This window comes from Rhinichthys klamathensis, unplaced genomic scaffold (assembly GCF_029890125.1).
Source record: "Rhinichthys klamathensis goyatoka isolate OS25496 unplaced genomic scaffold, OSU_Roscu_1.1 h1tg000301l_1, whole genome shotgun sequence".
In the NCBI taxonomy this organism is placed as follows: Eukaryota; Metazoa; Chordata; class Actinopteri; order Cypriniformes; family Leuciscidae; genus Rhinichthys; species Rhinichthys klamathensis.
In genome coordinates, this window is record NW_026606820.1 from 235,697 (window position 1) to 307,785 (window position 72,089).

Consider the following 72,089-nt stretch of genomic DNA (forward strand, 5'->3'; position numbering starts at 1 on the left):
CTCCCTTTTGCATTTTTGCAATCTGTTCATCGGAACATCGTCTCTTTGGTCGTGTGTCGGCCGTATTAAACTTAAAGAGTTATAATTCTAACTTCCCTCTTCATGCTTCTCTCTCCTCCACACCCCCCTTCATGTGCACGCGCACTAACCCCACTCCCAAACCCTTCTTGTCGGTTATTGGCTGGAACACTGTTTGTTTTGTTTCGTGGAGCGGGTTGCCGCAGTTTGTTTTTGTTGCTGTTTGTGGAGCCTGGGCTGTCTACAGAGATCGTGTTTTTTTACAGTGTGTTCAGGGGACAGGCAGCCAGCGGATAGTGAGGAGATGTTTGCTGTATGTGACAAAAAATGTTTTGGCCTAAAAAAACATGTGACATCGCTTAGAGCACCTTTAAATCTACACATTTAAAAAAAAAAAAACATTAAATATTAGACCAAATTAGCACAGAGCAACTTTGTGCTGCTGCCGATCGGGTCAAGGATCAGCCAAACTTCCACGTGTATCTCGAAAAGCAGATGTTTTGGAAAGTGCTGCAGAAAGTCTTTGTGCCATCTAGTGGTTTAGGGGAAAATAAAACCAAAGGCGCCTTTTACTCCGGTGTGCCTTTAGCCCCGTTGTACCATATATGTAAAATGCTAGCTTTTATGTTAGCCTGGGCAAAACAATGGAGTTGGATTGTATTCCAAAAATGTTTCAAATATCATAAAGAGCCATATTGTGTCGGTTCTTCTCATGAAGTTATCCAATATTCTCTCCACAAACCCATATTCCTTTGAGGCAGCTGTTAAATGACAGTGTGTAAAGACAACATGAGCATGAGCTCATGCATCCCCCATCCTTGACTAAATCCTGAAGGTCATCAGAACTGCATTTTTCTTCCAGCAGGAGCTTATTGACTATTGATGTCTGCATGCGCTGATCCTCTGCCAGGCACCCAGTGCGAGAGAGAATGGGAGAAAAAAAAAACTGTAGGATTGTTTGCTCGGTATGAATATCATGTCATTAGATTGATAACAGCAAGAATGGGAGGGAATGAGGCTAGTGTTCTGGGTCCTTCGCTGACAAATGTCCTGTAAAGAGGATTAACAGCAGCTACATTTGCATCGATACTAGCGTGCTTGGTTGAAATCGAGAGTCACGCAGAGAGGCTCGCAGAGAGGTATTGACACAAAATATTAAAAGCTGGGTCAATGGAAAAAGACTAACTGGATTATTCAAATCCTACAGGGTGGCATTTCTACCAGGCAATGTGCATAATCAAAGCATTCACATGTCCTTTACCTTCCCCTCATTTGCAGATGTCCTCAATAACTGCTCAGATTATAGTCGAAAAGGAAGACGGTCCATCTAAATAACAACAGGGCGGTATTGCGGCCCTGGAGTCACAATCCGCCAATATTGGATGAGAGCTGAAATGTCATATGCAGCTGAAGTCATGACGAAATATCAAAATCTGTTGAGGTATTTACGGAGAATGCCAAAGCGGCTTCTAGACTCAGCTGCGCCTTCCTGAAAACAAGAGAACAAACAGCTTCTAGGTTGGCACAATGAGCGATGGAAAGAAGGGAAAAAATCTTCATAATGCCTCACCTTTATGAAAAAATGAAATATCAGCAGGGTTCCACTACAAGGCCGACTGCTGCTTTTGCCATGAATCACTTGAGCGAGTGCGAAATGTCAGCTGAGTGGCCTTTTGCGGGAGGCTGGAGCTGGCCTTGAGAAGCCCCCCTTGTGGCCTTTCAGAGAGCCCCGTGAATTGACTGGAAACTGGAGGGGGGGCACCGGGGGGAACCGGGCCATGCCAGCACCATGGTGGGCTTTTCAACTACTCTGGTATCATCTCTCGGCCCACTACTTTTTCCACTGCGAAGTAGTGAACACTAACTCCAGTGGCTCACTCCTATGCAATAGAGGTGTGTGTGTGAAGGGGAATTATTGTTTGTATTCTTGCACAACTTGCTGATTTGAATACCGAAACATGCTGTCCAAATGTTATCAAACGCAAATATTTATCCATATTTGAAATGCCGACAGAGAGTGCTCATGTTTACATGTACATAACAAACAGCAACGCAATTGGATGATGCCAGAAAAGTCACGAAAAGCCTTCTGGGGCCAGTGGGCTAGCAAATACAAATCAATTCCATTGTATTTTTGTGTTTTGATCCACACTAACAGAGCCTTCTCTGACACACCACGTCCCAAGCTGGTGTTTGGCTAGGAAAGACCAGCAAAAGGGTCACATTAGCATAAAAATTTGAGCTAGAGAATGTTAATCCCAGATCGACAGCAAGCAAAGGACAAAAGCCGGGCACTTTCCCCTCATCTGCTGCATGTCCGTTTTTCTAGGTGTACCTGACACAATTTGCAGATTGCTCAAGAAGCAGTGGCAAGATTTGAGCTTGGTTTGAGGCTCAATTTGGCTCAGGAATTGGGAACTGCTAAACTGTGACATTCGAGACTCAACCCTTCAGCTGTCCAGACATCGCCCCAGAGAGGATAAAAGTGCAGAGCACATAACAGCGGTGATGATTTCAGCAATCCGGTGTATGACACTGTGAATTATGTCCAGCAGCCACCTGTCCTATCCTCCCCGCACCTCCCTCCTGTAATACAGTGCTAGCGGGGCCGGGGTCATACCTAAGCTTCCCTCAGTTTGTACCGGCGTCAGCGATTCCCTTTATAGACTGTTCGCACAATATGCTGCACAGCACTTTCTGTCTTTCCCTCTCTTTCTCTCTTCCCCCCTCAAACAAGCCCAGACGAGCACCCCTGTTCCCTGAGTGGAACCCAGCTGGGGGTTTTTAATTAGAGGTTAGAATTTTTGTAACGGATGTCTTTTTCATCTGCATGGGGACCCCACGTGTGCTATATTCACTCATGTAGGCTGATGCCTCTGACATAACTTATGGCCATAACTTTGTGCCTACTAATCAAAACATGCTCTGGAAGCGTAAACACGCTTTAAATGGCTACTTTTGATATTTTTCTTGGAAAGCAAGGCTGCAGTGAATGCCTCTTTGTCAGTTCAGGTTTTTTCCCCATCAATTTTACGGAGTGCCAAGGGAGCCGTGACAGACACAGGAAAAACTTCATTAATCAAACACTTTCCTATGCAAACAGCATTTGTCAGTGTAAAACAAAGGCTTTTGATACAAAAAAGAAGAAATCCCATTAACATTCAACAAGATGTTTTGGTGTAGGGAGGCTTTTTTTTCTTCTACCTGACTGATTTCCCACCCCTGTGAGGAAGTGATCCGAGTGTGTTATGTGTCCAGTCTTTACAAGTCTTTACATGTTTAAAGCTTGATGTTAAAATATCTCTCATCTCATATCAGTATGAATTTAATTGGCCAGATGCCACAAGAAGTTGAATTAGAATTAGAATTAATATGACAGGAGGAATTCATTGAATTGCAATTTGATATTAGTGATGCATGCTGGGAAATAAAGTATCCTTCCACCCTTGTTAGCAAAAATGAATTTATCCTGGTTGCCAATTGGCGCTTGCATCAAATTCAAGGCACTGATGTGTGCCTAAAGAACGAACACTGGCTCTGCACCCCTATACCTAATCTCATTACTTTAGACCTACGTCCCATCTAGAAGCTTGAATTCTGCAAGTGAACGGGACCTTGTAGTGCTATTGCAAAGAGGCACAAAATCACTTTCACAAACCTTTACCTCGACTGTTCAAAGCTGGTGGAATGACCTGCCTATCTCAACCCGAGCTGCCGAGTCTTTAGCCATTTTCAAGAAACTGCTGAAGACACATCTTTTTCGTCAACACCCATTAATGCTAACACTTGTATTTCTCTCGTCATTTGTAAGTCGCTTTGAATAAAAGCGTCTGCTAAATGATTAAATGTAAATGTAGTAATTTTAATAAATTAACTGTATTAATAATGATTATATTTTAGATATGAATATTAAATATATTGAATCATATTTCAAATTATATATATATTTCATTTTAATAACATCTGTATGGTTATAACAACGCTTTGTGATTCCATCATCTTTACAAAAAAAAAAGCAACAACAACAAAAAAGAAAACGTTCTTGTGAAGAAGTTACTTTTATATTACTTTTAATTTCAAATTATTATTTTTTTTTTATTTCCTTACATTGAAATTCAAATTGCACTTCTGTCTCAATTTAAATCGAGTTCAAATTCAGAAATTTTGAATATTGTAATTTGGCATGCTCGTTTCGATTTTTTTTTTTTTTTTTGGGACCAATAGTCGATACACGTTAACCATTACTGACAAGAGTGTTAAATTATAATTAAATTAGAATGGATAAATGTCTTTCACCCATTAAATATACCAAACAGTTTTTTTTTTTTTTTTTCATAAGAAGGGGTTTATTTTTACATGTGCAAATACCAGCATAAATAACAACAGGACATGAGGATTCACACATCGTCACATCATGTCGCACCTGCATTGCTGCTGTGAACGGAGGAAAACAGACTGAGAAAAAATAAGCCAACAATAAATATTTTTCAATTAAATGATTAACATAATAACAAGATAAAAACACACACTGAACTGAACTAACTTGTGCTGAGTGTGCTGTGTAGAACTGGCATTGGCCTATAGCCGGGAATAAATCTCCTAAATTATCGTTATCATTATTTATATATAAATTATACTTGCATTGCATGTGTAACCAGCTAGTGAGAGTTGTGCTGGGGTGCGTTTCACAAAAGCAGCGTTAGCCAACTATGGTTGCAAGTTCCGTCGTTATCAGCATAGTTCAACGAGTCGGCGTTCTAACGAACATTCGCAAACAGCATTGCAAAGTTGTGTAGTTGGAACGACAGCCTTTGACCTGTGGTTAGAAGCATAGTTTCTTGTTTGCATGACATGTGGACTTAATACATCCTTTTCTTGAGCAAAATAAGCAAGCTGGCATTCATTAAAATATATATATAACTTAATAATATATATTTTATTTAGAATACATATAAATGTCATTTACGTCTTTTAGTTTGTCAAGAGATTTAAAGCACTGTTTTTGAAGAGTGCGCATGTGCTCTACCAAGAAGGAGCCTATGATTGAATCTGGAAATAAACCAAATTAACTGAGAAAAGTTAGAAATAGTCCTCAGATGCTATGTTCGTAATTTATAGAAAAACATCTAGCATTAATTCGATCTCAAACAGATTAATTAAATAAAGTTATTACTCCACCACCTGCGTGACATCATCATTAACCAATTTGGTTGAACCACCAATTTGCGACAGTCCGGTTTGGGGAAACAGTCGTGACTGGCTAGTTGATTTCTTCAAAGAAGCATCGTACTATGGTAGTGAACCAGCGAGTTACTTCGTTTTACGGGAAACGCACCCCAGGCTGATGACTGCTAGAGAATGCAGTGTTTACTGTTTAGCATCCTTGTTTGTGCACCCACCTCACATGCCAGCGATCAGGGTTCGAGACCGACTCGAAGCAGGGCGGTTAGGATTGAAGGCTGAGCTTTGAAGACGGAGCAATGAAGAGATGGGTGTGTTTGTTTTGGTTGATTTCAAATATCAACAATGCTCAGCAAAGTCTTTGATAAATAACATGCTGCACCTTTAACTGTTTAACCAATAGTATTAATTGGTCAAAATTATTTCTGTTGGTTAACAGTTTACCAGTTAGTTATATACACCCCTAATTGTAATAAAAAAATAAAAAAACCCCGTCTCAATTCATTTCTGAATAGTGCACTACCCTGGACAGGGGGGAGTGTTCAGGAAACCTTTTTGAAACCGTTATTATTTTTTCAATTCCGTTTGGTGACACTACTGGCATAGGCATTACACACTTCAGCTTTAACTGGTCATACCGTTGGTGTTCTACAATAAATCTAGCAAGTACACGAATGCCACTTTTTCTGCTGAGCTCCGCACGTTTGCAGAGAGCATGATAGCTCCCTCTTTGTATTCATGCGGCATCTCCCAAAGAGAGAAATCTTAAGAACGGTCACTTACCATTCTGACAGCTCGTTGCCAGGCATGACGCCAACCTCCGCGCGGAGTGTAAAATCATGAGTCATCATTTTTTTTTAGATCCGGTGCCAGTGTTCATCTGAAATGTCAAACAAGCCAAATATGCCTGTGGTTTAGCGATAATGACAACGGAAGGTGAATGAAACCATCAAGTGGGCCAAAACCAGGACTGTGACCTACGTAACATCTATAGAGTCCAAAGAACACATGCAATTTCCTTGCTACTAGGTCTATTCCCTCTTGGAACAAGGAGCAGTTAGGAATGGAATGGAATGGCAGGTAGTGTTTTATAAAATTGAATGGCATTATCAGGCCCAGCAACTGAATTTCTAACTCAAGGACAAACACTCAGTTCTACGCACAAGGTCTCGTTTCAGAATAAAACTGTTGTATGCTGTTGTTACTATTAAGAGCTGATTAAGATGTATGGTCCTTTTTAACACTGCACGTATGCATATTATACAACCAGCCTGTTGCTTTAAGCTGCACAGCTGACACAGTACATTTTTCACCGCTAGGAATGAAGAGAAAGAGACAACAAGGGTGTTCTTTAACTAAAAGTCGCCAAGCTGAATGATCGTCATGTTGGAATGATGTTCTGGAAGACAATGCTAAAGATTTAAATCTAGTCCTAATAGATGGCAGTGGTTAATTTACTACTTGCTCTGTCAATTATTTTCATATTGTGCAGACCTCCAGCAACTCAGTTCATTAACTTTAGGCCTCAAAGCCAGGCTCTTAAACATTTTAATTAAAAGAGTAAAAATCCATAACAACAGATTAAGGACCCTGAGGCTCAAAGAATACAGTTAAAGACCAGCAGAGGTCTTGGCCCAGCTTTTTCAAAAATGGGGTGCCAGGTTCTTATTCTGCAGTCTAAATTGATTTGAAGACTGGAAATCTAAGTATTAGAAGGCTAATCTCTCTCTCTGATAAGGGTTGACTCTTTTAAGATTGTTATTAGAACACTCCTTTCTTAATTGGAACTCTAATAATTGTGTCTTTATAAATATTTAAAAATTCCAAAGATTTATTTTTTAAGAATAAATGGTTTAAAATAGAGGGGGGATTTAATCATGTGTTAATACAGGAACTTATTAATTTATCATTTATATTTAGTATATATCCTGGCTGTTGTTTTTCAGCCTGTCTGTTGCCTGGTGATTGATGTTGATTTGAATGGGAATGAGACCTATTTCCAGATATTATATACCACCTTAACCTAAAAGAGCTCAAAATCTTTTAAATAAGACAGAAAAGGAAGGTTTGGTATGCGACACATATCTACACAAAGTAGTGAGCCATCATGAGTGTTTAAAGGTCTTCTTGTCCCAGCTGTGTCCAAAATCACCCCAGGGTCATCAACAACATATCAATACAACCTTTAAAACACTGGACACACCACTCACTCATTGTCAGCTGTGACCCTGAGTCTCTCACTTACAGAACAGCTCCCTGAAGTTTGATATGATGGGATCAGGCAGGGGTCTGCGGGAGCCTGAGTACTCTGATGGATGAGGGATTGAAGGCTAGCCAGATGATAGATCTGGACTGGAACATGTCCGCCGAGTTACTGCCAGATCTGACAGCTCAACACAATGGTGATGTCTATAAAGATCTGTGTGTCTCATGCATGTGTGACAAGGAGATGGAGCAGGGATGTGGAAGAGAAAGAAGGACTGTTTAAAAGATCTCTCTAGCAGGGGGCTATGATGTAAAATCCCTGAATTTCTCTGGAATATTCATGTGGACCATGCAGGGAATAGCAAAGTTTAATTTGGGCTATATTACTTTTTAACCTATTCTAGATACAGCTGCAGCTGAGAGGAAATAAGATGCCCCGTGATGATGATCATTTCATGTTAAAGCTTCAAAATCCAGAGCAGTTTAATCAGTAAGAATCTTTTAAATATTCATATACCCCAGATGCACATTCATGTAGGGTCTTCCTAGACTTTGGACACATATAATGTGGATAGTTTTTTATCCTTTGGGATGGTCTGAATTATTCAAGACTGGACTGATTGAAAAAGCAGCTAATTCCCTGATCAGATTAATTAATTTCTCAATAAGAATGTTTCCATATTTTCTTCAAAAAGTAGAGAAAATGCCAAATTATCCCATCCTTCTGAATGGAACTAATTTTTTTTTTTTTTTTTTTTGTAGGTCTGTGTGGGCTCCTGTGATCAGGATGGCTTTTCAAAGCAGATCTCAAAAACAAGGAGCATGATGGGAAGCGACTGAGCGTTAAGAGGGAGCGCCAGGGGCGACACGTTAGCAAAGAGGGCCACAAAACTCAGCATTCCAGTTGCCAAGGCAACCAGCCGAACATTCTGCGTGTATACAAAAAGGCAAGCAGGTTTGACTGCGAGGCAAACTCACAACACTCAGTTATGCAGAGCAGCGTATGGAGGATTATTTAGAGACTAAAAAAACAGCCTGAAATTGCTCTGCAGCTCTAATTGTGAATTTCAGGGAACATAAACTTCAGAGTCATTTTGGGAAAGCTAATTGTGACAAAGCAAGGGCTTTGCTTAAAATAGATGCTGCATTTATTACAATTTGCTAAAATAAGTAGAATTAAGGTATTATACTTTTTAATATATTACAATTAATAAAAACCAAAAAGTTGTCTGAAATTAAGATAATAGTTAAGATAATAATTGTATATAGATGGTTAAAATATCACAGTCAACAAACTCCCTCTACTGTGAACCCCCACCTTTATTAAGAAGATTTCATCATAAATCCCTATAGAATATCATTCATTTTCCCCTCAAGATACCCGAAATGTGGTTTTAATGTTTGTGGAGTAATTAGGTTAAACTGGGGGAGAATGGCAGTGTTTTGCCTTAGGTGGATGGTTAATGTGTACAAAATTATATTTCAGACTAAATCACGAGGCTTCAAATCTAATCTGGAGCTGGTCCTGATTTGCATAATGTTCTCTTTTTAAATATGTATATTAATAAGCGGATGAGGACATGGGAAGTGGAGTACATTAGCATGCTTTTAAAGGAACTTGTGTGATCTGTGATGTTGCCAGGGCACAGTCTCTGCAATGCATTCAAATAGAGGTTCTGGGCCCATAATGAGCCTGGGCCGAGGGGAGACTGACATGATTAAGAACTGAATTCCAAATGGTAATATTTTCACTGTGGTTTTAGTTAAGAAATGTTGTTTATGTGTAAAATTGAACCAGGCTCCATTTCAAGGGCTTTAATGGTCTCATTGGTGTCTTAATGGGGGTAGAGTTAAATGAGAATGAGACACTCATTCTCCGTACACCAGCACATGCATGTGTTTTTATGTGGAAAGATTAATACTATGGGTTTGGACCCCAGTGTTCTAATTAGAAAAAGAAAAAAAGATAAAAAGAAAATAATTTAGGGCAACTTGAGTCACTTTAAGTAGCCTACCCTGTATGCATTTGTGTATTCAAGCAGACAATTTTACATTACATTTCTTGTTTTTATTTTCTTAGTATATTTCAGCAGCTTTGATTGGTGCCTTCCTGACCCTTATGTAGCCACACCCCTTCTTGAATATTATTGGCTATTCAGATAACTGTTATTTGATTGCTATCTTTGTCCTCTAAGAAGGTCAGTCATTTCTAGTCTACTTCAATCATCATCTGAAATTAAGTTGTATAACCTCAGGCCAATTATAATTTATATTCAAAAACATACCAGCGGCTGTTTGAGTCAAGGTGAGTGTCCAGGTGTATTGTATTTTAGATCTGTGGTAGAGAATACAATGCTGTATATCTGCCCACCTATAAATCAATGAGCCATTTCCCAAGAATAACCAGCTAGGTTTCACTTGCTTTCTTGATATTATGGACATAAGGTTAGAATAATTAAAATGTCCTCCAAATGATGTTAGGTTCCTGCTTTTGAGATGCTCTCACTATGTATAAAGGTGAAGAATTGTATGGATGTTTTAAATAAATAAGATAAATTAATAGTCTCTCTAAGGCATTAGCCTAGTTGTAGTTTCATCCTTTCAGTGAGAAATAATTGATTTGGAATGACTTTGGAATGGTGTCTTCATCTCAAACTCTCTTTGTCCATTCTCAAAGCTTTCCTTGGATTTCCACAGCAGAAAAGGAGGTTTCGGGCCGGAAAGATTGGTTCAACTCCAGCCCTAAAAACATGTCTCGTTGAGCAATGTAATAACGTTGTACTATTGCTCTTTACATCTAAGTACCGTAAAACTTTGAATAATAGCCCGGGCTTTTATTTTCCCAATTCGCCGAACTGCACTGGCTTGTATTTGAGATGGGCATCTATATGAGACAGGCCTTTAATTTAGTGTTGAGATGTTGTTCATTGAGTGTAGGCCTAGAGATAATGATCCAAATAGCATAGGCTGATAGACGGAAAGCATGACAGTCGGAGTTTACCACATTATATTACGTTTTATTTATAATTTGAATTGTTTAACAAATCAGTTAATGTAAGAATTAGCCTACTATATTATCATATATCTAAAGGGGGGGTCGCACACCGAACGAGAAGCGCAGCGACGTCAACGGCTCAGGACCTTGTTCAAAATCATGCCGCACCGCAGAGCGCCATTTACATATAGTTTTATATTAAATTTGCATTTATTTGTCTCAAATCGTCTTTATGTATATACTGACTTCAATATACAATATACATTTAGTTTTACATTCATTTACAGAAATCAGCTGGTTGAATGAAAATTGCTGATGTTATCGGATTTTCAGGTGATATTCTCAATTCATTCAGTTAACGGACGCTCTGAGGTAAAGTGTGTTCAGACTACAGACTGACTAAGCAACGATTGTATTTAATTGTACAGTACAATCATAACATAGTACAGACATGATCTTAATTCCATAATATCCTTAAACATAACAATATTGCTAGCCATAAACTGACAAAGTGCGTGTCCGGTGTGCGTTACCTTGAGTTGTCATAGACGCGGCACGGCGCGGGCTGCGCTTCTCGTCCGGTATGTGCGACCCTTTAGATAATTGGCAGCATAAAAAAACGAAATGATGTGACAGCCATGGGCTGAACAATACAAGTTACCGGTAATGTCCATCAAGCCTATGAACTTGTTGCCCGAAACACATCATCAAGAAAGAATGAAGGCTACCCTGTAAAACAACTGCAATCATGTGATACAAAATGACCCTATTCATCACTATCATCATCACCGCAATCCTCAACTACAAGTTCATTGGCGAATTCCTCCTCCACTTCTCCTTCTCCGCCTCTGCTAACTCTGCCAGCCTTTCTTGCGCTAACAGCTCCCGCCCAGATAGGCAGGGCTCTCTTGCATGTGCAATCTGCACCATAGAACTGGCTTAAACAGACGATCTGACGGGTTTTAGAAGATTAAATACAACCCGGAACTAAAAAACAGACCAGGCCTCTATTTGAGACCGGCCTTTATTTATCCAAACCTGTAGCCACACCAGGTGTGTAAAAGAGACAGGTGTCTATTTGGGACTCGGCTATTATTTGAAGTTTTACGGTATATAGAACTATGCACACGAGAGAGACCCTGTGTGCGAGAGAGCGAGTGAATCAATGATTTCAATGTATCTCCAAAAAGGGCAGATGAGAGTAGCGGCAGTTTATGCAAGCTGCAGGTTTGCTAGAATCACTCCCGGTACTGTAAACAGCAAAACAGAAGTGCCACACTGCCTGCAAAAACACTGGGATGGCAGGATTTTCTTTAGACTGATTATAGGTAAACAACACACAGTAACATTACGTCACCATTCCTTTCTCAAGTCTGTGGAAACACGCGACTGGTTCACGACAGGCTCCAGTTTGCCTGGCCGAGAACAGGTTTTGGCTCCTGAATGCTAACCATTATGGTGGAAAAGGGGAATAAGAGGAATGACAGTAAAGTGATGGGGAACAGAACAACAAGACCAGAATGACTCAATCCTGTGCCACCACCAAAAGAAACATGCCAGTGAAATAAAAAGCATCCATTGCATTAATTATCAGCATAATCAGCCAAATGCTAAAAGTAAGCAACTATCTCTTTCACTTTCTTATTTGTTCCCCGCAAACCTTTTGACTAACAGAACACCTGTTGCTCTTTCACAGCCTTGGGCTGTGGAAACCTTTGGTCCATTACCATGTGGTGATTATTTGTTTTTTAGCAACACAAGTTTTGCAACACTTGTGAAAAGAATAGATGACATTTTGATTGAACACTTCATTGATAAGAGAAAACTGAGTATAAGTGTGTAGAAACTGATGCTGTGTGGATTTTTGTGCCGTCAGAAATGCTCTGGGACATATTTGCTTGAACATATGTACACAGAGTCCTGTCCAGGCTTCCAGAAGGATTTCTACCCACACTGGTCATCTGTAGCCTGCCATATAAAAACTCCCACAGGCTGCTTCCTGTGACAGGGCAAACGCTGCAACTTGCCTGAAAAGACTGGCTCTGAAACCCACATCCCTGGCTCTCAGGAGAATATACCCAGAGGGCTACCCTGGAGCCAAAATGGCTGCATCCCATGAGCAGCGTTCCCACATGGCTCTGCCCTTAAAGCCAATATGGCCAAAATTCCTGGGTGTGCAACATCTTTGTTGCAGAAGACACCGAATGGCCAAATATTAGTGGCGACATCCCAAAGGGTTGCTCTAGAGCCAAAACAGCTGACATCCACAAAGCTGAAAACAGGCCACCTTTTTCAAAACACAACTAGCCAAATGGACAGATGTTTATGAATCAAAAACTATTTAGTCATGACAGCGTGCCTGAATGATTTCACCTCTTGAGCCACATAACAGCGTATCCCAATCATCTTCTCTTTGCCAACTATCATCTGTTTCTTGGACTGAAATTTAGAGACAATTAGCTCACCAAGGACAGTCAAGCAAAGCAAAGTCCATAAAATCATCACTCGCTAATCTCTCATGTCTGCAGCTCAGGAGAAGATTATGCATCAATTTAAAGCATAATTAAAATATAAAATTGCACAATTGAAAACTATAATTTGTGAAGACACCACGGAAGAGCTTTTCAAATGAGAAGTTCATGTATTCTGACATAAAATTTAATGGTGACGTTCAATTCCAGACTATAGTGCGATCAGAATTACACTTTTTACAGAAATCATGCCTCTCAGTTGGCCAGATAATATGGCTCAGTGGTGAGGCAGAATGAGTGTGCTGATGTCTTTGGTAATTGTGGAGGATTAGAAATGCATTGAGTTTGAAATGACATTAGTTGGGCTAATTAAATTCTGGAAGACTGTGCTACGCTTCCACTAGGTTCTATGTGTGCTAAGAGAGAGGAAGAGAGAGAGAGAAAGAGAGAGAGAGAGAGAGAGAGAGAGAGAGAGAGAGAGAGAGAGAGAGAGAGAGAGAGAGAGAGAGAGAGAGAGAGAGAGAGAGAGAGAGAGAGAGAGAGAGAGAGAGAGAGAGTACAGGGAAAAGGAGAGAGGGATATGTGTGTGTGCTTAGGTCTTATCTCCTTCGACAATGCAACATCCATTCAGCCCTGTGGAAGAAATTACTGCCTGCAGCAGGTAGGGAGAGAACATGTCACTGGCAGAATCAGACAGAGGTAGAAAAGAAATGGCAAGAAAGAACGCAAAGGCTGTGGAATGGGGACCTTTTTCATTTGTAGTCAGGCAGTCGACTTTACTGATTATCTTAATTATAATATGTTGAGGTTGAGAGGTCACATATTCATTAACATGAAACTTAAGTGACCAAATTATAAATATGAAGGTTATAAAAAGAGCAAAGAAGTACAGAAGTTTTCATTTCAGAACTATCCAGTTATCTCAAACTGTGTTTTAGTTCAGATTGAGTTAAGTCGTGCCGTGATGTTTATTTAGCTGTACATTGACCGCTAACCAAAAAGTCAGGTTAAATAAAGTAGTCAATTATGGAAAAGCCATGGGTTATCTGTCATGGCTCATATGACCGTTGCCTTATTGTTCTTTGCACAGGTTGCTGATTATTCCATTTTTATTTGCAGTAAAAGCACAAAATTAAAGCCTTTAGGAAGCATTTGTACAATGAGCAAGTTTACCGCTGGTTCAAGCTCCTGTTCTTGGCAGTGCCCTGAACTTATAGTTCTCTGATCTGCTGATGGTGTTTGTATAAAATGTGTTTTGTTGTAGACGAGTATGTAATGTGAAAACTAGTCTAAAGGTTCTTCTGTAATGGCTACTCAGATGTGTCATAATTGCTAATGTACAATAGCGATAGCATGTTCTAAGTGGTCAACAACTCACTTACTCATTGAACTGAGATCCACCTTTGTTGTAATGACCCATTTGGAATGAACCAAGAATTTGACTGATGGGGCAAAACTACACACTAAATTACTTCTTTCTTTTTTTTTTTGCTAGTAAATTTCACAAATAATTACATATTACAGAAGTAACACGTTGAATTAAACAAAACTTTTAAGTGGAAATAATGGCAATAGTATTTTCTTTTAAAGTGAACTCCAATAATCTTTGTTTTATTAACAACTTATAATTTTTTTACAGTGCATTTATGAAGGTACATTTACAAAATAATTTTAAAATTATTATTTATATTTTTAATTCTATTCAAAAATGGGCATTTGCAATTTTAGTTTTGTTTATTGTAAATGCATATTGTTTTTAGGATATCAACTCAACAAAGAGCTGAATCATGAATGAAAAAAAATTTACTACTTTGAACCAGTTCATTGAATCAGTCTGTTGTAATGTAATCTCAGTAATGACTTCCAATCACTAATGTATAACAATATTCATCAACACATCCTCACTTTTTCAGACTCCTTGAGCTCACAAATTAGAAGAAGCATTATGCGGATTTGTTTGTTTCTTTGCTTTAGAAATAGGCTGGTGCTGAATAGCAATAATCCCCAGTTGTCATCCTGCATTAACAGATTATGGTTCATCTCCTGAGAGATTGCCTAAACTTCATAACCTCAGTTTCAACACCTAATGAGATGTCTTTAAAATATATGGGGGAAATAATAAACATTTGTGTTTAATGTGGGCATTTAAGTGTGCAGTGAGTGTGAGAGAGACTGTGTATTTATGGCTGGTATAAACAGATGTGTATTTTTAGCCACCTCAGCAATGGTTAGTCCAGATGGGAACAGACTCTCTACAAGAGTCCAATTCATCAGACAAGCATTTAGTGCCCTTTAATTTACCAGAGAAAGAAAGAAAGAAAGAAAGAAAGAAAGAAAGAAAGAAAGAAAGAAAGAAAGAAAGAAAGAAAGAAAGAGAGAGAGACAAATAAAGACATTCAACCTTCTAGTGGGTTTGAAATGAATTCAGAAATGTTTACATTTCTGTTATCTAAAACTACATGGAAAAACACTTTCTGTAATGGAACTCGGCTAAATTGTATGTATGCGATTCGATCTGAACTGCTCAATTTCCTTTGCATAAGTCTCAAAGATTACCGTCAAATGAAACATTGTACTGCAATGTGAACTGAAAACTGCATAATGACTTCAGAATGAACTGTGGTGTGTTGAAGGGGTAAATCAGAAAAAAGGGAGCTGTAACATGCTTGGTGCGATCATATATTTGAAGATGAAAAACATCAGGGACGTGCACAGGGGGGTTGCTCAGGTTGCCCGGGCAACTGCCCATATGCCCTTCTCACTCAAGTTGCCCTTCCGAGAAAAAAAATAAATCGTACAATGGATGCAGAATTTCACGTAGGCCTAGATTTAAAAAAAAATCGCAAAGCCTCATTTACTTCCAATCAGGCACCGAAAGTGAAAGTCAGTATGAAGGGCAAACGCTGCACGCGACCGGCGTAGGGCCACGCAAATTACTTAAGGCCACGCCTCCATCTCGTGTCATAGTCATAGCGCGCCGTCAAATGTGTAGCTACAACATCCACGACAAAATGAAGCGAAACTTCACGAAAAGAGGAAGAAGAAAAAAACCATGAGAGTGAATTGCGGGAACAACAATCAGGTAAACTTGTGTTCTCTCCTCTCTAAGTTTGATGTCAGCAAAGTTTGATGTTTTTCGGTCTTGCTAACCTAGCTGGGCAGGCAGTGCATCTGTTTCATCACTTTGTGGCTGACAAAAGTGAGAGTAAAATACAATTATTTATTACGTTTGTTTTTGATAAACGACAAAGTGCAACAGTGTTTGTTTACTGCAGCTCGGAAAACATAACCGCGTCGCGTGTGTTATCATGCGTTAATATGCGCGTGCACGAAATGAAACTCGCATTTTTCAAGCAGAAATATGTGGAGACCAGACATACTGTACAATACATGCACGTGAATGATGGCACTCCCAATCAAAGTACACATTATACTTTTAAAACAAGACACTGATTATCTAGTCTCAGTGTAGTTGAAAACTCTAAACAACTGCACTAATTATGCAAGATAGAAAGCAATAATGTATTGACAATTTGACATTGATTGACTATTGATTTATAGGCTATATTGAATTTAAAATGTTGATTAGCTGGACATACTGGTCAATATGGATGCACATCCCTCAGTAAATAATAACCATAAATCAAGAATTGCTTCAACTGAAAATTAAAAAATCATACTGATGCCGAAAATGCCCAGGCTGTAGAAAGAACCAAAGTTAATCCCAAAAGCCAAAGCTCAGGGTTATAATTTATTATTTTCTTCTTATTTATGTTTACGTTAATATTCATTTACTTAATAATATTATCTTAACATTCTATAGAAAATACTCTATTCAATAAATATTGTGTGTTTGAACCTCATTCTGTTCTATATTCTTGTACTTATTCTTTGACTGTTTTGTTTAAAGGAGGGAGGATTGTATTGAGAGCACTGAAGTGTCAGGTGTGACTGTGGCAATGGCAAATGGTTTACATAGCTCACGACATCACGGGTCAGGTAGAGGCCCCTGTTATGAAGTTGGAGGAACGAACCCAAATGCAGACGATATGCAGACAAACAGGGATTTATTGAGGCACAAAACAAAAAACAAAAACCCACAAGGGGGCAAAACAGGACTGGACCAGAGTACAACAAAACTAAGACACGATGACAAACAAAATACTGACTTGACAAGAAGCAAACCAACAATTAATAGAACAGGTCTTCAGGTGAAATACTCACAGGGATATACACGCAAAGTTAGACAATGTACCGACACAGGACAGCAAACACAAGGGGATTAAATAGGGAGACACTAATGACAAAGACAGGTGAAGCTGACTAGACAAGGACAGGTGAAACTGACTAGACAATAATGACGAGACGAGGATAACAAGGGGGCGGGGTAACGTAACGAGACAACACAAGCACATGGCTCAAAACACAAGACCATGTGCTTGCACACAAAACATGATTCTGTCATGATCCTGCCTCAAGACTAGAGAAAATCAAGGACACGAGGGCAGAATCATGACAGAACCCCCACCTTAAGGAGGGGCTACCAGACGCTCCTCAAGGGGACATCAAACACGGGACATGACAGACTGAGACATCGACACAAACCAACAAAACATGACAAATAACAGTAACGGCAAACACGAAAACACAACAACAGGGTTAGGATGAAACATCAAAAATAATAAACAAGGAAGGGGAGGCGGAGGCACAACAAAGTTCTTGGGGAACTGTCCAGGGTGGGTAGGTGGGACGGTGGTCTTGGGTTTACGGATGTGGGCTTAGGATGAGGATTCCGGGCGGACTTGGGTGGAGGCACACGAAGAGACGCCTTGGGGGAAGCAGACTGGGACAGGGTGACACGAGGAGAAGCGCTGGGGAAACTTGACTGGGACAGGGCAGGAGGCGGCACGGGACAAATGACAGGGAGAGAGGTAGACGACTGAGGAACGGAGAAGGGCAACAACGGAACTGGTTGCGGAGCCACCACAAAGGGATCAGTGTTCACTGAAGCTGAACCAGAATCAACGCTCTTATCCACAGACTCGGAAGATGTGCTCATATCAGACCTGGAAGAAGCACTGTCTGTAGCGGGCTCGGCGACTGTGCTGACTGCAGCGGGCTCGGCGACTGCGCTGACTGCAGCGGGCTCGGCGACGACACTTGACGAAGGACAGGAGGCTCCCCTCCTTCTCCTCTTTCTCCTAGATCGAGAAGCAGAGGCCGTAGCCGGGCTTGTGACCGGTTGGGGAAGCACGGTGGTAACTGTGCTGGGCGAAGGAGGGGATATATCAGGCCGGATAGACTCCGACGCTGAGGACTCAGAAGGAGAGTCCCACGAGGTTCGCCGCCCTCGCTTCCCACGGAGGTCAGCAGGTGCAGATGGAGTGCCAGGAGTCGTGAGAGAACCAGCCTGGTCCCCGAGCATCGCGACGCCGATCAAACGACCCTCGGGAATAGCTGGCAGGCAGGCGGCAGGCGAAAACCATGGGAAAGCCGTCTCTGACTCCTCCCGGGAGAAATGATCAAAAACCTGAGCGAAGTTCTTTAGGATCCACTCACCCTCAGGCGAGCATGGCAGATTGACGCTCCTCCTGTCGCGGGGAGTTGATAACCGACATTGATCAGAGGGGCCCGAAGGTTGCTTAGCAGGAAAGCTCATACTGTCTGCTGGGTTCTGTCTTGGTCGGTACATTCTGTTATGAAGTTGGAGGAACGAACCCAAATGCAGACGATATGCAGACAAACAGGGATTTATTGAGGCACAAAACAAAAAACAAAAACCCACAAGGGGGCAAAACAGGACTGGACCAGAGTACAACAAAACTAAGACACGATGACAAACAAAATACTGACTTGACAAGAAGCAAACCCACAATTAATAGAACAGGTCTTCAGGTGAAATACTCACAGGGAGATACACGCAAAGTTAGACAATGTACCGACACAGGACAGCAAACACAAGGGGATTAAATAGGGAGACACTAATGACAAAGACAGGTGAAGCTGACTAGACAAGGACAGGTGAAACTGACTAGACAATAATGACGAGACGAGGATAACAAGGGGGCGGGGTAACGTAACGAGACAACACAAGCACATGGCTCAAAACACAAGACCATGTGCTTGCACACAAAACATGATTCTGTCATGATCCTGCCTCAAGACTAGAGAAAATCAAGGACACGAGGGCAGAATCATGACAGCCCCTTAGCAGAATTAGGCTTAGGGCCCCAGGGGGAGGTCAGGATCGGCACTGGGTGTAGCAGTCGATTCTGTTCCTTACCGGAATTCCTGTTCCCTTTACGCAATCATATTACAAATCATGCGTAGTTGCCCAGATGAGCAAAAAGCACAATTGAATGTACGGGAAGCCAAAAGGTTAAAACGGATTGTATTTTTTCCGAAATCTAAGCGTTTTTTTAATTGTATTTTTATTAGAAGCGAGTTTTTCCCCATCTGTCAATTCAATCCAGATTATTTATTTAAAAAATAATAATAATAATAATAATTAAAAAACAATAAACAATAATATGAGGAACTCTTTTTCTCATGTGTATTTTGGTGACATTTAACATATTGTTAATACATTTTGTATACTGTTTACAAAGTTGTATATCATAAACCTGTCATCTTTGACGTTTGCAATCTTAATAAATAATAATAAGACCATAATATGAGGCATTGCGTCGTTTGGACATAAACACGATCAGATAAGGCAATTTGTATGGGCAAAATTCAACTGAATATATTCCTTCATATAGCCCGTGAGTTTTGGGGGTAGTGCCCTTTTTTCAGGTCAGAGCAACTGCCCCACAAAATTCCTGTGCACGTCCCTGAAAAACATGTAAATGTATGTAATCACCTCAGTTTTAATAATTGCCTTAATTGCTCTGTGATAACCAGTGTAAATACTGCAAATAATCCTTCTCCCTTCCTGTCCTCATTGTGAAGAGATTTCTGAAGCAATATGACACCAATGCATACTGATGATTTAATTTGATGTATGCTTCTGTACCATGTATGCTGGTATTATGCTGTTTATATGAAGTAATTGTGAAATTGACGGAAATATCCAAAAGGAGTTAGAGTGTCACACTCTGAAAGCGAATAAATGGGCTGAATTTGGGTCAGAGTGTTGATTTGTATTAAATCTTCTCAATATGGATTCCCTTATCAGAGCTCAGAGATTCACTGAGGGCAGTCACAGTAATTGTGCATTGGTCCTGGAGATGAAAATTGGTTATATATTGATGTGATATTGCACTGGGGATTGGAAGAAGGCCAAAGGAAGTCCAAACAAATAAGGGGGTTGAGGAGGAAAACGGAAATCTGGATTATCTCTATTTGAGAATCAAGCCAGAAGGGTGGAAGCTTGGCCCTATTATTGATATAACAAAAGGACAAAAAGCAAACAGAAACACACAGACACAAATAAACAAACCCGTTTTCCTCACTTTAATATTAAGTGTGACTACTTGCCCCCTCGATTTCTCATTTTGGGTCACTTTAGCACTTTGAAATGAGAATAGCATTGTGTCAGTATAAATGTGTATGCTTAGCTAATTAGTACAGAGTTTTCATTATGTGTTGGCTGCTTAGGGTTTATGGTTCATATGCAGAAGTTTAGAGCTCTCACAAATGATATAGCAATATGTAGATGCTTCGGTTTGGCTATTTTATGTGCATTTTTTTAATATTCAGCAAACTGAAAGTCTTAATTAAACTGCTGTGTTCTCCCAGTGTCAGACACTTGAGTCTACGCCTTGTACAGTCATGGATGCCTGACATCTTTTCCCTCCATCTCAATGACCTTCCAGGCATTTACCAAGTGTTCATCAATATTTCCTATTTCCTTGATTAGAAGCCAAGAGGAGGAGGTTAAATATGCAGAGATTTAATATCTCTGAATGAATGTGTACATTTCATAACAGCCTCTTTAATGTGTCCTCCATACTCTTAAAAATAAGGTTCCAAAAAGGGGTTTTTCACAGCAATGAACCATTTTTGGTTCCCAAAATATCCTTTTAATGAGAAGTTCTTAAAAAAAAAATTCTTATACAAAAAAATTATTGTCATTTTAATGGTAAAAGACTGTTAATTGGTTAATAGAATGTTTTCGTACTACATTGAATAACTGTAATAGATATAAACGTCTCGGTTACGTATGTAACCCTAGTTCCCTGAATAGGGAACGAGACGCTGCTTCAAACGCTGTGGGAAAGCCCCTGCGTGAGTGCGTCATGAAGCACGTATGGAATCAGTCCAATGGCGAGACGGAATGTCATAGGCGGGTGACGTCATCGACCAGGAAACTATAAAGCACCCCGAAATCAAAACCGTGACAGCTTCTGATAGGCCTGAAGCAAGTCGATCATGGGCATTTCGGGAGTATAGAACGACGCAGCGTCTCGTTTCCTATTCAGGGAACTATGGGTACAAACGTAACCGAGACGTTCCCTTTCAAGGGAACTCGAGCTGTGTCAAACGCTGTGGGAATGCTAATACCCACGTCGCCATAAGAGCAAGTGCCTGACTGTGTGAAGTCAAAGCGCACATTCAGCCGAAAGCACCCCCGCCCCAGGAGTGGAGCTGAGGTCTAGGTCGTAAAACCTGATGAATGTATGCAGTGAGGACCAGCCTGCCGCATCACAAACATCATGAAGGGAAACTCCTGACAAAAGAGCTTTGGAAGTGTTACCCGCCTCCGGACTGGGAAGCCTGGATGGATAATCTGAACCCCAGCCCTAACCCAGCCCTAACAAAGACCTGATGATTTTCTTTTTCTGTTTCATGCTTTAGGTTGAACAACAAATCGACCGGCAACCTTGGAGGCCTACCATACAAAAGGAAAAATGGTGAGTATCCTGTCGCCTCATGCCGTGTGCAATTATAGGCATGTACGATGTGAGGTAGATACTCTTTCCACTCACTTTTCTTTTCCTCCTCCAAGGTGCGCAACATCTGGAGAAGCGTCCGGTTCAGTCTTTCCACTGGGTTGCATTGAGGGTGTTATGGAGTGGTACGTGAGTGTGCAATACCTGACAACTGTTGTAGTCTTGCAAACAGCTTGTTCTCAAATTCTTTTCCCTGGTCATGGTGGAGTTTCTCAGGGTATCCAAAGCGATGAATAAAATCTTGAAAAATCTTCTCGGCAGCAGTCGTACCGGACTTATTCTTCGTGGGGTATGCCTGAGCAAACCTGGTGAAGTGGTCTATCAAAACAAGAATGTATTCAAACCCACCTTTACTTGGTTCAAGGTGGAGGTAATCTACACTCACCAATTCAAACGGTGCACTTGATGAAATAGAACCCATTGGTGCTCTCTGATGCACATGAGGGTGCTTCTGTTTGATGCAGGCATATTTTGTCGTCACATAGTCCTCAATTTCTTGCTTCATTGAAGGCCAATAAAACCTCTCACGTGCCAATTGAAGCACCTTCTCAACCCCCACATGCCCCATCTCATCATGCAACTTCTTCATCACCAAGGTCTTGAACTTCTGAGGAAGGACCAACTGCTTGAACTGTCTTGTCTTCCGATACAGGATTCCCTTCTCCAGTTCCAGTTTATTCCACTCATAGAATAATCGTCGCTTTTCTCTTGTTAGCTGCTGTCCATTGCTTTCCTTTGGTGTCAAGTCTCTTTGCTTTAGTGAGATGACTTCGCCGATTGCCACATCCTCACGCTGAGCGGCTTGAATGTTTTCCGGCGTCACCCTCAGGAAACCGCTCTCTCCCGTTGTAGGTTCTTCACTAGATTGTTGGAGTTGTAAAGCTGCTATCCAAGGAACGTCATCATTCATCACTGCTCTATTACCCTGCCATACTGCAGCAACAGTTTCTGGTGACACGGTCATGTTATACTCACTCATGTGATCTTGAAGGCTTAAAGGATACCTTGACAAGGTGTCGGCGTCAATGTTGGACTTTCCAGGCTGGTATCTTATATCAAAATGGAAGTCTGCTAACTCACCCACCCAGCGGTGTCCTACAGCATTCAGCCTGGCAGTACTAAGAATGTAGGTCACCCATAACCAACAACTCGAAGTCGATTGCCCTGCTGCTGGTAAAGGACTGCTCCCAAACCTTCATTTGAAGCGTCCGTGTGCAATACGAATGGCAAATCAAAATCTGGGTAAGCTAATATGGGTGGACTGGTCAATTTGTCAATGAATGTAGATACAACACTCCGATGCTTGTCCGTCCAGGTCACAGGTGTCCTCGAATGAAGTTGTCCCTTTTCTTGTTTCCTGTTTTTACCTCCTCCCTGACGAGACTGTGAGGAGACCACTCCCCTGGCTTCGGTTGAACATTGGAGAAGCTCGAACAGAGGCTTTGCGAGACGAGAAAAATCCTGGATAAATGATCGGTAATAACTAAAGAATCCAAGCAGTGTCCGTACCTCTCCCACCGTTCGAGGTTCCTTATTTTTCATCGTTCTCACAGCTTCCAGGTCCTGAGGGTCAATTCCAATCCCTTCTCCTGACACCAAACGACCAATGTATCTAACTTGTCTTTTGAAGAGCTCACACTTTTTTGGACGAAGTTTGATTCCATGCTTTCTCATTTGTTGCAGTACCTTCCTAAGATGTTCTACATGATCACTGAATGACTGGGAGAAACACAGTACATCGTCTAAGTACGGTGTGCAACACTCAACATGGATACTCTCTAACACCGACTCCATACACCTCTGAAATGCTGCAGGTGCATTGGTCAGACCGAATGGAATGTGCACCCATTCGTACAGGCCCCATGGGGTGCTGAAAGCGGTCACATGTCTTGATTCTTCACTAACGAACCCTTGATGGTAAGCGCTACCCTGGTCTAGAATTGAGAACCAAGTATTACCACCGAGGCTGTCTAGGAGATCTTGAATCCTGGGAAGGGGATGACGATCGGGGATGGTCTTACGGTTAAGGTTTCGAAAATCGACACACAAGCGCAAGCTATGGTCATTTTTCCTAACGCATACCACTGGAGACGAATATGAAGAGGATGAATTCTTGATCCAACCTCGGTCCAACAGGTTTTGTACATAGTCCTTGACCTCCTTATAAAGGGGTTTTGGAATGGCATTATAACACCTCTGGACTGGTGTGCTATCTGATAGATGGATTTTCAGCTGAAGTTCGTGAATACATCCGATGTCTCCCTCATCCTGAGCAAACACATCTGATTCTTCAAAAAACATTCTTCTCACAATGTCTTGTTCCCCTTTATTGAGGTGGTCAAGATCAACAGGTGGGTTCCATTTTCCTCCCACTCTACTCTCATGATGTTCTTCTCTTCTACTGAGATCATCTGCTGATGTGAGCTGGGATGAACACAATAGTGCGCGTAATAACTTCCCCGTCTTTACTTTACAGCGTGCAGTGCATTTTTGGGTGGAGTTCACTGTGGCAACCAGGGTTTCAGTAGCATCTTTTTGCATCTGCAAGGCCTCAGAAAGAAGGTCAATTAGACTGATGTTATTTGCACAACTCTTATTCTCCCTTATGATCTCCTCAATTACATTGAAACCGAGCAGCGGACAGTCCAGACACTTTCGACTCACCAAAAGGGGCACTTGGATGGCGATTTTATTTTGTTTACTACTTGTGATTTCTAATAAAACCTCAACCCATTCATCAAAAGGTACGGCTATCCCATTTGCTGCAGTGACATGAAGCTGGCTATCCGCTAGTAGAGATTCTAGTGGTTGGATGTTGATGTTGGGTAAGCATTTCTTTAGCCACACCCGTCCGACAATACTGACCTGAGCTCCACTGTCCAACAGCATTTGAGTCTGGACACCATTAAATTGGCAAGTTATCATACAGCGACATGCATCAGCTGTGCAACACGTTTCTCTCCAATCTCGTTCGCTCTGTTGGATGTGTTCTGTGTTACAGGTTGCTCTCCTTTGGATGCGCGGGAAGAAGGTTGGGACACGGCGTCTTCAGCGGTCACTGGTGGTCCCTCCCCAGTGACCTCTTCCCTTTTAACGCCTGGCTTTTCATGAGACATCCCACAGCTCGGTGCCCTGCTTGACCACACAAGAAACAGTGAGTACACATTTCAACATTTTGGGCGATACACTGTTTGCATTTACCCTTTACTTCTGGTTTAAATGGTTGTGCACTTGCTGCCACTATTTTGGTTTGCTGTTGAACACCAGGGCCCATGGACATGACCACTTTCTCCAGATTCTTAGTCAGCGCAGATACTTGAGCAGAGAGTTCATGAATGACATCACAATTGGCTTTAACTTCTGCGTGACTCAGGGGAGAACATTGTCCATCCACGTCATCCTGCTGTGTTACACTTGCAATTGTGACTTTGGATTTTTGTGTGTGACCTATTCGGTTTGTCTTTCAGTTTCCTCACTAACAGACTGTGTAATCATTTCTAAAATCTGATCATCTGCCGTGTTGCTATTGCGACCTTAATATCCCTCCGGACAAATGTGTGTTTTTCATTCAGACCCTGATAGAGTCAGTGTAAGAAAACACCTTGGGCCAGTTTACGATCATACTGAAACTCACATTCTGTTTGTCCTGAAGCAAACAACACTCTCTGCCTGAGACCCATTAACCTATACACAACCTGGTGAGGAGATTCTTTGTCTTGTTGTTTTGCATTACTCAATTCCTGAAATAATTCAGTAGTACTTTTGTCCCTAAGGTGAGCCCTAAGGAACCGTTTCAACTCAGCTACTGTAAGACTGTCTTTCGTGATAAGCATCTCTTTGAAGGTACCAGGTTTGATTACCTTAAACACTGTTCGTATGATTTCTGACTCTGAAAAATTATCTGCAATACCTTCATCAATTTGTTTACAAATGCTGTTGAAACTCAAGTCTGAATTTAAATCAGAAATTTGTCCGCCGTAAATTTTTAACTCTCTACTTGGCAGATAGGATGCCACATCAGAGAATTTGATCAGACCAGTCATGTGTTCAGTCACTTTAGGCAATGGAGCAGTTTGTTCAGCTCTTGCATGTGACGCAAGACCTGTAGTTTGGGCTACCTGCACACCGGCTGCTACTGATGTCGGTGCAGATTGCGATACCAGTCCCACAGCCTCTTCGTTTTCTTCGACGTTGGAAGCGAAGCCTTGTTCTGTAGCGGTCAACTCACGAACGAGGTCATGGAGGGTCAGCAAGCGAGCCATTCCTTGGTCCTCTAGACTCTGCAGTTGTTCTCCTCGCATGAAATCAACAACGAAGTCGTAGAGTTCCATTTCTGTTGCATAGGGATGCACGATATATCGACCACATATCGATATCGGCCGATAAATGGTCTTTTTTGATGTTATCGTTATCGGTCCGAAAAGAAAATTGGGCCGATATATCAAAGCCGATAAATAATAGATTATTTACTTCAGTTGAGAGATGCGCGCGGTTCGCCATGATGGTTCTGAATGATTGGAATCACTTCGAAAAGGAAGATACAGTTCAGTGCAACATGTGCAACACAAATCTGTCACATAGGCTTCATAACATTATAATAAGAGCAGCCTGCAAAAGAATGTTGTGAATTCTTGTTCGCCAGTGTTTCAGCGCGATGAGCGGGTTGTGGCGGAAAGAGCGCGTCTGTGGAGTTAAGCCTTCATGACAAGCACAGTCAAGTTCTCTTGAGCATTCGCAGCATTCTGTGCCATTGTAAGTTGTAATATGTTTATTTTGTGTATATATATATATATATATATATATATATATATATATATATATATATATATATATATATATATATATATATATATATATATATATATATATATATATATATATATATATATATATATATATTTCTGATTAATCTAATATAGGATGCGTTTGGTTGAGTTAATGAACAATGTATAGTGCTTCATTGTAGGCCGACCGGTGATCATCTTTATCTTTAGCGTGCGCAGCTCAAACAGCAATGCACATTTAAAACTACATTATATGACTGTCATATACATGCCATTATAATGAGAACACTATTGTAATAAAACGTTGTGAATTCTCTGGGTTTAGTTGCCGTTTCAGCGCGTTGTTGTGGGAATAGCGCGTCCAGAACAGGGATTAGCCTACACATTATGATCCTGCACAAGTTCGATTGTGCATTCACGTCATTTTGTGCAGATAAATCGTAATATAAAGTTGATGTAATATAAATATCTGATTAACCTTACCTCACATATGATGCGTTTCGTTTAAACAACCTGCTAGAAAAGTTCTTCAATTTCCCGGTGCTCGTTCTCTTCAGCTTCAGCGCGTGCAGATTAAACAACAATGCAAAACATTAAAAGCTATGATTGGGACTGTCATATAATTATAATTGTGTCCACTATTGTAATAAATTTGTAAATTCAGCAACCGTTGAGTTGATTAACCTTCTAGCAAAGCGATTCAGTTTCGTTCTCTTCAGCTTCAGCGCGCGCGCTCACACAGCAATGTCATTTGAAACAGTAACTAAGCTATTAAAGATGTTTACTATCACTGTAATATAAAATTTTTTTTTTTTTTTTCAAAAGCATTGCGTTATAATTAATAACTAACATTATTTTCTTCTCGTATTATTTTCATCAACGATATGGTTTGATTAAAATAATTTCCTTATTGTCCGTGCAGAGGCGATTCCATTTTATTGATCCATGACACATGCATTTTGTTTCTTTATATGCAGCCCAATGTTATCCAATGACTTGTTTGCATTATTTAGGTGTTTTGTTTTTTGTTAGGCAATAGATTTTTTTGATAACACTACAATAAGGTGTAACGAATCACACAATAATAATATACATAAAATGTATTTAAGGGGGGCCGGAAGGCCAATTTAGCTCAAAAGGAATGATTCATCGATTTGCAATGAATCTTGACCGAATCACTATGGAACCGAGCAAATGACTCGTTTAGAGTTCATTTGAACGGGCCGTAATTATAACCTTGGCAACAGATATCAATATCCAATCTATAGTGAAACACTATGTATTAGCAAGGTAACTTTAGATCGACAGTACAAGACATTAAATGTGCAAGCACAACACAAGGCAAATATCTTTTCAAATATATTGACGACTTTATTAACTATTCTAAACACATAAAACTAAGGTCTAAACACAATCACACACACACATTCATACAAGGCGCAGAGGAAGAGAGAGAAAGAGTGAGTTTTCAGAGTGAGATGCACTTTGTAAGACATGACCTGAACGAACCACCAAACATTAATTTAAACCTTTGTTTCTTAGACAGGTTATTCAATTTACATTAACGCACCAGTTCAGTTAGAGTCTGGAGTACTTGCTTGTCTTTGCGTTGCTTAGGGAATTCCCTTTTTGCGGTGCTTCGTCGAAGGGGTTTCCCGGCCGGGTCCGTGTGGCTGGTTGTCTTTGAAGTGCCTGGATGGAAGTTTCCGAACTGCCGGTCACGTGTGATTGGCAGGCGAATAAGAGTCTTTACAGTTCGAAGCGCGTTGCAGGAGAGACGTTTCAACGTACTTCGCAGCAACTTAACTTTGAACCGAGACTTTTACGAAAAAAGAAAATAAAGGAAGAAATGAAAGTAAGACGAGTTAGATGGCTTGAATGAGCTGTTTTAACCCCGATCTCGATGGGTTATTTGTCTGCTGGTCTAATTTGGTCTGGTCGATGTAGAAGCGTGCGAACACGCTCTTTGTTGTTTTCAGAGAGAAGCACGAACAGGAACACTCTCTTGCTGTTGCTAGAGAGAGGCGCAAACTTAATTCAACACCGAACCGAACGGCAACCCCGAACTGCTCTCTGAACCAAACTTCTTCTTTCCACTCTAACTCCTTTGTTCGGGTCTTTAACTTAAAAGTTAGTCCAACCTCTTTTGGAGAATTCTGACCAATGAGACAATGGCATCATTTTAGGAGGTGGATCGAGTTCCTACTTATCGTTATCTGGGATCTGCTTGGGTTCCAGCACTTAGCAGAGAACAAGAGACCCCGGTTTAAACATTATAGACTATTATAATCATACAAAACATTTTACACAGATTTCAAACAAGCCACCTTTTGAATTAAGGGCATACGATTATTTTGATTGGAAGCACGATACTCTTTCATCCATACACACAGTTATATCACAATTACATGATTTATATGTGATCTAAGCATAATACAAACATGAATTGTAGGAACAACAAGAATTATGATGTTTGATTATAAGTCCACTGAGCATTGTTCTGCGTGAGTTTTAATGGGTTTGATATGTAAAGTCTGTGTAAGTCTCTCACGTTCCATGAAAGCATGGTCTGTTTTACATCGCTGTCCTGCTCAGCAGTGGTGATGCTGAGGGAGGTCAAAGGTGGTCAGGCCCCTTGGTGGTCAGGCCTCGTTTCACCATTTCTGAGCAGCTTTGTCTTGCTTAAGATGAAACAGTGACAACGTTCTTCCTGTTTTGGCGTATCTCTGGGGCCTGCGGGGCCATAAACGTCTTCTCTGGGGGGTTTTCTAGACAATTTGGAGCCGTCTTTTGGCTTTGGAATGTGGTGTTCAGATCCGAAATGCTGAATCACATTTGAATGAATCCCATGAGAGATTAGAAAGATTAATTTGTGTTTGGTTCATCCTTAAAGTCTCTACAAAGGTCTCATTTGTTAATGCATTAACTAACAGAGAGGCAATAGCTTTTGTTATTGTTATAATAAAATATGTGTTCATGTTAGTTCACAGTGCATTGACTAATGTTAACAGATACAACTTTATTAAAAATGTCTTATAAGTTCATGTTAACTAATGGCTGCTAACAAAATTAAACCTTATTATAAAGTGTTACCATTTTTTAATAAAGGAAGTTGCCCAGTGTAAAATTAATTTTAAAAGTTAAGGAATCTTACACTGCTTCAAACTAGGCTATACTGTATTGTATATGTTTGATTTATGTTAAAAGTGTTTGAGACAAGGCTTTTAATGGTGAGCCTTTTGTTTATGTATACAGGCTATCAAAGTATATCAAAATTTTAATTGAGATTTATCGGCCAATATATCGGTTATCGGCTTTCAAATGTAAAGAATTATCGGTTATCGGTAGCGGCCAAAATGTTCATATCGGTGCATCCCTAATCCCCGCCTGGCACCACCTCTCCTTCCTCCTCTGCGCAACACAGGGCTACTTTGTAGAGTGCTTCGCAGTTCGAAGAGCTGACCAGCAGGTGGAGCTGTTTCTCGATCTCCCACCGTAGTTTCCGAAGAGTAGCCATAACTGGACTGCTGGTGTCTGCCGTTCAACTCGCTGGTCTGAAATGAATGACGTTTAACCACTGCGGTTCTTTACTGATCAGCACCCGACCACCAGGTGGCGCTGATCCCGGACGAGCCCCCAAATTGTTACCCGTCTCCGGACTGGGAAGCCTGGATGGATAATCTGAATGAACCACCCTTTGCCGGCTTTGTTTCTCTGTAGAATGATAAAGCAAATGCTGTGAGACAGGAGTACTGGCTGCAAGCTTCGGCAAAGTTTAATTAACTCTCAAGCTTTCCTTAACTCTCAAATGTATTCACAACAGTAACATAAGTAACTTTACAGAACAACAATTACTCGTTTCTCTATTACTCAACAGATTCCAATAAAGAAAATATATTTTATATATTTATAAGTTACTTTTGTCTGTAACACATTATAATCAATCACAATACATTGACCTGTTACAGTGTTTTCACATCATCATAAACACTCATTCCATTTCCACACTGACACAAATGAATCTCATATATTTGGCATCACACTAACCTCATGTTTTACATGCAAGTCGCCATTTTGGCTCTAGTTCACGCATACACGCGCCTCCATTTTGGCTCGAGATAACTCCGGTAGCAAATGTATATTTAACTTGCTTAAACTTTATCCTCCAATTACAATCAACATATAAAGCACTTTAGACACATTTCTAAACTCGTTTCACATGAATATTTTCTCTCATTTCACATAATTATTTTCTCTCATTTCACTACAAATTCGCATATTTGTCACTCGGGTGTAATCCAATATGTGACTCAATACTACCGCATGCATATTAATAAAACAGTTTTTCTCAGTAACCCGTGAACATCAACATATACATGTTTGAAACACAATGTTTAACATCAGTTTCGATCAGTTTTTGAATAGTTTATGCTCACCTGTAGAATGATAAAGCAAACGCTGTGAGACAGGAGTACTGGCTGCAAGCTTCGGCAAAGTTTAATTAACTCTGAAGCTCCCGGTGCGGTGCAGTACTTTACTTTAACAGTGCTTAACGCCCTCTACAGGTGACAATAATAGCAGCAACATTTTCTTTCACCCACAACAAAGAAGGTAACAATAAATGGAACTATATATTAACGGACGTTGAAGGCTCATGCCTTTTTGCACAATACAAGATTTTAAAGGGGGGGGGGCCATACTCCTAGAAGAGTGAGCTCGAACAGCCAAAGGTGAAGGCTGACCAGCCGACTCGTAAGCAAATAAGATGGCCTCGACCACCCACTTGCTCATCCTCTGTTTAGATGCAGGACACCCCTTCCTGGGTGACCCAAAGCAGACGAACAACTGTTCAGATTTCCTCCACAGGGCAGCTCTGTGGACATAAGCATCTAAAGCCCTGACTGGGCAGAGTAAGTTAAGTTTCTCCGGGTCCGACGACATAAATGGAGGAGGACAGAAAGCCTGCAGTACTATAGGTCTAGCAACATTAGTAGGGACCTTAGGAACATAACCTGGCCTAGGATGGAGGAAGGCCTTCACCATACCGGGCGAAAATTCCAGACACGAGGGAGCAACCGAGAGTGGTTGAATGTCTCCAATTCTCTTAAGAGACGAGATAGCGAGAAGAAAGATAGTTTTAAGAGTGATGAACTTCTCAGGAACTTCTTCAATGGGCTTGAAAGGAGCCAAGGAGAGACCTTCTAATACAATTGCCAAATCCCAGGTCGGCACCCTCGTGCGAACTGCTGGCCTCAGCCTCAAAGTACCACGAAGAAAGCGTGTTATAAGTGGGTGTCTCCCCAAAGAGACTCCACTCAAAGGGACGTGGTAAGCAGCTAGTGGTGTCATGCACACCTTTAGTGTGGAGGGGGATAACCCTGTGGAGAAACGTTCCTGAAGGAACTCCAGCACTGCACCCACTGGGCAGTTAACTGGGTCTAGCTGGAGTTCTCCACACCAAGAAGTGAATCATTTCCACTTCAAGGCAAGGAAGGAGCTCTGGAGTGAAGGATGGTGTCCACAACCTCGGTTGAGAGACCTGAACTTATGAGCTGGGCCCCCTCAGAGGCGAAGCCCACAATTTCCATAGTTCTGGGTGGGGGTGAAGGATCAACCCACTCGCCTGAGAGAGAAGGTCCCTCCTGATCGGAATCTCCAGAGGAGAGCCGTCGAGGAGAGACTCTAGGTCCGCAAACCATACTCGGGCCGGCCAGTACGGGGCTACCAACAGTTGACTGACCCCATCCCGGCGAACCCTCTCCAGAACTCCTATGAGCAGAGCGATCGGGGGAAAAGTGTACAGACGCGACCTTGGCCACGCCTGTACCATAGCGTCCAACCCCAGGGGGGCTGGATGGCTCAGGAAAAACCACAGTGGACAGTGTGATGTCTCCCTGGACGCAAACAGGTCTATCTCTGCACGACCGAAATGCTTCCAAAGGAGCTCCACCACCTCAGGGTGAAGTCTCCATTCCCCGGGCCTCGGCCCCTGCCTCGACAGCATGTACGCCGCCTGATTTAAATACCCTGGGATATAAATCGCCCTCAATGAAAGAAGCTTCCCCTGGGACCATAGAAGGATCTGGCGAGCCAGCTTGTATAACGGGCGCGAACGCAGACACCCCTGATGATTTATGTAGGAGACCACCGATGTGTTGTCGGACCGGACAAGAACATGATGGCCTCTCAGGTCTGGGAGGAAGTATTTCAGAGCCTGAAATACCGGCAACATTTCTAAGCAATTTATGTGCCATGAAAGATGATGGTCCTGCCACAGACCCTGGGCTGGACGACCACTCATGATCGCCCCCCAACCTGTGAGGTAAGTATCTGTCGTTAGCGTTACACGACGACAAAGAGCTCCCAACACAGGTCCTTGGGACAGAAAACAAGATTCCCTCCACATGACCAGAGCACGGAGGCAACGCCGCGTGACTTTGATTGTGCGGAGCCACCACTCTAACGGTCTCATGTGCAGCAGGCCGCAAGGTATAACGTTGGACGCTGCCGCCATAAGACCCAACAGTCTCTGGAACTGCTTTACAGTGAGCAACTGGCCTAGCTTCACCTGTTTTACGGCTGAGAGAATCGAAGTGATGCGGGCAGGAGACAAACGCCCCCGCATCGTTACTGAATCCCACAACACCCCCAGAAAAGAGGTCCTCTGTGATGGAGATAGCACTCTTTTCTTGGCATTCAGCCTCAACCCCAATCTCTTGATGTGCGCGAGGACAACATCTCGATGCCGAACCGCTTGCTGCTCCGATTGAGCTAGGATCAACCAATCGTCGATATAGTTTAGGATGCGAATGCCCTGGAGTCGCAGCGGGACTAACACTTCGTGAATGTGCGGGGAGATAAAGCTAGACCGAACGGAAGAACACGATATTGGTACGCTTCGCCCCCGAAAGCGAACCTCAGGAACTTCCTGTGTTGCGGAAGGATGGAGATGTGAAAATACGCGTCCTTTAGATCTATCGTGACAAACCAGTCTTCAGATCTGATTTGTGACACGATTTGCTTTAGAGTGAGCATCTTGAACTTGAGCTTCCCTACTGAGTGATTTAACAGGCGCAGATCTAAGATTGGACGCAACCCCCCATCCTTCTTTGGAACGATGAAATATCGGCTGTAATAACCTGACTCTCTGCTGGGAGGAGGAACCCGTTCTATAGCCTTCTTTTGCAGGAGCGTTTTCACCTCTTGCTCCATTCCCTGAGCCTGCTCAGGGCCCACCACGGTGGGCAGGACCCTACTGAATCAAGGTGGAGGAGATCTGAACTGGATGGCATAACCTTTCTCTATTGACTGCAGGACCCACTGAGATACTCTTGGAAGACTTTTCCACTCTGCCAGAAAATCTACTAAGGGTACCAGCCTCTCGAGACTGGCCTCTGGCATATTTTGAGCAGCAAACGCAGCGCCCTGTAATGGTGCGCCGGCAGGGAACGACTGGTTTAACTGCTCTGGACCCCTCCTGCTCTGGACTCCTCCTTTAAGCGGGAGGTACTTTTGAAATGCTGCAGCTTGTTTCTTTTCCTCTTGAAATTTGTCAATGACAGTGTTAACAGCATCACCAAACAGACCAGAGGGAGACAGCGGAGCGTCCAGAAGAAAAGCTTTCTCATTCATACCGGACAAATTTAACCAAAGATGTCTCTCTGCGGCCACCAGGGCTGCCATAGTACGGCCCATAAGTTTGGCCGACTCCTTGGTGGCACGCAGGGACAAATCAGCAGCCTGGCGTAGTTCTCGAACCACGTCAGTACTAACCTCCTCACTTTCACTCTCACATCCTTCAATAAATCGACCTGATATGCCTGCAATATGGACATAGTATGCAAACATGCAGTGGCCTGACCTGCCGCCGAATATGCTTTGCCCACCAAAGCCGAAGTAATTCTGAGAGGCTTGGAGGGCAAAGCCGGTGACTTAAAAGATGATGCAGACTCAGCAGAGAGATGACTAGCGAGTGCTTCCTCTGCCTTAGGCATCGCCCCATAACCATGTAACTTAGCCCCCGAACTATTAGAGTAAGTAGAAGTCTGGGGGCTAAAAATACGATATGATACCGGCTTTTTCCACGACTGCGACACCTCGGTGTGGAGGTCGGGAAAAAATGGTAGACACCGGCGTGGAGATTGAACATGCGAGGGCAGAAATCTCTCATCCAATTTGCTTTTAGAAACAGACTCCTGCCTAACTTCTGGCCACTCAATGTTCAATTTATCAACAGCACGAGTGAGCACCTCCATCAGCTCCTCATGTTCAGGGGAATGAGGTGATGAGTCCTCAGTATCCCCTGTCTCAATGCTGACAACATCCAGCTCCTCAGAACTGGATAGTTGTAACACTGGTGCCTCAGCCTGGGCGGAAGAAACCGCATAGCGTGCTTCCAAACCCTGGACAGAGGCACTGGATCTGACAGGTGAAGGCTGAGATAGGGCTGGGCCCATCTCAAACCCCGCTGTCAGATCCATTTGCAATCCCCACGACAAGGGCCGCTGCTCTGCCTCGACAGAAGCGGGACCCGAGCCGCGGGGGGCACGAACCGAACCACTCTCCTCGAAGAGTGATCGGCGGGAGCGGAGCGTTCTTAGAGGAAAACGCTCACAATGGTCTCAATCAGCTCCCTCGAGAGCTGACTGGGCATGCTGCACTCCCAAACAAACAACGCATAGATCGTGTGTATCCCCACCCGTGAGATAACGAGTACAGGGGGGAACACACTTTCTATACAGCTGCTCACTCGCCATTTCAATATATATATATATATATATATATATAGATATATAGTTTTTTTTATAGTGAAAACTTCTGCCTAGTAGACACTAAATGACAGACAAAAAACACTTGGACAGAATTCACACACAGAGCGCTTGCTGAAGGCACAGAAGCTGTCGCGGTTTTGATTTTGGGGTGCTTTATAGTTTCCTGGTCGATGACGTCACCCGCCTATGACGTTCCGTCTCGCCATTGGACTGATTCCATACGTGCTTCATGACGCACTCACGCAGGGGCGTTCCCACAGCGTTTGATGCAGCTCGCATTTAATTTACAGTAAAATACTGTTAAATTTACAGTTTTCGGAAGTGAAAAAGAAGTCATTGTATAATTTACAGTGAAAAAACACTGTTGGTAAGTGACCTTCTATATATTTTTTACCTTCTCAGCTTGTGGAAAAGTGTGTGTCATGAGCTTTGATTCATCATGTGACTTTCTCATCACCACCTGTTTGGTGGTTGTCAGTGTATTACAAAGGTACAAAACAGATAAAAGTTATTCAATAGGTTGGTAAATTAACATTATATCAGTTAATGAAATATTTTTTTCATGTAAATAGAAGTTACATCTTTAAAAATTGTTTGTTTTGGCCATTGGCATAACACAAAAGAGTGTCAACACGAAAGGCTCGGTCCAATAGGGTTTTTCTTAACAAACAATAATCATAACAAAAATGTTGGAGAAAAAGGAATAGAGAAACAGAAACAACGAAAACGAGCGCCACTCGACTACCACACCAATCCTGCCTAGCATATGTAACAACAGGGCTCCTCATATCCACGCTCCTCTTACACAGTCCACATGTGTAGAGAATTTGCTCATAATAAGACACAGGTAATACACATTTCCAACCACTACAGGGAAGACAAAACATTAAGAAAGAAAATAGTAACCAGTCAAACTACATGCACGTCAAATTGTTTTACGGTAAATTTCTGGCAACCACAGCTGCTGCTTTTTACTGTTAATTTAACAGATTGTTTAAGCTGTAGTGAATCAATGCCAATAACAAACTTTTTTTGGCATAGTTTGCATGGAATATAAGTTGTGACTGTCACAATCACCAGCTCAGTTACTCTCAGCACTACACTTCCCAGAATCCTTCCTGCTCACTATCTGCACACACTCCATAATCACCTGCACCTGCCATCTATTACCCCCATTAGCACCTCTTTACAAAAGCCTGCACTTCACACAGTACCAGTGTCTGGTCTCGTCAATCTTTATGGAAAGACAGTGTTGTTGGCACTTCTATAACTTACCTGACTCCTTACCAGAACAACTCACCTGTTGAGATTGCTGCCCATCATCGACCTTTGTCTTCTGATCAACTGGCTTATCTACCACAGTCGCAATCACAGCACCTGCAAAGGACACAGAGACTATTACCAATTAAGATTAGTCTGCTCATTCATCTATTTGCTGAATACTCACCGGATTATCCTGCTTGCTCTCTGCCACCTGCTAATAAACTTATGTGAACTTGAGTTACCTGTATTGTCTCCTTCTGTATTGGGATAGTCTTGTCTTCCTTATTGTGACTTGCATCCAAGTGAAATGGAATATGAAAAATGTAGGGTGGGAACAGGCTTTATGCACAGCTTCACTACTTCCTGAACTTTAGCCAGCTCCTTTGTTTCCTGTCTGCCATTATTGGACAAACTAATTAATCCAGGTGTGCTTGATTATTGTTACTGAGGCCAGGAACACCTGGATTAAGGAGCTGGCTAAAGTTCAGGAAGTAGTGCAGCTGTGCATAAAGCCAATTGATTGGGTCGTTGGGTGTTGCTAACTTCATGGACACAGATCTGAATGCTAGTTTGCAGTCAGTTGTGGACGATATATACCCCTACGCTAAGACACGTCATGAATAAAAGGGATGTTGTTTTGAGGGGAAGGGGAGGTTAATGTTCTTTTTTTTCTGAATAAGAATATTACATTTTAATTTCATGGTGACTTTAAGAGTGAATAAGATTAGCTAATGCTAAATATTATGATTATTTCATGTCTTCTGTGACATGCTTTGATATTTTAGTGAGCGGTCCTGTCAAATTAAGTTTGGTATACTTTTTCAATCAGACATTTAATCTTCACATCTCATTAAAAAAAGCATTGCATTCCCCGCCAGCAATTACCTCAAGTTCACAATCACTTGACCCGTTTCAGGTTTTACAACACTTTTCTGCACCTTGTGGACTTGTTTATATCTCTTTACAGGGATTACAGGGTAGTTGTTTGTTAGAAGCACTCTCTTATATACATTCAACTAAATGTACTGTTATTGTCTCATTAATATGCACAAATTCCTCTGTGGTAAATCTTGGCAGGGGTTTAATAGAAGTCCTAGGCTAGTGAGCCCAAGGTTAGCACCATGTCTCTTGAGGATAATTAGCATTGGCTCATTACAGGCGGACGTAGCAGCATGAGGCCGCCGGAGCCCCCATCGTGTCGAGGAAAACGCGTTCCCGCTCAGCGCTAGCGGCTTCGCAGTCAAACTCCTTGCATCAGATCATATATGACATGCACGCGCTCTGCAATCACACGGTACCAGCTCGCTCTGGAGTGAGAGAACTGCAGGGTGAAGTCTGACTGTAATCAAGAAGCAGGCTTGAGTGAGAGCTTTGAAGACAAAGGCCCTGTGGAGTCCATGATTTCTGTAGACTTGAAAATCATGCTTCCCCCATTATTGTTGAATCACGGAAGCTACACCAGTTACTTTTGCCAATAGATTTATTATTTAAATGTGTGTCATGTCAGACAGAGAGAAACAGGCATATAACAATAAGGCTACCGGTGAGGAAGTCTCATTCTAGATTTAACTGTTCCCCATTTGTCTATCTTCTCACCCCATCATCTCTAAGTTTCCTCCTTCCTCTCACCCCCTCATGCCTTATGTTTCTCTGTGGTGGTACAGTAAGATTGAGTTTTTATACATCACAGAGAGTCTTACAGCTTCCTTGTAAGGTAACAAAACATGTTGCTCTGAGCTTCTTAAAATTAGGACGTATGTCATATGTACACGTCATGCTTAGCATGGCACAATCCACTTCCATATTAAGAACTAACCTTGTTGTTTACATCTGTGATACACTCACATCAGTAGAACATGTTACATTGTACACACCCTCTAAGCAAAATATAGCTTCCTCCTGTCTGACATATGATCATCCCATGGACCCATGCTATCTATAGCCCCTCATGCATTCAAACTCATGCTTTTGAAACTTCATAAGATGATACAACTGATTATGAATATTAATAAAGAATAATAATACAAATACATAATATTTAATAATGAAATAATATTAAAAGATGAAATTTTGAATCTTCATTTCCCTCCACTGGAACTACGGCCGTCAGTTCCACACCATCATTCCCAGGTGGCCAACCTATAGAAGTGATAGTGAGGAGAAGAAATAGCAGACCAAGAAAATAGAAAGAACAGAAGAATGGAAACCGGAAAGGAAAAAAAACAAAACAAAGAACAAAACCCCAACCCATGATATGTTCCCGTATACTATGTGTATTTTAATATCTATGTGTATGCATTTAAAATGAACCCCAATAATCTAAGAAAAGAAAAACTAAAAAGTCTTCTGTCCGTGCCTGAACTCATTAATTAATTAACTCGTTAATTAATTAAATCCTCCAGTTCCGAACCAAAACAAGAAATTAAAATAAACGTTGATGTTAAAGGATCCTATCCCTTGGGGTTGAAAATCAGTAAGCAGATGTTCATTGTTTGTGAAGTTGTGTAGAATGTGTAAAATCTCTTATTTCACTTCGTATGTTCCATTCTCAGCTCTATCCATTTGTTATCAAAGGAACATTTCTAAAGTTATCTTTAATTTATATAATTAATTCATTCATCCTCTGTTATCCAGACTTCTTTTGATTTGGCAAAAACAAAGTCTTCATCTTTAAACACCACCATGTCTTGGAATTATTAATAGCATGTCTAAATCTGCAAAAATGAAAACTATGGTAGACATATTAATTCACCGATTATACCATTACAGACTCAGGATCTAAAACTTTAAAAACAATGTTGTCCATAAAGCAACTAACACCAAATTCCTAAAATTAATTAATAATATTTATGTTCTCCATAAAGTTAACGACAATCTCCCTCATGGTCTCAGATAGTTTTTGAAAACTCATTCCCATCAGCTCTTTTGTAAATAATCTCCCCTACTCAGGGTGCTGTCCTCTGACATATTTATATCAAGTAAAGGACACTTGTCACAATGAAATACAAGTCATCCAAGGAATGCGGTTTCTGGTGATCAGGCATGGAGAGCTCACATTTTTCACGGGCAGACTATTGTAACCCTCAATGATGCTGTTGGCCTAACAAACATCTGCTCAACCATACCCATCTCACATAAACACCTCCCTTCAGGGTAGGTGGCCAGTGGCGGTGACCCTCTGCCTTAGGTTGTCCTCTGTTGGCCATTAGAGAATCTTACCCGTCTTTGAGAAATCACCTCAGCACACTGTAACCACTCCTTTCCATTAGAACATTTAATAGACATAATTTTGTTCAGTTTGTTATATGCTTCAATTTGAGGCTTCATTGCTTCAACAAGTGGGACTGGGCACCCATTGAAACCGCAACAAATTCCACCTTGTTTCAAAATCCAATGTGCGGCGAGGATTGGAAATACTTTTGACTTGATAGAGTCTTTCTGAGACTCAAGCCAGCTTAACTGTACATCAAGAGATGTGTTAATGTCCAGTCCTTTTTTCAAAAACTTAGCTTGCTTTTTCTGTTTTCTTTCTAAGTACCAAGCAGATATTGTTCTGCTGTTAAATCCACTTTCTGCCATTGAAAATAATTTGTCACTCTGTGTCTGTGTGCTCAAACAGCAGGGCTATTTTTGTGAGTGAGTGTGTGTGGGGAGTGAATTCCAAAGGGAGGGGCTCTCTGCTTCCCTCACTCTGCTTTTTCTCCCTCCACCTGCTCTAATTTCTCAAAGAACAAAGAAGGGGTTGGGGAAACAAAACAAAAAACAACTCTAATAATTTCTGTTTTCCTTTTTTTGTTTGTCTTAACTCAGATCAATTTATATATATATATATATATGTATTTTAAAGTTGCTCTCAGATCAGTCTTTTCCTCCAAACACTGAACAGCTTTCTTGTCAAAATCAGAATGCATGCAATTTTAGCTTCTATTCCATTGATACCCTTCTTCTAAGGGTTCAATCCTCTGCGTATTTACGTTTTAGGGTTTATTTGTAACTGTACTAACTTCAAGCACAGACCCGCCACTGTAAACCGCTATAAATCACTGCTTGTCAAACTATCCTCGTCTTCTTCTGAAACGATTCTTCGTGTATTGGATATATTTTAGAGATAAATCTGCCCTTTATCGCAGTTTCCCAATATTCCAACCACCTTACAAGCTAATTCTATATGGTCTTCTTTCTAAAAAAGATCCACTGTTTTACCCCAGAATTGTTCAAATATTTTAGAGGTCTACTATTCGGAGAAACTCAAATAAGCCAAATTAAATTGAATTACTTAATTTAATTCCATTTTCTGAATTTTTATTTTTATGTCTGACACATATATTCTTTGGCAACACACCTGGTACTTTAAATAACACAGTTCTTTTAAAGCAGTCTCAGTCAATGTCTCAAATCATCAGGCAGACTTAGAATTATTTTTAGAATAGAGAAAGTCTTACCTTGAATGATTGAGACAAATGCCTGAAGATGCAATCCTGTTCGTGACGCCAAATGTAGACTTGAAAATCATGCTTCCCCCATTATTGTTGAATCACGGAAGCTACACCAGTTACTTTTGCCAATAGATTTATTATTTAAATGTGTGTCATGTCAGACAGAGAGAAACAGGCATATAACAATAAGGCTACCGGTGAGGAAGTCTCATTCTAGATTTAACTGTTCCCCATTTGTCTATCTTCTCACCCCATCATCTCTAAGTTTCCTCCTTCCTCTCACCCCCTCATGCCTTATGTTTCTCTGTGGTGGTACAGTAAGATTGAGTTTTTATACATCACAGAGAGTCTTACAGCTTCCTTGTAAGGTAACAAAACATGTTGCTCTGAGCTTCTTAAAATTAGGACGTATGTCATATGTACACGTCATGCTTAGCATGGCACAATCCACTTCCATATTAAGAACTAACCTTGTTGTTTACATCTGTGATACACTCACATCAGTAGAACATGTTACATTGTACACACCCTCTAAGCAAAATATAGCTTCCTCCTGTCTGACATATGATCATCCCATGGACCCATGCTATCTATAGCCCCTCATGCATTCAAACTCATGCTTTTGAAACTTCATAAGATGATACAACTGATTATGAATATTAATAAAGAATAATAATACAAATACATAATATTTAATAATGAAATAATATTAAAAGATGAAATTTTGAATCTTCAATTTCACTGCGGGTTTATACAATGTAGAAGTAGCCTTCAGACAGAGGTAGGAGATGAGTGGGAGAGCTTGAAGAGTGTTTTTCTTTTTTTTTTTCTTTTTTTTTGCTTGGAGTTGAGTTTGGAGTGTCTGGGAATATAGTGGGCCTTGAAGTCAGGATGGTTTGGCACGTTTTCTTTTTTTTTTTTTTTTTTTTTGAAGAGAAGGAGAGGAAAAGAAGACTTCTGAGTCCAAATATTCAACCCATACACACACAGTCAGACCCTCAGGTCTCAGGGTCTCGCTTAATTACTGGACTTCATTAGAGGAGTTGGCAGCTTGGTGTGTGTGACTGGGCAGCTGGCCAGTGCTGCAGAAATGAGACCAGGTCTCACTGTTTGATCCCTCAAGATAGTGGACTGAAGGCTCCTCTCCAAAGCAAAGAGTGTATGTGAGTGAGAGAGGATGTGAAATTTTTAAGAGTTAACAGTAGCCACATTTCCATTACCCTTCAAATTGCACAAATTGAAATTGCGAATTGAAAATATGCCCAATGGAAAGACGTCAATTTTGCAAAAACTCCCATGTGGCGCAAAAAAGTTTTTACACGAGCATGAAGTGGTTTTTCAGGCAATTTGAAAAAGGAATATTGCGCAAAACTTACCAACATCAGTTGGCATGATTTTTGGAATGACTTATCGCGAGAGGAAAAAATGACAATTAAGTCACATAACATCGGTTAATGGAAACGCCATCATTTCGCTGTAGTTTTTTATCGACATTTAGAAAATATCGCAAAATGAATCTTTTTTTCCTTTGAATAATTTTAATAATTTGCATTTGACCACATTTCCGTACTACGGAGCCCCTAAAGGGACGTGGTGGAGGAAACAAATTGGGATGGGAGAATTTTTTTTTTTTTTTTTTTTTTTTTTACTTTTGCATTCCCTTGCAAAGATGTTTGCATTCCCACGCAAAACCTGTTGTAAGCTCGGACAGACACTTCCTGTTTAATGTCCCGCTGGCAGTGTTTCAGAGCTCCTTACGTCAATGGAGCGTTTCATAGTGTTTGAACTTGGATTCAAATGCGGTTAGTGGTTAGGAGTTCAGTGAAGTTGGCAATATATTCACAGATTCGAACTTCATGGATCAATATTCGTGACCTAAACTTTGTTAAAACACAAATGACACTTATTTACAATCACAGTAATCAAAGTTTCTCGGGAGAACGCAAAAGTTTTGCGAGGGAAAAAATTCTCCCATCCCAAATTTTTTTCACTACCACGTCCCTTTAGGGGCTCCCTACCTTTAGAATATAATGCTCATTTATAATGTTTTTACTTTAAAATTACATAAGTTGGTTTGAAATAATAATAATAAAAAAGTGAAGTTAGTTCTAAGAAAAGTTTTAGCATCATTTGCTTGCAGACTTGGTTTGATATTTTATCTAATGCAACCAAATTCAGACATTAAGTGTGACTGAAATGTCCAAAATTGTCCAAATCCTTTTTTTTTTTTTTTTTTTGAGGCCACTGTATATGCACACATACACATATCTAGTTCATTGTGTTAAGATCACAGTTGGAGTCTCTCCATAAATCCACCCCCCTCACTCTCCCTGGCGGTACGGCTAGATAAGGGTCCTCGGACTGGCGGAGCATGCAAAAGCACATATCGAATTAACTGTCTGTAATTATCTTAAAATGATGCTTGTTGAAGCGACATGGGGAGACGAATGCATAAGAGAGATAAAGTAGCCGGGCTCCTCTTAACAGCAAGCAAAGTTAACTCCTTTCTGCAGAAGCCCCAGATAAGCTCTCTTTGCCTAAGGCGCTCAAGTGCATTTGTGCTGTTATTTGTTGTGTTATTGCTTTGTGCACATTGAATGGGCAGTTTGGTGCCCGCACACTCGCTAGAACAGCCATGCATTGGGCTAGCAGGGTGAAGGCCTACTGATGCATTCCGTCACGCTGAGCAGACTCGTGATCGTGGTTTGTCTTATCCAATAAAAGCGTGGGCTGCTGAGCTAGCTTGCAAGTTACTGAGGTGTGTGAGCATTGCATTTATATAAATGCATCATATGTGCGAAAATTGTTTGTGCATTAAGTGACACAAATTATCACCCTGACTAAATTGAAGAGCTGGAAAACATCTGACTCACGTTATCTGTATGACACACATATAACATATTCATCGCAAGACTACAATAATTTGGAAAACTTAGGAGTGAATTCACTAATCGTTTACTTTTCCATGCAGTATTTTAATGTGAAAACGTTTTTCACCATTCTATTTAAGAGATATTTCTCTACATTTTATAGCATCATTCAAGTGATGGAGAAGAAGAGCATTATAAATGGGTGTCGATGGGTTACACTTTATTTCGATGGTCCACTGTAGACATTCTACTAACTATAAGTAACTTTGCAACTACATGTCAACTAGCAATAATAGTATTAGTAGACTGTATTAGACTGTTAGTTTAGGGTTAGTAGAATAGGTTGACATGTTTTTTTTATTTTTTTTTATTTAACCTTTGTTTAACCAAATGTATTAGCAAAGTTATAGTAAGCAGAATGTCTGGGAGAACATCAAAATAAAGTGTTAGCAGATATTAAGCAGACAGTCTACTAATTCCATAATGACTGCTAGTTGACATGTAGTTGCAAAGTTCCCTTTCGAGGGAACTCGAACTGCGTCGACTACGACACTTTGGGGAACGCCCTTAACGTAACACATCTGAAGTATGAATGAAACTAATCCAATCCTGATTGGTGCTGTGTCATGACGTAACATGTGACGGCATACACGGAAGCTACAAAGGGACGCCGGCACACAACAGAGTTAGCTTTTTTCTCTTCAGCAAGCGCTCTGTGTCAAACTGTCTGTCCCATTTGGTGTTGTTTGTCCCATAAGAATTGTCCTAAATAATTGCAATATAGAATCTAGTGGCTCGGATCTCGCGTTTGCCGAGGCAGCGCGTAGATTACGGGTCTACTCAGCAATAAAGATTCTGTGACTGGGATCTCGCGTTTGCCGAGGCAGCGCGTAGATTTAAGGTCTGCATTGCAATAAAGAATCTATAGTGACTCGGATCTCGCGTTTGTCGAGGCATCGCGTAGATTCGGTCTACTAGCTCTGCAATAAAGATTCTGTGTGGGTGCGAGGCATGCACAGTCAGCTCCTGAGGGTGTTGTCTGTGTTCATTTAGAAATATCTCGACGCACACAGCCGTGCGTTTTCAGGTGTTTCAGCCTCGCGCCCGTTGACTTTCTTCTCGAGAGATGAAAGTCAAATATATTGTGAATGACTCGAATCTCGCATTTAGCGAGGCAGCGCGTAGATTACGGGTCTACAATAAAAGGGACACACAATCTGGGAAATAATACTGTTTGAGTGTGAGGCATTCACAGTCAGCTCCTGAGGGTGCTGGCAGTGTTCATTGAGAAATATCTCGACGCGTAGGCCTACATAAACCGTGCGCTGTCAGATGTTTCAGCCTCGCACCTGTTGACTTTCTTCTCGAGGGATGAACGCCAAAAATATTGTTACGGCTCGATTCTCGCGTTTGCAGTGGGAGCCTGTAGATTACGAGACTGTAAATAATATTAAAACAGTATTGTTTGGTGATTATGGCTGCATTTAATTCTATGAAATTAAAATTATGGAATATTATCTCACTTTAAGAAGTTAGATGTTTTAATTCTGGTTCTGAGATTGTGCCCTCTATCCAGATTGGCGCATCAGATCCTCCTGTGGTCCCAGGGGAAACTGTTATCTCTCAGAGCAGTGCACGTCCCAGGGGACCAGAATCAGAGAGCAGACATCATATCGAGGCAGGGGCTGAGGCCCAGGGAATGGAGACTTCACACCGAGGTGGTGAAGTCGATATGAGTGAGGTTCGGCCCAGTGGAAGTGGATTTGTTCGCGTCTTGAGGGACGTCCCACTGTCCACTGTGGTATTCTCTCACTCATCCAGCCCCATTGGGTTTGGATGCCATGGTACAGACGTGGCCGAGGCTACGCCTGTACGCTTTTCCTCCGATTACTCTGCTCCCGGGAGTTCTGGAGAGGGTCCGTCGAGACGGGATTAGCCTACTTCTAGTAGCCCCGTACTGGCCGACCTGAGTATGGTTTTCAGACATCATAGCACTTCTGACAGGCATCCCTCTAAGGAGGGACCTGCTTCCACAGGCTGGGGGCTCAATATTAAGCACCCTCGACCAGACCTGTGGAAGCTTTGGGCCTGGCCCCTGAGGGGGCTCAGTACCTAGAGGCTGGCCTGTCGGCTGGAGTGGTTGATACCATACTCAGTTCCAGAGCTCCTTCCACGAGGACATTGTACGGCCTAAAGTGGAAAGTGTTTCCACTTGGTGTAGAGAGTGTGAGGTGGACCCAGTTAGCCTGGTTGGCTTCAGTGCTGGAGTTCCTCCAAGATCGCTTCTCAGTTCGTCTTACCCCGTCCACACTCAAGGTGTACGTGGCTGCCATTGCAGCTTTCCATGCTCCTCTGGGTGATGGGCCTCTGGGGAGACATCAGCTGGTCGTACGTTTCCTCTGTGGGGCTCGGAGGATGAGACCTGCGGCTCGTACCAGAGTTCCCACATGGGACCTGGCAGTGGTTCTCGAAGGGCTGGTCGAGGCCCCCTTCGAACCTCTGGAGTCGGCTGAGGCCAAGAACCTTCCCTCAAGGTAGCTTTTTTATTAGCCATTACTTCTCTGGGGAGAGTAGGAGACCTTCAGACACTCTCTATATCTCATGGGTGCCTGAAGTTTTGCACCAGGCAACATTAAGGCTATCTTGCATCCCAGGCCGGGCTATGTGCCTAAAGTGCCATCTAATGTGGCACGGCCTACGGTTCTGCAGGCTTTCATCCTCCACCTCATGTGATGGCGGATGAAGAAAGACTTAATTTGCTCTGCCCTGTCAGAGCTCTCAAGATATATGTCCATAGGTCTTCTTCATGGCGGAAGTCAGATCAGTTGCTGGTGTGCTTCGGTCGCCCAAGAAGGGGCTTCCGCATCCAAACAGACCATCAGTAACTGGGTCGTTCAGGCTATCTCTATGGCCTATCAGGTGCGCAGCTTGCCTTCACCTTTGGCCGTGAGGGCTCATTCAACCAGAGGCATGGCGTCCTCTAGAGACCTCCTTTTAGGGGCCCCGATCCGAGAAGTGTGCGATGCAGCAGGATGGGCTACCCCTCATACTTTTATCAGATCCTATAGCCTGAACATTTCTTCTACGCCAGGCACTCTAGTGCTCTCATCATAAGTGTGCCTGTGCGCAGCTTCACACTGGGACAGGTAGGGCTCGTTGTGGCATAGTGGGTACTTGTTCCCCAAATTGTCGTAGTCGACGCAGTTCGAGTTCCCTTTTGAAAGGGAACGTCTCGGGTTACGACTGTAACCCTTGTTCCCTGAGAAGGGAAGAGACACTGTGTCCCTCCGCCACGCCTTCCCTGCCTGGGAGCGACTTGCTTCATCGCAGAAGCTAACTCTGTTGTGTGCCGGCGTCCCTTTGTAGCTTCCGTGTATGCCATCACGTTACGTCATGACGCAGCACCAATCAGGATTGGATTAGTTTCATTCATACTTCAGATGCGTTACGCTAAGGGCGTTCCCCAAAGTGTCGTAGTCGACGCAGTGTCTCGTTCCCTTCTCAGGGAACAAGGGTTACAGCCGTAACCGAAGACGTTACTTATAGCAAGTAGAATGTCTAAAGTGGACCATTGAAATAAAACCATTGTTACCTAGATTTGTGCCTATTACGGTTCAGCGCTGAAGCAAGATGGAGAAATATAAAGTGCAAACTAAACTCAAAATAGATTTTGTTGTCATATTTGTAACTTATTTGCATAATTTCTTCAATGAATTGGGTACTAAAACGATGCAGAAAGCGTATGTAATTAAATGACACTAAAAGTGATTACAATTCACTCTTAGTGAATTCTAGTAACGTTTATTTTATTTTTCTATTTTGCTTTTTCTTTATTATGTTAAAATAAAGATTGATTAAATAAATAAATAATTAAATTAATTATTTGAAAGAAATGATAATTGATTTCTCTGAATTAAAATATTGATTTATCTAGTGCTACAGGTATAATGACATACTGTACACTAAAGCGGCTCTGATCTCCTGATGATGGTTGAATTACATACATGCTTGCTCATTATAGATCGAGTGAATGATCCCATGTCTCGTGAAAGAGATGCAAAAGTCAATAATGGCTGATTCTGGCGGCATGATTGCGATCAATATAAATACATTAACCTACACACACATTTTTCTAGCTTTACGCTATGGGCATTGTACTGTGTACATTTGTACAGTGGGGTTATATAACCAAATAATCAAAACATTACTCTTTATATTTGTGTATTTTTCTCATATTGTCCTGAAAGTAAAGCAGTATCTTCAAGTATCAAGTATCAGGCAAGAAATAGTTTGGTCTGGTGTTGTTGGATAAGAATAATATGTGTGTGTGTGTGTGTGTGTGTGTGTCACCATATCAGAATTTGGGGAGACTCTGCTTCTGGAAATCTAGATTATTCAAATCCACTTCAGTGTGTGTGTGTGTGTGTGTGTGTGTGTGTGAATGAGTGTGAATGAGTGTGAGATGGTGTATGTACACAATGGTGTTAAAAGATAACACAATCATTTCTCACTTCTCTATAGGTGGCAGATGTAGTGATCCACTTTTGTGTGTCTCATTGCAAACCCCCTCTGTTCCTCTTTGAGGATCAGCCATCCCCTACTTGATATCTCAATCTTGGCACAAAGTTCACACTGTGTGCCTGTGTGAATGAGTGTGGTTTAACCTTCAAACAAGAAGTTTTGTTGTCAGTAAAACTGACGTCAAACCCAATATCACACCTTGAAAAGGTGGACAGCATGTTTCTCATCGTCCTTCACAGCCAGGCTTGCCAGGCGCTGGATGTCTGTTGTTTATTGTGTGTTTTTTGACCTAGCTTAATTGCGGCTGCTGACTCCTTTGAGGCAGGAGGCTGATGCGGCCCTCAAAAACGCTGATGGGTACACAGTAATAACTCCCTTCTCTGATTATTTTTTAATCTCCTGTTGATTCAGATCTGCACTGAGCTAAAATAGTTTATTTATTTATTTATCTTGAGCTGGGCATGGAGATGCAGGGAAAACGGAGAGCAAGGTCAAAAACCCATCTGTGAATAACATCATGGTTAATTTCACAGTGGACAGAGGAGTCATTACCTATAGCACATAAATCTCAGTCTTTATGCAAACAATTTCAGCTGTTTATTGCTTATCAATGCTCCCGCCTTCTTTAATCTTGGAGACGTTATATTTCATTATCAAGCCTTGAAGGTTTAGTTTACCCCAAAAATAAATTCTGTTGTCATTTACTCACTCTCATGAAGCCAGATGATAGCGAACAAATCATTCAAAGCGGTTTTGTGAAACAAATCAATGATTATTTAAAAAGATCTGAATCAAATGTGTGATAGGTTACATCCAAAATTGCACACTACCCTACTATTTAGCAGGCGAAAAAAAAATGTTTAACTTCGGAAAAAACATCGAATTTATTGTATTCATAAAACATTAGGCAACATGACTATTTCAGATTCTGAAGCAGGCCTACGAATCTGTTAGTTACTTTACTATCCAATGTGGCCACGGGAGAGGAATAGTGAAGCGAAGCAACTGACGCTAACATGATGGATGTAGTATGTATTTCATTCATATACACTCATATTATACATACCATTCTTTTTTTTATTGTTGTGCAGTAATAACTAATTCAAAAGAAGCACCTACTCAGAGAATATTTCAGACACAGCCATTAATTTGATTTAGATCTTTTAAATTAATAATTTATCCGATTCAAGAATCAGACATTGTTACTAATAATTGAAACTGAAACTGAAAAGACGTGAAGCTTGAAAGCTTTATTGAATATAATGTTTCATGCTAGGGATCTGCCTGAAGCCGAATACCTTATGCGGAAGGACATGGATAATGGCTTCAAAAAGAATAACAAATTCTACCGAATAATAGGTAAAAATATTCTGGTCACCGTGATTTTTGCCAAGTAAGAAATCTTATCAACATATTTTGTTGATTCTGAAACAACATTGCCATCTGAAAATGTAGCCCTAGCCCTAAATCTAACCCTAGTCATAACTTATCACTAAAATCAAAAAGAAAATGATAGGTGAATAACACTGATAGAAGCACCTAACCTAAACTTGACAAAAACTGGAAACTTGTGCCTCAAATCTGATGTTTCTCTGTCTCACTCTCTCATGGATACAGCAAGTTAAATGAAAACTATTAAGGGAACAGAAATTTAAAACGAGCTTTTCATGTAATATCACAAACATCCGGTTAAAGCCTTGCCCACTCCAGACTTATCAGAATACAAACACAAATAATTTTGAGATTGTTACAGATACAGATATTGGCTCCACTGCTCACCCCTGTTCCATATTTACATCTCCTGAGGCCTATTATTTCAGGGAAAAGGAACAAGATTATTGTGGTTGTGTCCGAAAAAGACCAATTCACTTCCACTTCAGATCTCTGAAATGATGAGCACTTTTCTGATCTGACAGGTAGAAGTTAATTCACTTGACAACTATTACCTAGAACCACTCAGGCCACAGCAATTTATGGTTAATTTTCAGAGAGAGAGCTCTTAACCCACATACACACATCACCCACTTTTCAACTTATACATGTCTATAAATAAAATCTTCTTTTTTTTTCAGGTTGAATAAAGTGAAAGGAAAAAGAACAATCAGGAGTCTCTTTGAATTAATTTGCTTAAGTGAGGTTACAAATGGGCATAATAGCCACAGCAGCCACAATTACAGTTAATTTACACTTTCCAATTATCCATAAAAGGTACTTAACCTAATACTTGATGTGTGTCAAACGAAGGCAGGCTCAATTAAGCATGGGGGTGGTCTGAATTTCTGCGCCCCCTCTTCTGCACACATTCTCTCCCCTGGCTCTCCTGATCTAAGCACCACTCTAGTGAATTTAACACCAGCCATCCAAAACTCCACTCTGGGCAAATCACAGCCACTCCAGTTCAGCCTCTACTTTCAGGGATTTCAACCTGATGAGCAGGGCTGTACCTTAACTATTGTTTCCTATTGGTCATCATTATCATCCTTTCTCTTTCTCTGGACACCCTGGGTGGAAGCACTTTAGAAGTTTAATGGACAAGCTAATCTATCTGACAGTACACATAGATTAGCAATTACAGTACAATTCTTGACTAACGGTTGCTTTATCAGTTCTGCACATGAAACTGTCAGTTACTGATATCTTGTTTTTCAAGAACTCTGAAAAGAAGCTCTGCTTTTAGGTGTTGCTTGCTGGTTAGTGTTGCCAGTCAATTCTAAAAGTTTAGTTAATCAAATTAATTAATCACAATTATTCACTATATATTTGCTGAAAAAAGACCAAAATTAAGACAATTAAAATATTGTTTTGTTGTTGATATTATTGTGGCAGAAGAGTAAATCACAGAATTAACATTTGTTTATAAAAGTTGTTTTATTTTTTATGAGACCATTTTTAGATTTTGATGTATTGTTTATTTCGTGGTATGTAAATATATCCTATATATCATGGATTCTACAAAATGACCTCTTAACCTGCAAGCCATTTGCCATTGCATGTTTAAAACAATAATATCTTAGTAAAAACCTAAAGTAATATTGCCAAACTATATATCATTTGAAAGCTTAAAATCTCTAGTTTTCATATTTGGTGGCTGTTATCTAAAATAAATTACAGAGGAGCAGTAATTTATCAATTTGCAACAAGAATATTTCATATTCATTAGGAGTATTTAGGCCTTTATTTTGAAATAACAATAAACACGAAAAATCATGAAAGATTGGTAGAAACCTCAGTTTGTTTTCATGCCATGAGTTCAAAAGATAACACCAATTCCATTTTATGAGAAAAAAAGGTCTGAAAATGTTTTAAATATAAAGAAAAATATATGGATTCTCGATTTCTGATTGGCTGCGAGCTATAACGCTATAACGTAGTCTTTTTATGCATTTATTAGAGGTTGAATTCAAGTCAAATACTGTCAAACCACCCATACTACTTCTGAATAGGATGTCTACTTCATAAATTGTATGAAAATTATGGAAATACATGGTTCAGATCACTCAAAACATATATGAAAATGGAGGCGCCCTTATATGGGTGTAACGTACGGACAGAGGCGGTCGGATCCATGTGCAGCACTTTATTTAAACTTAAAACCAAGCAGACATAAACTCAAGCAGACAGTTCAAAAAGGGGCAATGAGGAAACTCGTGGTCAAAACAGGCTTAGGTCGAGGCAGGCAGCACAGGTTCAAACAGTCCAGGTAACAGGCAAAGATCAGGAGTCCAGGGAAACACGGAATACTAAAACAAGGAATAATGCTCAGAGATGCACGCTTACAGTGTAACAAGACTTCGCAAAGGACGAAGGAGAAACACAGGTTTAAATCAGGAGCTCAATCACCAATAATGAAACACAGCTGAACATAATAAAACATAATGAGTCCATGGGGAAAACATAAAACAAAGTGAGAGTGCCCTCCAGAGGCTCTCGAGGGCACTACAACTGCTGATCGTCACATAACCCCCCCTCTAAGGAGCGGCTTCCAGACGCTCCTAAGAGCTCCGGGGGGAGGTCAACGGGGGCTGGGATGGAGGGCCAGGCCCGTGGAGAGGCAGGAGGCAAGGCACATGGAGAGGCCTCGGGCCTGGAGACCACAGCGGGGCAAGAGACCACAGGGAAGCACGCGTCGAAGACAACCAGGGTGGAACACACTTGACAGGAGACCAGGGTTGAACACACTTGACAGGAGACCAGGGTTGAACACACTTGACAGGAGACCAGGGTTGAACACACTTGACAGGAGACCAGGGTTGAACACACTTGACAGGAGACCAGGGTTGAACACACTTGACAGGAGACCAGGGTGGAGGAGACTCGGACGAGGGTGAGGTCCATGTTGACTTCGTCTCCATGACCCTCACAGGGTACCTCCTGCCCCCCCCCCAAAAAATACTTGGGGAAATCCTCGGGAGGAAGGTGCTTGAAGGGCGCAGGCAGGGCGAGGCGCAGAGGCGGGGCCGGCAGGGCGAGGCGCAGAGGCGGGGCCGGCAGGGCGAGGCGCAGAGGCGGGGCCGGCAGGGCGAGGCGCAGAGGCGGGGCCGGCAGGGCGAGGCGCAAAGGCGGGGCCGGCAGGGCGAGGCGCAGAGGCGGGGCCGGCAGGTCGAGGCGCAGAGGCGGGGCCGGCAGGTCGAGGAGTCTGGGAACGCCCTCCGGAGCCTGGCGAACCAAACGAGTCCTCCCTCTCTTCCTTCTGCGACGGCGCTTCACTGGGCTAGATTCACTACTGGACATACTTGACTCAGTAGACTCACTTGACACAGTAGACCCACTTGACACAGTAGACTCACTTGACACAGTAGACTCGGTAGACTCGGTAGACTCACTTGACTCGGGAGACTCGGTACATGACTCACTTGATTCACTCGGCTCGGCACTTGACTCGGGATTCGATTCTTTAGAGTCGGCTGGCACGTGCTCAAACTCCAGTTCGGCCGGCGAAACCTCCGCTGTATCTGGATTAGCAAGTTCAACAAAACCAGTGCGGAATACGGGCTCGAGGGGTCCGATACGATGAGTGGGTTTGGCAGGAACGATAAACTTGAAAGCCCCTCTGACGGTCCTCAAGGGAGGATCAAACAGTTTGGCGAGCTGAGGCTTTAGCGGCGTGCGGAATGAGTGAGAGAAATCCGCCGCATACGAACCTCCCCGACGCAGAGACAAGAGCAGTTCCTCGGGATCCTCCTCTTCTGCGGGGAGTTCAAAAGCCTCTCTGAATAGGGCGATAAATACCTCATAAGAAGGGAACGACATCCGACCTGGTTCCCAGAGCGCGCCTGCCCACTCCAGAGCCTTTCCAGTGAGCAGTGAGCAGATGAGGGAAACGCGGTCGTTACCCGAGGTGTAAAACTGGGGATAATGATTCATGTACAAACTGCACTGCTGAAGAAATCCTTCACACGCCACAGGTGAGCCATCAAACTTTTCAGGAAATGACTGACTGGAATAGTTAGATGCAGTACTCACACTGGTTTGCGGTGGAACAGGTGCAGCGGGAGCTCTGGCTAGATTAGCGGCTGTGCTTGAGCTCTGCGGAGATAACGTTAGTATGGAGCTTGCTAGTTCATCGAGGAGAGAGGTTAGTCCCGTCAGCTGTAAGTGATGAGAGGCTAGCATGGAAGCTCGAGTCTTGACCACGGTGGATAGATGCTGAAAGTCTGCTGGATCCTCGTTTGGCGAAGTCTTCTGTAACGTACGGACAGAGGCGGTCGGATCCATGTGCAGCACTTTATTTAAACTTAAAACCAAGCAGACATAAACTCAAGCAGACAGTTCAAAAAGGGGCAATGAGGAAACTCGTGGTCAAAACAGGCTTAGGTCGAGGCAGGCAGCACAGGTTCAAACAGTCCAGGTAACAGGCAAAGATCAGGAGTCCAGGGAAACACGGAATACTAAAACAAGGAATAATGCTCAGAGATGCACGCTTACAGTGTAACAAGACTTCGCAAAGGACGAAGGAGAAACACAGGTTTAAATCAGGAGCTCAATCACCAATAATGAAACACAGCTGAACATAATAAAACATAATGAGTCCATGGGGAAAACATAAAACAAAGTGAGAGTGCCCTCCAGAGGCTCTCGAGGGCACTACAACTGCTGATCGTCACAATGGGCAGTAATGGAGTCTAGTGAAAAAGTTGGGTACTGCGCCCAAATAAAATCTTACTGAAAGCTCATTTTTTTAGATATCAACCTAAAATTTGGAATACAACTTGTTCAGATTCTTGTCTTTAATTTTCTTGCAGTTTTAGAGTAAAATATATTTTGTAATATATATATTTTATATAAAATATTAATAATTATATTTTTACATTACACCATTTCATAAACTCAAACTTATATAACTTTTTTTCTGTTTCATTTTTTATCATTTCTAGACTTCTACAATAATCTGGAATATGTCTTCTTTAAAACAAGACCAGCCATAGGTCTATATTAAGTTTGGATAGTGATTTTTATGTCTATGCAAAAAAAAAGGGGGTGCCAGTTAACACTTTATACCGTGTCCTAAAGCAAAACTTTGGAGAATAATGTCAGTGCTCAATACTCACCATAACCTCTTGAAACTTGTGACGATGAATTCTCTTGGGAATGATGTTTGTTTTGGTCTTCAGCACTGGCTGTTTCGGCTCAGCTCGCTCTCCTGTGCATCAGCATTTTAATTCTCCATACCAACGGTTTTCCTCAGGGTCATTTTGCGCATGCGTATACAGTTCTCTTACGAGAGGTTCTCTCGTATTGCGTAAGTTTAGCTTACGCTACGGGAAAGATTCATCTTCTCGAGATATTGAAGCCAAAAAATTATCCTTAATTTTGTATTCATTGTCAACGCAGTGCAGCAGCTAGCAGACCTAGAGCAGGCCATCTCGCGTGCTCATTGGCTGCCCTGCTGGCATCTGCTGCAGCCTACCAGTGAGCCCCGCGTGACGTCACACCCAATGAAGGGCGCTCGCGCCTTCATAGCGTCACAGCCCGCCAGAATGGGCGTGGCTTAGCGTATAAAAGAAGGGGCTGTAGGCTGACTTCCCTGATTTTTCGGCTCTTCAGCGAGCTCTCCGCATCGCTGGATCAGAGAGAAGCCACCGCCGCCGTCGAACAGCAAACAGCCAGCTTAGGACAGCGCTGAGGAAGCCGGCTGTCTTCGCCACCTTCAGCCATCCGTGCGAGCTACGCTATCCGGCGACGTATCCTTTTTACTCTGTTGTATTCTCTTCTAGCTTGCTCCTAAAAGAGCGCGAGTGTCTTTTTAAAGATGCCTCGCATTTCCTGCGGCTCGTGTAGGGCCCCGGATACAGCCGGAACCTGTGGCCACTGCGACGCGCTCGCCGGAGAATCTCCCTCGAGCCTCGCTCTCGCCTTCCCCGCCTCTCTTCACCGACGCGCAGCTGTCGCTCACGAGCCTCACTGCCGTCGCGTCTGAGGATGAGGTTGAGGGACACGCCACAAGGGACTGCTGTTCTAACCGCGGCTAGCTTCCTTTACGTTACAAGGAAGCTACCGCGCCCACCATAGAAGCAGTCACTCCGCCCTTTGTGGGACCGCGCAGTGATAAGCGCCGTTCCCAAAGGCAGCCGGAGCCTGTAGCCACAGCGACGCGCTCGCCGGAAAGCCTCCCTCGAGCCTCGCTTTTCACCTTCCCCGCCTCCCTTCACCGACGCGCAGCTGCCGCTCACGAGCCTCACTGCCGTCACGTCTGAGGATGAGGTCGAGGGACACGCTATGGACTGCTGTTCTAACCGCGGCTAGCTTCCTTTACGTTACAAGGAAGCTGCCGCGCGCGCTCTTATCTGCTCGCGCTACTTAAGCTTTCGTAGTTTCCCCAATGGCTCAGTGGCTAAACTCAAAGCTTTCGCGCCAGAGACCCGTGTTCGATTCCCGGCTCTCGCAGCAGAAAAAATTTATGCAGCTCTCCTCTCTGAGCTCGCGACCAGCTTTCTTACGAACAGAAAGTGAGCGCGCGCCCCCGAGCGCATGCGTCACCGGCGAAGGAAGGAGAGAGTGTGGTTTTTTGTCCCGCCTAGGCCTGACAAACCCCCTCCTTTTTCTCAAACATTTTCCAGCTCCTCCTAGTTCGAGCGGCTGGTAATGTCTATACTGCAGTAGAGAGCCTGTTATAACACGCACGCCTGCAGACAATGCCGACACGCACACGAAAACTGTGATGACGCTCTCTCTTTTATCTGATCGCGCCAACTAAAGCTTATGTTGTTTCCCCTGTGGCTCAGGGGCTAAACCTTAAGCTTTTGCCCCGGAGACCCGTGTTCGATTCCGGCTCCCGCAGCAGATAAAATTTATGCGGCTCTCCTCAGCGAGCCGCCGTATTCAAGTTTATTTCCCTGTCAGTCCCCTTCAATCAGGCTACTGCAGTGGTCCATTTAGCAGCCAACGAGCCGGCTCATTTGCCCTCTCGCCTGCACACATACGCCGTTTTCACGGCAACCCAGAGAAAATCTCAAAAGAGTATAATGTCTGGTCCGGCTCACGCCGTTGGTGTTTTAAGTGTAGTGAAAGTGCCCACGCCCCAGTGTTTACCCCTACACACAAGCACATCAAATCTCGTGTCACTCACAGAGCACACTCTCATAAAGCGCAGAAAGGCCGCTCGAGTGTTGAATATAAGGAATGTGTCCACAGGTCTGTGCCCACTATCTGCCCGCTCTGTTACACGGTCAATAAAACAGGTTATGAATGTAAGTCTCGTGCCCGCCGGAGAGCGTTCACGCTTACTGACACACACCTCCCCCCGGGCGCCGCCCGCGCGTTTAAATGTTATCACAAAACGCAGGGCATTGATAAGACGCTCCCCATCCGTTATGATCGGGGCGTCAAATACACTTGTAAGTCTCGTGCCCGCGCACACGCGCTCACGCTTACAGAAAGCTTTTCCACCCAAAGCGCTGCTTGCGCGTCAAAAAGTGAGAATAAAATGCTTCCCATCCCTTATGAATGGGACACCTCACATAAATCAGACGGTCTCGGCTTTCAGCGAGAAGCCATTACCCAGAACCGAGAGCGCGCGCGCCGCGCTTTCGGCTCCGGCTCAGTTTCACAAGCCCGCAAATGGCGGCGATCTGAACCCGGAGGCCATTCGCCCCCTGGCGGCTCACATAGCTGCGTGGGAAACTATCCCAGGGATTTCAGAATGGGTTCTGAGCACAATAAGCAGGGCTATACACTTCAATTCATTCGCCGTCCCCAGCGCTTTCGAGCCCGGACCGCGACGATAGTGAATGCGGAAGTAGCACACCTACTTCACGCAGAAATAGCAAAGCTGCTGTGCAAAGGGGCTATAGAAAAGGTGCCGCCTTCTCTGAGCGAGTCAGGCTTTTACAGCCGTTATTTTCTCGTACCCAAGAAGGACGGAGCCTTCAGACCTATCCTAGATCTGAGACATTTGAACAAAGTGCTTGTGAAAAGACTGTTCAAAATGCTTACGACCAGGAAAAACCTCGTGCACGTTCGCCCGAGGGACTGGTTTATTTCTCTAGATCTGAAGGATGCCTATTTTCAGATTCAGATAATACCCCGTCACAGGCAATTTTTGAGATTCGCCTTCGACGGTCAGGTATATCAATACACCGTCCTGCCGTTCGGCCTGTCTCTAGCACCCCGTGCATTTACGAAGTGCATGGACGCGGCGCTCGCCCCCCTGAGAAGTCAGGGGCTGCGAATAATGAACTATCTGGACGATTGGCTGATTTTGGCACAGTCAGAGACAGAGCTGCTATCTCACAGAACAGTGCTTCTCAGTCACCTGGAAAGCTTGGGTCTCACGGTCAACTAAACCAAGAGCTCATTACTACCCAGACAGTCAATTTCCTTTTTAGGAATAGAACTGGACTCGGTGACCATGTCGGCTCGTCTATCGGCACAGCGCGCGCTCCGTGTTCGCCACCTAGCCGCGTCTTTCCAGAAGGACAGCTTTCTCCCTTTGAAAACATTTTAAAGGATGCTGGGCTGTATGGCATCAGCTGCAGCAGTGCTCCAGCTGGGCCTACTGCGCATGCGCCCGCTCCAACGCTGGTTGAATGCTCGCCTGTCCCGCCGAGCTTGGGTTTCTGGCGGTCAGAAAATCAGAGTGACTCAGACCTGCATAGCGGCTCTACAGCCCTGGTTAGTGGCCGACTGGTACCAGCTGGGAGTGATGATGGGAACCATCTCTTATCGGAAAGTCATTTCGACAGACGCGTCCAACTGGGGTTGGGGCGCGCTGTTCGAGGGCAGACCGGTCTTCGGCCAGTGGTCAGACCAAGAGAGGTGTTTTCACATAAACTGTCTGGAGATGATAGCGGTCGAGAATGCGCTGAAGCGCTTCCTCCCGTTCATACAGGACCAACATGTTATTGTCCGCTCGGACAACATGTCTGTGGTATCCTATGTAAACCGTCAGGGCGGTGTCAGATCCATAAATCTCTGCAATCTGACGGAACGCCTCCTTATTTGGTCTCAGATGCACCTGCGCTCCCTGAGGGCGGCGCATGTGCCTAGCCATTTGAACGACGGCCCAGACAAACTGTCCAGGGACAACGTTCCCCCAGGGGAATGGTCCCTGGGCCCCCAAACGGTCCAGAAACTGTGGCGCCTATTCGGCAGGGCGGAAGTCGACCTATTTGCGTCAAAAGACAACGCTCAATGCCCGACGTTCTTCTCGAAGGACGAGGACGCGCTGGCCCAGGTTTGGCCCAGCCTCCGGCTATATGCTTTCCCTCCGGTCTCTCTGTTACCACAGGTGATCAAGAGAATCAGGGAAACGCGCCACTCGGTGCTCCTCATAGCCCCGCGTTGGGAGAATCAGATTTGGTTCCCGGAGCTAGCACGGCTGTCACACACAGCTCCGTGGCCGATTCCGGTGAGGGCAGATCTCCTCTCTCAGGCTCGCGGCACGATCTGGCATCCCCATCCAGAGCGCTGGTCTCTGCACGCATGGTTGATCAACGGGTACTCGTTGCCCTGCCAGAAGGAGTAATGAACACGATCGCGCAGTCTAGAGCCCCTTCCACGAGAAGGCTCTACGCGTCTAAATGGTCGGTGTTCTCTGGATGGTGCACCGACAGAGGTCTGGACCCGCAGACATGCGCGGTGGCGCATCTGCTCTCCTTCCTACAAGAGCTGTTGGATAAGGGAAGGTCCCCATCCACACTCAAAGTATACGTGGCGGCCGTGGCAGCGTTCGCAGAATCGACGCACGGCCAGTCATTAGGAAGACATGAGTTGGTCATCCGCTTCCTTAGAGAAGCTAGGAGGATGAACCCGCCGCGCCCCCCGTCGGTTCCCATGTGGGATCTTTCACTGGTCCTAGAGGCCCTGAAAGCTTTTCCCTTCGAACCACTAAACTCCGTGGGGTTGAAATATCTATCACTGAAAACCGTCTTTCTGACTGCACTGTCGTCAGTAAAACGTGTGGGGGACCTGCATGCGCTGTCTGTCAGCGCATCGTGTCTTGAGTTCGGGCCGTATGACTCTAAAGTCATCCTCAGACCTAGACATGGCTACGTTCCTAAAGTGATGGGCACTCCGTTCAGAGCGCAAGTTATCTCGTTGTCAGCTCTGCCAGCATCTGACAGCGAAAGTGATGTGAACCTCCTCTGCCCTGTCAGAGTGCTGAGGTTTTACATTACGCGCTCCGCCTTATTCAGGCGTTCGGAACAGCTGTTTGTTTCGTTCGGTGGGCGCACCAAGGGTCTCGCCTCCTCGAAACAGAGCCTGTCCCGATGGATAGTGGACGCTATAGCAGCGTCAAAAGGTCTGCAATGCCCTCTGGGCATCAGGGCTCATTCCACGAGAGGCGTGGCCTCTTCGTGGGCATGGTCCAGTGGAATTTCTATCCATGACATATGTGTAGCGGCGGGCTGGAGCTCCCCGTCTACCTCTGTCAGGTTTTATAACCTAGAAGTTCCTGCCTTGCAGGCTAAACTGTTGTCAGTTAAAAGAGAGGTGTATTCTGCCCAGACCTCCTGCTCAGATCACTCTCACATGACTCAGCTCTCCTGGTTGAGCTGCACTAAGTAGGGTATGTGCCATGTGCCTATACAGACCGGCGCGCTGCTCTGTATTCCCTATGTGTGCGTATGTACAAGTGATGGCCCGCGTGGCTGGCCACCTTATTCTCCACCTTACAGGGTTCCCCTGAAAGTTCGGGGTCTCATGGTGGATGCTTGGCGCGCACGGCGTTGACAAAGTGTTCCCGTAGCGTAAGCTAAACTTACGCAATACGAGAGAACGATACTCGGTTACTAACGTAACCTCGGTTCTCTCTAGAGAGGGAACGAGTATTGCGTAACCGGCCGTGCTCGCGCCACGAGCGACTTCGCTTCAGTTGTCGAAAAACCAGGGAAGTCAGCCTACAGCCCCTTCTTTTATACGCTAAGCCACGCCCATTCTGGCGGGCTGTGACGCTATGAAGGCGCGAGCGCCCTTCATTGGGCGTGACGTCACGCGAGGCTCACTGGTAGGCTGCAGCAGATGCCAGCAGGGCAGCCAATGAGCACGCGAGATGGCCTGCTCTAGGTCTGCTAGCTGCTGCACTGCGTTGACAATGAATACAAAATTAAGGATAATTTTTTGGCTTCAATATCTCGAGAAGATGCATCTTTCCCGTAGCGTAAGCTAAACTTACGCAATACTCGTTCCCTCTCTAGAGAGAACCGAGGTTACGTTAGTAACCGAGTATCGTTTTTTTGGATGTAGGACTTGTTCAGCCAACACAGATTTTTCACTTCAACTTGATTGATTGACTGAGCACAATTAAACATTTTTGGTGAATATACATTTTTAAGTGAAGATTTCAAGCTTTGATTGGTACAATGCATCTTTTTGCAAGTGGAGAATCATTTGGAAGTTATTTCTTGAGCCCAGAGCCGATCCTGACCTCCAGGGGCCCTATGCAAAAATCTGTTAAGGGGCCCTTCTGACCCATGAGCCATGTAAACCATTTGCCATCGCCACACAGTCACACCTGACACCCCAGTTCTCCCACTACAATCCTCCCTCGTTTAGTTAGTACTAATGAAAATGTAATTCCTGATATCAGTAATAGACATCTTTTATATTAATATCAATAATTCACATTTTAAAATAGTACACATTTAATTATTGATATCAAAAATGCATCCTGTGAATTAATAAAAGCTAAAATGTCTTGCCATTGTCACTGTGTTTTAAATGATAAAAGCAATAATTGATACTTGATGGTTATTATTTACTGAGGGATATGCATCCATATTGACCAGTATGTCCAGCCAATCAACATTTTAAATGTAATATAGTCAATGTCAATATTGCTTTCCATCTTGCTATATTGCAGAGTTGTAACTAAACTGACTTGGAGACTAGATAATCATTGTCTTGTTTGAAAAGTATGAGCGCCTAATGAGGAGTGCCATCACGCCCATATTGTACTGGTAACTGGTCCCCATAGATGTTTTACTGGAAAGTGCGCGTTTCATTTTGTGCATGCACATATGAACTCATGTTAACGCGCGACACGGTTATCTTTTCCGAGCTGCAGTTTATAAACAAACACTGTTGCCCTTTGTATTATCAAACGTATCATGAAAGTGCGTATCTATACCACGTGCTATTTATACGCCCAAAATGGTTTTTGAGTGCATATGCTACGCACTGTAAATCTCTTGGGTAGGATTGGGGTGTGGAGTGCGTGCATATTACACGCCAAAAAGTGCGTATCATATGCACGCGAAAACTGCGTAGGCCTATCATATGCACGCAAAAACTATTTTTGAGAGAAATTCGTGGTATAGATACGCGCTTTCATGAGATCGGGCTGGTTAGACAGACAGATAGAGAGAGATGCACATCAACTTAACTATACTGTTCTGTGCTGACATCAAACTTGGAGAGAAGAGAACACGAGTCTGCCTAATCGCGGTTACCGCAATTCAAATATCCCGCAATTGTTGTAAACTTTGATTGACGCCCTTTGAAACATGATTACCTTGAGTAATTTGCGGGGCCCTACGCAGCTTGCGTAGAGTGCGTATAGGGAGGATCGGCTCGGATTGAGCCGATATTTAATTGTCAGTTTAACAATTCAACCTCCAGCCTCTGAGTGCTCCGTTCCTCCTCGAGCCGTCGCCCTGGCTCCTGCGCCTGTGCTACTTCCTCCATCGACTCCAACGTGGACAATCGGCTTTGCCAGGCTCCCTCGGACCGTCGGATCAACCTGGGTCAGACATCACCACGCCTCCGCTGTGGACTTGCTGGCTCCCTCAGGCTCCGCCTCTGCCCTCGGTCGCTCCAGCTCCACCTCTGCCCTCCCGTTCTCCACTTCAATCTCGAGGGTCGTCGCTGCGGCTCCGTTGCGGCCGCCTTAGGTCATGGGCGTCCCATAGCTCCCTCGGCCATTCGTCTGCGCTCTGGGCTCCACTGGTTCTGTTCATCCCCCTAGTGCCGTCAGCCGGGACTCTGGCATGGCTCCTCCTGGCTCCTTCGTCCTGAGGCTCACTTGGCTCCTCCCATCATCCCAGCCATGGCTTCTTCCTCTGTCATTGCCGCCTTGGTCTTGTCTGCCTGTTCTCTCCATCCCTTCACCTGCTCCTCTAACCATCCACCTCCAAAGCCCCCACCCTCCTTCGCTCATCTCTTCTGTTACGGCGCGAGGTGCTATGTAACACATAATCACATTATTTTTGTCTTAAGTTTCATTTCATGGACTTTTAGGTTGTTTCTAAGTATTCAGTCTCCTTTGTTCTAGTGTCCCGTCTGAGTTTGTCACGATGGTAACTGATATGATTAGTCATTCTCTCCAGCTGTTTGTCGTTAATTATCCGAGTTTGCCTGTGTATTTATCTGCCTGGGTTTTCAGTTCTCACTGTCGGTTTTCGTTAACGCAAGAACAAAGTTTGGTTATGGTAATCTTTCTTTTAATAGTCTATTGTTAATTCTTCATCCTCGTCCTGTCTTCTACCTACACCACGCCTAGACTTCGTGATACTGTGGAAGTCTTAGCACCAAAAATGTTTCATCCAATCATTGCATTTGGTCGGCCTATATTTCCATACCTCCATGCAATTGCTCACTCAGACATCATATACATCATATACGTCATCAGCACATTCCGTAAGGCTATGCAGAGTTGTAGACAGACAATCACCATGCGCCACAAACAAACAGCCACATTTTAAAGTTCCTACTGAACCAAAACAATGAGCTTATGCTGCTTTCACGGCATGTTGTAGTTACTGTAATTCAGATGGCAACCCCATGACGTTCTACTCGGAGCAGTTCACGTCCTCGGAATCGGAATTATGCGTTCCTACAGCAACACTATCAATGGCGAAATAAATCTCCAACAGTCAAGTGGTACAAGTTTCAAAGCTCTAAGTTGATTACGTTCATTATTATTGTAATGTTATGTGCTTAAAGACATAAGGTTATTTAATACGGTCCCTCGCGATGCTTTGCGGACTCTGCTCTGGCTGTGCGCATTCATGTGTTTTGGAGGAGGCATTTATTGTTTTATGTTTAGCCATTTTACTTCCACTTTTGTTGTGAGATTTATCACATATGCATTTAATGTCCCATTTTCATTCAAAAACCTTTTGAATGCACATCTACGATGTGTGAGAAGAGAATAAAAGATAAATAAATTTGAGTAAAATAACATTGCTTTATGTTATAATATATAACTATATAATAATATTCTGTGAAATCTGTTATGCTCACTGGAGCCTCATCATGCACTGAACACCTCTGAAGTAAACTAACCCTGGAACATAACCTACTCCTGAGTAGGTTATGATCAGAGAGTAAGTTGCTATGGCTACTTAAATACTCTGAAAGTTACCTATGTTTTTGGAACTGAATGTTGAGATTATCCCTTTACCCTGCGTAGCTATGTCACATAACTTGCTTTCTGGAATAACCCCCATTTTCATGCATGCGCGTTTGTTGTAATGAGAATTAAACTTAAATTCCCTTCCTAATTTGTCTCTTGATGTGTATCTGAACCCTCAAGATACCCTTTTTGAGCGCAAGGACGCAAATCGCTATGGTAATTGAGTAAGTGGGACGCGGGAAACAGAGCGGCCCAACTGGGGAGTGAGAGAACGGGTGGGAGTAGGAGATGGTGCAGAGAAAAGGAGGGCATCCTAAAAGACACTTGAGATAAGAAAAATACATTTAATTTATATGAATGACATGCAAATGTTAACCAAAGTAACTAACCCTTCTTTTTATAGGCATTCTGTTCTCAACCCATCATGTTTTGTAGTGGTAGCGTGGTGTTGTTGTTTTTTAAAGCAGTAATAAAATAATAAAAAATGCATATTACCCACAAACTTTTCCAACAGGTTGCATCAATGAAATTTTGGACTTTATTTTAGGCTGCTTTGACTTTTTTGATCTCTTGAACTAGGCTTGCTTTACACATTACAAGTTATGCTACAATTCTTTTAAATGTTTGTTTATTTGTTTGTATTTGTTTGCACTTCAACCCAGTGTTTAAATGGTTTAATTTATTAATGTTGCTGGAATTATAAACTAGAGGTCTTATTTCTGGCTGTGTGGCAATAAGGCCATTTAAAAATCTAGTTACTGCACCCAGTTTATATAACCATACATGTAAAAATTAATGAAATGAAACCTTTTTTCTTTTGTATGTTAATGTCATTTGACAAGTAACTGTATAAAAAATGCTATTAAAAATAAACACATAAAGTCCCTTATACCTTTTTAAAGGCTGAATTATTATATTTCTGATGTGTGAAGACAGAGGTACTATATTGCAAATATAATATTACATTTAAACATGTTATCAGGCTGTAAAAAAAAAAAAAGTGTTAAAACATCATAATGTAAGTAGAGGACCCAATAATAATGGCACATTTTGCCTATCAGTCTTCTTAGTGTACAATGTTTCATCTTTTTAATAGCATTTAAATATAACCTTCATGGAGACAGTTGCAAAAGGCACGTGCGTATGTTGTCGCAGCAAGTAATTACTCTCATTTCAGGTTTAATGCCTGCTGCTTGTTGACATGCATGCTCACCATGCAGTGCCCGCGCACACAGATGGCATCATCTGAAAATAAAGATCAAAGACTACTGAAATCCCATTCGTTCCACTCCGGATGGGATCCGCATGCTTTGAGAGAGAGTGTGAGAAAGATTTGGTTACGTGCCGAAAGAGAAAAACGGAATTCTGGATCAGTGACTCCCAGATGGTGGTAGCAGATATGTGCGGTACTACCTCTAAAAAGAGGGCAGCATATAGTGAGAACAGGCTCTCATCCTGTGTTCTCTCTCTCTTTTACATTATCTTACTTTCTTCATTTTAATTTAGCCCACTCACTCCCTGACTCTCTTTTCAACATTATCTTACTTTTGTCACTTTAATTGAACCTTCTCACTCTCTCTTTCTCAGCCCCTCTTTCTTTCCTAACCAATCTAATTTTTAATCTAATTTTAATGCTTGCTCAAATTGTTCCTTACTTTACTGAGTGAATATATTAGTCTTATTTTCATGACTAATTCAGTGCTTGACATCAAACTCCATATTGTCAGGTGTGGAACATGAAGTCTTCAAGAAATAGGTCACCCAGTAAAGATGCGGTTACATTAGCAAAATGTTGGCAACATTTCATGACCAAAAAAGGTCCATTGTCAATAGTGTAGCAATGTATGATGCACAGCTCAAAGTCACATTCAAACCTCTGTTCGTCACGACTGCAAATTTGTGTGACCAACTTGAACCCGATGCAAAATCTTTTATCCTCACGTGACCTCATGGGCGGATTCCTATTTTGATATGACTGGATTTTGTCCATGAAAATTTGCCAAACAACGGTAAATGTGACCACACCTTATTCTGTCAGTTTTAATCACCCTGATTTAACTTGACTTGTTTTATGAAGCAAAAGCACCATAAATTATCATAAAGGTGGTCCAAATGTTTCATGTGAATATGTTTTCTGACACTATACAGTCACTTTGTGTAAGAAACAGACTGAAATTTCTGCTTTTATTTACCAATTTGCGACCAGATCGTAAGGGATCAGGGGCTCGTTCTTCGTACGTTGCTTAAAACATCCGAGATCAAATGAGACATCTAAGATGATATCATCGTGCTAATCATGATCCGGCTAATTGGGTTCTTCGAACACACCTGTTGTTTATGATTAGTATCGCTGGATTGAGTTATCTGAGATAATTGCGCGTTCATGCGCTGGTTTAAAAGGGGATATGTATCGATAGTAGAAACATTGATCAGCAACGCTGCTATTGGCAGCTCACCGTGGCCAAAGAGCGCGCTCAGTTTTACTCTGCAGCAGAGCAAGAGCTATTGCTAGAAGGTTATGCTGAATTTGAAAACTTAATTACGTTAAGTTTTCACCTAAAATGTGCAAAGCCAGGAGAGAGGGCTGGCAAAAAGTAGCAAATTAAGTTTGTAGTGACCATTTAGATGTTTTTATCACTTATTACAGTATATATTTTTTTATTTGAATAATTTCTAAATAATTAATAACTTTGTTCATTGCAATCTCAGTCACCACCCACTACTAGAACATGGGAACAAGTAAAAGTGAAGTACTAGAATATTCTACATAATGGTAATTTGTAGCCTACTATAGGCTACTATAGTCTCTTTTAAAAAGGCACTGTTAATAAATGTTTGCTTGTTTATAAAAGCAACCAAGAAAAAGGCTGAGAAAAAAAGAAAAGAAAAACAAACAGGTGGTGTCGTGCAACCCCACATTATACCCCGGCAGAAGAGCTGGCCCTTGGGTTGAATGTGAACCGACCCGTCCGGGGTTCAGCTCTTCCTCAGACACACAGCAGGGACCAGTAGCAGCAACTCCTTCATTACTGGTAAATGAACTTTAAATGATCTTACACTGTAAAATATTTTTTTGCTGCACTATAGGCCTATAATCCCAATGGCTGGTCCAGTCATATCAACTGTTAAACCTTGAGTAGGCCTAGTGATGAATTGCTTACTTGTGAAAGTGTGCATGTGTGAAACTACATGTAGCCTAGTTAATGTAAAAAAAATATGTTGCCATGAGTTATTGATCACATTTCCCCCAGTGTACTTCATTGTAATGAAATTGTGTTTTCCTCTTTTGTGCAGTTTTAAACACCAACACATTTATCTGTTCCTGGCTGATCCATGTGCAGTAAGTGGACTTTTCCAAACTTTACATCAAAAGGGAAGAAAGTACAACACTTTGTAATGCCCATTTCCCCACCAATGCACAGGACAGTGAAGAAACTCTCTCAGATGACTGTCTTTTGGAGAAAGTATCTTTAAATAACTTTACTTAATTTACACTTGAGTACCTATTATTTCTGAATGCAATATGTGTTGCAGGAGTCCACATCTACAGAAAGGCCTACAGAAGAGTCTGCACAAAGCAGTTATACAGAGGTGGGCAGTGTATACTTTTCCTTTTATTTTTTGTTGCATAAGGCTTGTGTTGTATTTTGGGGGGGAAAACTTGACAACTTAAAGAAAAAAAAAACTGGCACTACAGAGTTAGAGATAGAGTTGCTTCAAAGGAACTTCAGAGTAAGTGCTAATATATTATTTCACACACAGTACTTTTGCTGACCTTGCATAGTATCTCTTATTGCAGGCAAAATATGACTTGATCACTGGCTTTTCTTTACAAAGAACAATTTAAATAAAAAATCAAAGAACTAAGCATATTTGTCTTGTCTTTTATTAAACATTTAATGAAATGTTTTATATTTTTGCTGATGGTGGAAATGTTGTGTAATATGGCACATGTAATGTCACAGGCCCTGTCAAGTGCAACCCTCAGGCTTTTCAGACACTGAAATCTTCCCTTTAGTTGGCCAAAGTTCATTTCATTGTGTGACCTTGTCCTGGCTAGAGCTGCATTGTAACTGTAATACAGTGAGCTTGATATTGATACCATGTTCAAGTAATGTGCATAAATGTGAATCTCTGTGCTTCCACATTTGTGATACGGAACAGTCACACACCATCTAGAGATTTTAGTCTGTCAACTGCCTTTTTTTTTTAATTTGATATAATATTACTAATCTTGAATATTAAGAATTGTAATAGTAACTTGGCTGCACATTTACATTGTGATCCCCCTTTCTGTTCACAAAATCCCCTTCATAGAGGCCTTGATGGGAACATTTGTGCAGTCTATTGACCAATCACATTAGTGAAGCCTGAGGGACATATCTGTGTCATATTAATCGGCATGTTCATGATTGCATGATCTTCATTAAAAATTATAATACCTGCGTTGGCTAAAAAAAAAAAAAAAAAAAAACCTGCTATAGCCTACAACCTTGGGTCTAAACTGGCTTGGAAATGCCACAAAAAAAACACCCTAAAAACTGCTTGAGCGCCAGGGTAAACTTTGTGAAAGACACGACAGACAGCACTTATCAAGTTCTCCGCATCTCCAATAGTTTAAAGGAAAGAGCCACTCGCAAATAATATCAGGACAATGCACACAATTTGTGCTGTTATTAAAGGCCGACTCCGACGAGTCGAACATTTAATGTGCGTTTCCAAAAAATAATTGATGTAAATGACATCCTCACGAGTCATGAGAAAAATTATATCTCTCAAAAAGTACACTATCGCGCTGCGTTAAAAGACTTCTCGTTTCACCTCCGCTTATAAAGGCGCGATCTAATCCTGTTTACATGAAATAAGCCTGCTCACGAGCAGGTTCAAGCTAGCGCACCTGTTGCTATGACAGCAAGTCTAGGATGAGCTTCGAAGAACCAAACGATCCAAGATCATGCCAAATCGTCAACAATCAAATCCAGCTAACTGAGTTAGCGACGTACGAAGAACGAGCCCCAGATCTCACTGTTTACAAAATCATTTGTTACACAAGCAATGTTACACAAACCAAGAGTTTAACACCCAATAGAGACTCTGTAGACCAAACTATGCAAAATTTTGCTACGAGTACAGCACAAAACCGCAAATAATATATGCAGAGCAGAATTAGGATTATACCCATTTATAATCACAATTCAAAAGGGCTATTAAATTCCATGCCCACCTAAAAATAGTGAAAAACAGACCCTACATCACAAAGCCTTAAAGGAATAGTTCACTTCAAAATAAAAATTCTGTCATCATTTACTCACACTCAAGTTCTTTCAAAAGGAAGATATTTTGAAGAATGTTGGTAACCAGATATTTGATGTACCCCATTGACTTCCATAGTAGTAAAAAATATATACTATGGGAGTCAATGGGGTACATCAACTGTTTGGTTACAGACATTCTTCAAAATATCATCTTTTGTGTTCAGCAGAAGAAAGAAATTCATACAGGTTTGAAACAACTTGAGGGTGAGTAAATGATGACAGAATTTTCATTTTGAAGTGAACTACTGCTTTAAACTATAGAGCTGACGCCAGAAAGAAACACCCTCGGCCAGTTGGTCTTAGAGCTGACTGCATAAACCAAAACATGTCTGACTGAAAATATAAACTTAGCCAGACCAAACGAAATAATTTACAACACAAAAAAGAAAAATACTTAAAATTGGACAGACGCAACAGCCCAACAAAATAAATTGGAATACTTTTTGGCCTAAACAGAGAATATAAATTGGCATGATACCTGAGCACAGTGACGACCCTGTCACGGTGTGGGTTCATGTCTTGTTCTTGTCTGGCCTGTGTTCCCCTGTATTTTCCTGTTTCTGAGTTTCCCTGTCATGTATATTAGATTTCCCAGGTGCCCCTGATTAACCACGCCCCCTTGTTATCTTGTTTAGCTTGTTTGCCTGTGTATTTAAACCCCTGTGCTTCAGTTGTTGTTTGTCGGTCATTGGTTGCTGTTGCTTGTAACTTATGGTGCGTTCTATTATTTATCCGTCTCGGAGATCCGAATCGGAAGACAGACGTTGCGTAGCAACACGCCCCCTTTCCTCGGATTTCTCCTCTCGGACGTCGGACAACCGTGAGGACACCGGGCAAGAATTCCGTTTCGGAATTCAAGATGGCTGCGCCCTGTGTGACTTGAAAGTATGAATTGTTTTCATTGTTTTTGAACCGCTTTGGTATTTTAAATGACGATTATAATCACTCGTATTACTGCGTCCCCTGTAGGTATGGGAATCGGTTGTTGTGAGTGCAATTACTACGTTGCTAGCGTTGCTAACAGAAGATTAACATGAAATAAAGTGAACATTTTCAAGTTCAAGTTCTTCCTCGGTGTTCTGTAAGGTGAAGCACATACTTATTTTGCAGCGCCTGGTACTCAGCCAGTGCTACCATTACAACGGGTGGCGTCCATTTTTTTTTTCTCCGACTCGGACGCCCAAAACATAATAGAACGCTTGAAGTGTGGACGTGACGTCATATCCGAGGTCCGAGTCGGTTCGTTGGCTATAATAGAACGCACCATGAGTTCCATGTTACTGGTCTGAGTTTCTTTGTTTGCCGTTTACCCTGGATTACCTGTCTGTTTAGTTAATAAAGTGCTTGCGATTGGATTCACTCTCTGCTTCATTCCTGACCCAACGTTATAGACCCTAAACTACTACTTCTGATTATTATTATTATAATGTGTGTGTATATGTTGTAAATGTATTTATAATGTTATTAATGCTTTGGCAATGTAAAGATTCCTTTCACCATGCAATAGCTATTTAAATCAATATTGTTCCAGGCACAGCTAACAGGGATCATTCTCAGAACTTTACCTAACGTTCTGGCAAGGTTCTCTCAAAGATATAAACAAACATTCTTCCAGTAATATTAAAAGAATGTGCGTTCAGAGTTATTTGGTCTTTAACAATGGTCTCAAAACATTAGCAGAAAAACATTATTTATACATCATTCATGGAGTATTTTTTTTTTTTTTTTTTTTATACTTTAGTTTGGCATTCGGCTAACATTTACTTGTTTCAGAACGTTTAGCAAACAGTATAAGTTCCCATAATGTTTGAAGAATGATAGGGCTCTATCATACACATAATAATGCTAGTGGTTTTTGCTAGTTTCAGCCCTACGCAGAGCTGAAACTTATCATTTTTTACGTCCTGCACCACGTTGTTTAAATAGCAAATGCATTTGCACCCTTGGGCATGCTGGTCTGAAAATGAGGTGTGTTCAGGCACATTGTTGGCGCGCTGCTACTTTGAAGCAACTGAAATAGACCTGAAATGAGGTCTGACTTTATAGAAATGACTTTAGACCAAGTTTCATTTGGTCAATGGCGCAATATTTTTTTTATAAAGAGCATGTTAGTAATGTGCACCTATAGGTGGGTCCACAACGCACGTACACTCTGCTTATTACACACACAGGGACGCGCAGCAGCACACAAACGAGCCACATATTAAAAATAAAAGAATTACAATGTAAAAGATTAATATTGCACATAAAGATATGATGGAATCCAGCTTGTCCCTTAGATGGTCTGCTTGTGCGCTTTAACCTCGCGCACGAGCAGATCCGTTTCCTCTATGGAGACGCGTTCAGTCTTTCCGCTGGCAAATTCCGCCATGTAAATAGTAATCTGCCATGGCGCGAGCGAAACTGTCTTTTAAAGGGAATGGGAGATGATACTTTGGTTGGTATATTTCATGTTACGCCCAAAACACACTCATTACTCATTAAGAGAATAGGGACAACCCTTTTAGACCATGTGTCGGGCGCACCGACCATTTTTTTTCGTTAGACTAGCAAAAGGGGATTCTGACACGCT